The following is a 72,089-nucleotide window of genomic DNA, read 5'->3' as shown; positions in this document are numbered from 1 at the left end:
CTCTTGTTTGCATGGCGTCAGAATACAAAATTTGGGAAGGAAGAAGGCAAAACCAACTCAGACCCCGAAAACATTTAGGAAATTCCCGCTCAAGAAACCACAAATCGGCTGAGGCACTCAAAACAATGACAGCAAGCCAGAATTGCTGCAGGCCAACAGCTGTGCCCTGTTTGAAAAAGACCATTCCTCAGTTGCCCTGAACTCCATATTGCAGCCTCAAAACCAAAGCTCACATCAGAAAATTCATTACAAAGCATGCTGTATCAGAAAAAGGAGAAAAAAGCCAAAGAAATGCAAGAATCAAGAATGATATTGGGCTTGATTTAGTCGCAAGGAAACCGGCTGTTCCCGGATTCATCCACACCTCCAGCTGACTGCCTGTGGATCTGACTGAATGCACCTGAAAATCGCAGTGAAACTCAGTTTGGAGGCAATTAATATCTGTCACCTCAGCCAAAGTGTTCCATTTTATTTTCCAAAACACAAAAACTCACCTTGCTCGTGTTACCTATGGATTTATAAGCTTCAAAACCTATTTGTTGTGATTTTATTGCATAATGGCTACTCTGCCGAAACTCTTGTTTGTATGGCGTCAGAATACAACATTTGGGAAGGAAGAAAGCAAAACCAACTCAGACCCAGAAAACCTTTAGGAAATTGTCGCTCAAAAGACCAATAATCGGCTGAGGCACCCAAAACAATGACAGCAAGGCAGAATAGGAGCAAGTCAACAGCTGTGCCCTTTTTGAAAAATAACCTTCCTCCGGTGCCCTGAACTCCATATTGCAGCCTCAAAACCAAAGCTCACATCAGAAAATTCATTACAAACCATGATAAATAAGAAAAATGAGACAAAAGCCAAAGAAATGCAAGAATCCATAATGATACTGGGCTTGATTCAGTTGCAAGGAAACCGGCTGTTCCCGGATTCATCAACCCCTCCAGCTGATGCCTGTGGAATTATGACTGAATTAACCGGAAAATCGCAGTGAACCTCAGTTTGGAGGCAATTAATATCTGTCACCTCAGCCAAAGTGTTCCATTTGATTTTTCAAAACACAAAAACTCACCTTGGTCGTGAACCTGTAGATTTCTAAGCTTCAAACGCCTATTTGTTGTGTTTTTTATTTCATAATCGCTACTCTGTCTGAACTCATGTTTGTATTGCGTCACAATACAAAATTTAGGAAGGAAGAAGGTAAAAACCTCTCAGACCCAGAAAACATTTAGGAAATTGCCGCTCAAGAAACCAAAAGTCAGCTGAGGCACCCAAAACAATGACAGCAAGGCAGACTTGGAGTAAGTCAACAGCTGTGCCCTTTTTGAAAAATAACCTTCCTCTTGTGCCCTGAACTCCATATTGCAGCCTCAAAACCAAAGCTCACATCAGAAAATTCATTACAAACCATGATAAATAAGAAATATGAGACAAAAGCCAAAGAAATGCTAGAATCCATAATGATATTGGGCTTGATTTAGTCGCAAGGAAATTGGCTGTTCCCAGATTCATCCACCCCTCCAGCTCACTGCCTGTGGAATTATGACTGAATTAACCTGAAAATCGCAGTGAACCTCAGTTTGGAGGCAATTAATATCTGTCACCTCAGCCAAAGTGTTCCATTTTATTTTCCAAAATCAAAAACTCACCTTGGTCTCGTTACGAGTAGACTTATAAGCTTCAAACGCCTATTTGTTGTGTTTTTTATTTCATCATGACTACTCTGTCCAAACTCTTGTTTGTATTCCATCAGAATACAATATTTGGGAAGGAAGAAGGGAAAACCAACTCAGACCCAGAAAACATTTAGGACATTGCCGCTCAAGATACCAAAAGTCAGCTGAGGCTCCCAAAACAATGACAGCAAGCCAGAATTGGAGCAAGCCAACAGCTGTACCCTGTTTGAAAAAGACCATTCCTCAGGTGCCCTGAACTCAATATTGCAACCTCAAAACCAAAGCTCACATCAGAAAATTCATTACAAACCATGATAAATAAGAAAAAGGAGAAAAATGCCAAAGAAATGCAAGAATCAAGAATGATATTGGGCTTGATTTAGTCGCAAGGAAACTGGCTGTTCCCGGATTCATCCACACCTCCAGCTGACTGCCTGTGGAATTCTGACTGAATTCACCTGAAAATCCCAGTGAAACTCAGTTTGGAGGCTATTAATATCTGTGACCTCAACAAAGTGTTCCATTTTATTTTCCAAAACACAAAAACTCACCTTGGTCGTGTTACCTGTATTTTTCTAAGCTTCAAACGCCTTTTTGTTGTGTTTTTTATTTCATAATGGCTACTCCGCCCAAACTCTTGTTTGTATTGCGTCAGAATACAACATTTGGGAAGGAAGAAGGCAAAACCAACTCAGACCCAGAAAACCTTTAGGAAATTGCCGCTCAAGAAACCACAAATCGGCTGAGGCACTCAAAACAATGACAGCAAGCCAGAATTGGAGCAGCACAACAGCTGTGCCCTGTTTGAAAAAGACCATACCTCTGGTGCCCTGAACGCCATATTACAGCCTCAAAACCAAAGCTGACATCAGAAAATTCATTACAAACCATGATAAATAAGAAAAATGAGAAAAAAGCCAAAGAAACGCAAGAATCCATAATGAAATTGGGCTTGATTCAGTCGCAAGGAAATGGGCTGTTCCCGGATTCATCCACCCCTCCAGCTGACTGCCTGTGGAATTCTGACTGAATTAACCTGAAAATCGCAGTGAAACTCAGTTTGGAGGCAATTAATATCTGTAACCTCAGCCAAAGTATTCCATTTCATTTTCCAAAACACAAAAACTCACCTTGGTCATGTTACCTGTAGATTTCTAAGCTTCTAACACCTATTTGTTGTGTTTTTTATTTCATAATGGCTGCTCTGTCCAAACTCTTGTTTGTAATGCGACAGAATACAAAATTTTGGAAGGAAGAAGTCAAAACCAACTCAGACCCAGAAAACATTTAGGAAATTGCCACTCAACAAACCAAAATTGAGCTGAGGCATGCAAAACAATGACAGCAAGCCAGAATTGGAGCAAGCCAAGAGCTGTGCCCTGTTTAAAAAAAAAACCTTCCTCTTGTGCCCTAAACTCCATATTGCAGCCTCAAAACCAAATCTCACATCAGAAAATTCATTACAAAGCAGGATAAATCAAAAAATGAGAAAAATGCCAAAGAAATACAGGAGACCTTTCTGATATTGGGCTGGATTTAGTCGCAAGGAAACCGGCTGCTCCCAGATTCATCCACCCCTCCTGCTGACTGCCTGTGGTATTCTGACTGAATTACCTGAAAATCGCAGTGAAATTCAGTTTGGAGGCCATTAATATCTGTGACCTCAACAAAGTGTTCCATTTTATTTTCCAAAACACAAATACTCACCTTGGTCGTGTTTCGAGTAGACTTATAAGCTTCAAACGCCTATTTGTTGTGTTTTTTATTTCATAATGACTGCTCTGTCCAAACTCTTGTTTGTATTCCATCAGAATACAAAATTTGGGAAGGAAGAAGGCAAAACCAACTCAGACCCTGAAAACATTTAGGACATTGTGGCTCAAGAAACCACAAATCGGCTGAGGCACCCAAAACAATGACAGCAAGCCAGAATTGGAGCAAACCAACATCTGTGCCCTGTTTGAAAAAGACCATTCCTCCGGTGCCCTGAACGCCACATTGCCGCCTCAAAACCAAAGCTCACATCAGAAAATTTATTACAAACCATGATAAATAAGAAAAAGGAGAAAAAAGCCAAAGAAATGCAAGAATCCATAATGATATTGGGCTTGATTTAGTCGCAAGGAAACCGGCTGTTCCCGGATTCATCCACCCCTCCAGCTAACTGCCTGTGGACTTCTGACTGAATTCACCTGAAAATCGCAGTGAAACTCAGTTTGGAGGCTATTAATATCTGTGACCTCAACAAAGTGTTCCATTTTATTTTCCAAAACACAAAAACTCACCTTGGTCGTGTTACCTGTATTTTTCTAAGCTTCAAACGCCTTTTTGTTGTGTTTTTTATTTCATAATGGCTACTCCGCCCAAACTCTTGTTTGTATTGCGTCAGAATACAACATTTGGGAAGGAAGAAGGCAAAACCAACTCAGACCCAGAAAACCTTTAGGAAATTGCCGCTCAAGAAACCACAAATCGGCTGAGGCACTCAAAACAATGACAGCAAGCCAGAATTGGAGCAGCACAACAGCTGTGCCCTGTTTGAAAAAGACCATACCTCTGGTGCCCTGAACGCCATATTACAGCCTCAAAACCAAAGCTGACATCAGAAAATTCATTACAAACCATGATAAATAAGAAAAATGAGAAAAAAGCCAAAGAAACGCAAGAATCCATAATGACATTGGGCTTGATTCAGTCGCAAGGAAATGGGCTGTTCCCGGATTCATCCACCCCTCCAGCTGACTGCCTGTGGAATTCTGACTGAATTAACCTGAAAATCGCAGTGAAACTCAGTTTGGAGGCAATTAATATCTGTAACCTCAGCCAAAGTGTTCCATTTCATTTTCCAAAACACAAAAACTCACCTTGGTCGTGTTACCTGTAGATTTCTAAGCTTCTAACACCTATTTGTTGTGTTTTTTATTTCAAAATGGCTACTCTGTCCAAACTCTTGTTTGTAATGCGACAGAATACAAAATTTTGGAAGGAAGAAGGCAAAACCAACTCAGACCCAGAAATCATTTAGGAAATTGCCACTCAACAAACCAAAATTGAGCTGAGGCATGCAAAACAATGACAGCAAGCCAGAATTGGAGCAAGCCAAGAGCTGTGCCCTGTTTAAAAAAAAAAACCTTCCTCTTGTGCCCTAAACTCCATATTGCAGCCTCAAAACCAAATCTCACATCAGAAAATTCATTACAAAGCAGGATAAATCAAAAAATGAGAAAAATGCCAAAGAAATACAGGAGACCTTTCTGATATTGGGCTGGATTTAGTCACAAGGAAACCAGCTGATCCCAGATTCATCCACCCCTCCTGCTGACTGCCTGTGGAATTCTGACTGAATTAACCTGAAAATCGCAGTGAAACTCAGTTTGGAGGCCATTAATATCTGTGACCTCAACAAAGTGTTCCATTTTATTTTCCAAAACACAAATACTCACCTTGGTCGTGTTTCGAGTAGACTTATAAGCTTCAAACGCCTATTTGTTGTGTTTTTTATTTCATAATGGCTACTCTGTCCAAACTCTTGTTTGTATTGAGTCAGAATAAAAAATTTGGGAATAAGAAGAAAAAACCGTGTCAGACCCAGAAAACATTTAGGAAATTGCCACTCAAGAAACCTCAAATTTGCTGAGGCACCCAAAACAATGACAGCAAGCCACAATTAGAGCAAGCCAACAGCTGTGCCCTGATTGAAAAAGAACATTTCTCTTGTGCCCGGAAGTTCTTATTGCAGCCTCAAATCCAAAGCTCACATCAAAAATTCATTACCAACCATGATAAATAAGAAAAAAGAGAAAAAAGCCAAAGAAATGCAAGAATCCATAATGATATTGGGCTTGATTTAGTCGTAAGAAATCCGGCTAGTCCTGGATTCATCCACCCCTCCAGGTGACTGCCTGTGCAATTCTCACTGAATTAACCTGAAAATCACAGTGAAACTCAGTTTGGAGGCAATTAATATCTGTCACCTCAGCCAAAGTGTTCCATTTGATTTTCCAAAACAGAAAAACTCACCGTGGTTGTGTTACCTATAGATTTCTAAGTTTCAAACGCCTATGTGTTGTGTTTTTTATTTCATAATGGCTACTCTGTCCAAACTCTAGTTTATATTGCGTCAGAATACAAAATTTGGGAAGGAAGAAGGCAAAACCAACTCCGACCAAGAAAACATTTAGGAAATTGCCACTCAAGAAACCAAATGTCCGCTGAGGCACCCAAAACAACGACAGCAAGCCAGAATTGGAGCAAGCCAACAGCTGTGCCCTGATTGAAAAAGAACCTTCCTCTTGTGCCCTGAACTCAATATGCCAGCCTCAAAAGCAAAGCTCACATCAGAAAATTCATTACAAACCATGATAAATAAGAAAAATGAGAAAAAAGCCAAAGAAATGCAGGAGTTCTTAGTGATATTGGGCTTCATTTATTCCCATGTAAACTGCTGTTTCCAGATTCTTCCACACCTCCCAGCTGAGTGAATGTGTATTCTGACTGAATTAACCTGGAAATCGCAGTGAAACTCACTTTGGAGGGAATTAGAAATTGTCCCCTCAGTAGAAGTGTTCCATGACACTTTCTAAAACACAAAAACTCACCTTGGTCGTGTTACCTATCGATTTCTAAGCTTCAAATGCGTAATGTTGTGTTTTTAATTTCATAATGGCTACTCTGTCCAAACTCTTGTTTGTATTGCGTCAGAAAATTTGGGAAGGAAGAAGGCAAAACCAACTCAGACCCAGAAAACATTCAGAAAATGTGGATCAAAAAACAACAACGCTGAGGCACCCAAAACCTTTAAAGCAAGACAGAATTGTAGCAAACCAATGGCTGTGCCCTGATTGAAAAAGAACCTTCCTCTTGTGCCCTGAACCCAATATGCCAGCATCAAAACCAAAGCTCACATCAGAAAATTCATTACAAACCATGATAAAAAGAAAAATCAGAAAATAGCCAAGGAAATGCAAGAATCCATAATGATATTGGGCTTGATTCAGTCACAACGAAACCGGCTGTTCCCAGATCCATCCACCCTTCCAGCTGACTGCCTGTGGACTTCTGAATGAATTAACCTGAAAATCGCAGTGAAACTCAGTTTGGAGACTATTAATATCTGTCACCTCAGCCAAAGTGTTCCATTTTATTTTCCAAAACACAAAAACTCACCTTAGTCGTGTTACCTGTAGATTTCTAAGCTTCAAACGCCTATTTGTTGTGCTTTTAATTTCATAATGTCTGCTCTGTCTAAACTCTTGTTTATATTTATTCAGAATACAAAATTTGGGAAGGAAGAAGGCAAAACCAACTCAGAACCAGTAAACATTTAGGAAATTGCCACTGAGGAAACGAAAAATTGGCTGAGGCACCCAAACCAATGACAGCAAGCCAGAATTGGAGCAAGGCAACAGCTGTGCCCTGATTAAAAAAGACCATTCCTCAGGTTCCCTGAACTCCATATTGCAGCCTCAAAACCAAAGAACACATCAGCAAATTCATTACAAACCATGATAAATAAGAAAAATGAGAAAATAGACAAAGACATGCAAGAATCCAAAATGATATTGGGCTAGATTTAGTCGCAAGGAAACCGGCTGTTCCCAGATTCATCCACCCCTCCAGCTGACTGCCTGTGGAATTCTCACTGAATTCACCTGAAAATCACAGTGAAACTCAGTTTGGAGGCAATTAATATCTGTTACCTCAGCCAAAGTCTTCCATTTCATTTTCCAAAACACAAAACCTCACCTTGGTTGAGTTACCTGTAGATTTCTAAGCTTCCAATGCCTATTTGTTGTGTTTTTTATTTCATAATGGCTACTCTGCCCAAACTCTTGTTTGTATGGCGTCAGAATACAAAATTTGGCAAGGAAGAAGGCAAAACCAACTCAGACCCAGAAAACATTTAGGAAATTGCCGCTCAAGTAACCAAAAGTCAGCTGAGGCACCCAAAACAGGGACAGCAAGCCAGAATTGGAGCAAGCCAACAGCTGTGCCCTGATTGAAAAAGAACCTTCCTCTTGTGCCCTGAACTCAATATGCCAGCCTCAAAACTAAAGCTCACATCAGAAATTTCATTACAAACCATGATAAATAAGGGAAATGTGAAAAAGCCAAAGAAATGCAAGAGTCCTTTGTGATATTTGGCTGGATTTAGACAGAAGGAAACTGGCTGTTTAAAGATTCATCCCCCCCTTCCACAGACTGAGTTTGGAATTCTGACTCAATTCACCTCAAAATCGCACTCACACTCAATTTGGAGGGAATTACTATCTGTCCCCTCAGCAGAAGTGTTCCATGTCATTTTCCAAAACACAGAAACTCATCTTGCTCATGTTGCCTGTAGATTTCTAATCCTGAAAGGGTAATTTGGTGTGTTTTTTTTTTCTTTCATAATGGCTACTCTGTCCAAAATCTTGCTTGTATTGCATCAGAATACAAAATTTGGGAATAAGAAGGCAAAACCAACTCAGACCCAGAAAACATTTAGGAAATTACCACTCAAGAATCCACAAATTGGCTGAGGGACACAAAAAAATGACAGCAAGCCAGAAGTGGAGGAAGCCAACAGCTGAGCCCTGTTTGAAAAAGACCATTCCTCTGGTGCCCTGAACTCAATATGCCAGCCTCAAAACCAAAGATCACACAAGAAAATTCATTACAAACCATGATGAATATGAAAAATGAGAAAAAAGCCAAAGAAATGCAGGAGTTCTTAGTAATATTGGGCTTGATTTATTGCCATGTAAACGGCTGTTTCCAGATTCATCCACACCTCCCAGCTGAGTATCTGTGGTTTCTGACTAAATTAACCTGAAATTCGCAGTGAAACTCAGTTTGGAGGCAATATATAACTGTCACCTCAGCCAAAGTGTTCCATTTTATTTTCCAAAACACAAAAACTCACCTTGTTCGTGTTACCTGTAGATTTATAAGCTTCAAATGCCTATGTGTTGTGTTTTTTAATTCATAATGGCTACTCTGTCCAAACTCTTATTTGTATTGCGTCAGAATACAAAATTTGGGGAGGAAGAAGGCAAAACCAACTCAGACCCAGAAAACATTTAGGAAATTGCTGCTCAAGAAACCTCAAATCGGCTGGGGCATCTAAACCAATGACAGCAAGCCAGCATTGGAGCAAGCCAACAGCTGTGCCCTGATTGAAAAAGAACCATTCTCTTGTGCACTGAACTCCATATTGCAGCCTCAAAACCAAAGCTCACATCAGAAAATTCGTTATTCTGGCCAAACTCTTGTTTGTATTGTGTCAGAATACAAAATTTGGGAAGCAAGAAGGCAAAACCAACTCAGACCCAGAAAACATTTAGAAAATTGCCTCTCAAGAAACCAAACACCGCTGAGGCACCCAAAAACTTAAAACCATACAGAATTGGAACAAGCCAACAGCTGTGCCCTGATTGAAAAAGAACCTTCCTCTTGTGCCCTGAACTCAATATGCCAGACTCAAAACCAAAGCTCACATCAGAAAATTCATTACAAACCATGATAAATAAGAAAAAAGAGAAAAAAGGCAAAGAAATGCAGGAGTTCTTAGTAATATTGGGCTTGATTTATTGCCATGTAAACGGCTGTTTCCAGATTCATCCACATCTCCCAGCTGAATGTCTGTGGTTTCTGACTGAATTAACCTGAAAATCGCAGTGAAACTCGGTTTGGAGGCAATTAATATCTGTCACCTCAGCCAAAGTGTTCCATTTTATCTTCCAAAACTCAAAAACTCACCTTAGTCTTCTTACCTGTAGATTTCAAAACTTCAAATGCCTATATGTTTTGTTTTTTATTTCATAATGGCTACTCTGCCCAAGCTCTTGTTTGTATTGCGTCAGAATACAAAATTTGGCAAGGAAGAAGGCAAAACCGACTCAGACCCAGAAAACATTTAGGAAATTGCCACTCAAGAATCCAAAAGTCAGCGGAGGAACCTACAACAATGACAGCAAGCCAGAATTGGAGCAAGCCAACAGCTGTGCCCTGATTGAAAAAGAACCTTCCTCTTGTGCCCTGAGCTCAATATACCAGCATCAAAACCAAAGCTCACATCAGAAAATTCATTACAAACCATTATAAATCAGAAAAATGAGAAAAAAGCCAAAGAAATGCAGGAGTTCTTAGTAATATTGGGCTTGATTTATTGCCATGTAAACGGTTGTTTCCAGATTCATCCACACCTCCCAGCTGAGTGTCTGTGGTTTCTGACTGAATTAACCTGAAAATCGCAGTGAAACTCGGTTTTGGAGGCAATTAATATCTGTCACCTCAGCCAGAGTGTTCAATTTTATTTTCATAAACACAAAAACTTACCTTGCTCGTGTTACCTGTACATATATAAGCTTCAAACGCCTATTTGTTGTGTTTTTTATTTCATAATGGCTACTCTGTCCAAACTCTTGTTTGTATTACGTCAGAATAGAAAATTTGGAAAGGAAGAAGGCAAAACCAACTCAGACCCAGAAAACACGTAGGAAATTGCCGCTAAAGAAACCAAAAACAGCTGAGGCACGCAAAACAATGACAGCAAGCCAGAATTGCAACAAGCCAACAGCTGTGTCCTGTTTGAAAAAGACCATTGATCCGGTCCCCTAACTCAATATGCCATCCTCAAAACCAAAGCTCACATCAGAAAATTCATTACAAACCATGATAAATCAGAAAAATGAGACAAAAGCCAAAGAAATGCACGAGTTCTTAGTGATATTTGGCTGGATTTAGACACAAGGAAACTGGCTGTTTAAAGATTCATCCCCCCCTTCCACTGACTGACTTTGGAATTCTGATTGATTTCACCTCAAAATTGCACTCACACTCCATTTGGAGGGAATTAGAATCTGTCCCCTCAGCAGAAGGGTTCCATGTCATTTTCCAAAACACAGAAACTAATCTTGATCACGTTGCCAGTAGATTTCTAATCCTGAAAGGGCAATTTCTGTGTTTTTTTTTTTTTTCTTTCATTATGGCTACTCTGTCCAAATCTTGCTTGTATTGCATCAGAATACAAAATATGGGAATAAGAAGGCAAAACCGACTCAGACCCAGAAAACATTAAGGAAATTGCCGCTCAAGAAACCATAAATCGGCTGAGGTTCCCAAAACAATGACAGCAAGCCAGAATTGGAGCAAGCCAACAGCTGTGCCCTGATTGAAAAGGAACCTTCCTCTTGTGCCCTGAACTCAATATGCCAGCCTCAAAACCAAAGCTCACATCAGAAAATTCATTACAAATCATCATAAATAAGAAAAAAGAGAAAAAAGCCAAAGAAATGCAAGAATCCATAATCATAGTGGCTTGAATTAGTTGCAAGGAAACCGGCTGTTCCCGGATTCATCCACCCCTCCAGCTGACTGCCTGTGGAATTCTGACTGAATTAACCTGAAAATCGCAGTAAGACTCAGTTTGGAGGCAATAATATCAGTCACCTCAGCCAAAGTGTTCCATTTGATTTTCCAAATCACAAAAACTCACCTTGGTCGTGTTACCCTTAGATTCATAAGCTTCAAACGCTAATTTGTTTTTTTTTTTTTTATTTCATGATGGCTACTCTGTCCAAACTCTTGTTTGTATTGCGTCAGAATACAAAATGTGGGAAGGAAGAAGGGAAAACCAACTCAGACCCAGAAAACATTTAGGAAATTGCCGCTCAAGAAACCACAAATCGGCTGAGGCACCCAAAACCTTGAAAGCAAGACAGAATTGGAGCAAGCCAACAGCTGTGCCCTGATTGAACAAGACCATTAATCCAGTGCCCTGAACTCCATATTCCATCCTCAAAACCAAAGCTCACATCAGAAAATTCATTAGAAACCATGATAAAAAAGGGAAATCTGAGAAAGCCAAAGAAATTCAAGAGTCCTTTTTGGTATTTGGCTGGATTTAGACACAAAGAAACTGGCTGTTTCCAGATTCATCCCCCCCTTCCACAGACAGACCTTGGAATTCTGATTGAATTCACCTCAAAATCGCACTCACACTCAATTTGGAGGGAATTAGAATCTGTCCGCTCATCAGAAGGGTTCCATGTCATTTTCCAAAACACAGAAACTCATCTTGGTCGTGTTGCCTATAGATTTCTAATCCTGAAAGGGCAATTTGCTGAGTTTTTTTTTTCTTTCATAATGGCTACTCTGTCCAAATCTTGCTTATGTTGCATCAGAATACAAAATTTGGGAATAAGAAGGCAAATCCGACTCAGACCTAGAAAACATTTAGGAAACTGGAACACAAGAATCCACAAATCAGCTGAGGCACCCAAAACAATGACAGCAAGCAGAATTGCAGCAAGACAACAGCTGTGCCCTGATTGAAAAAGAACCTTCCTCTTGTGCCCTGAACTCAATATGCCAGCCTCAAAACCAAAGCTCACATCAGAAAATTCATTACAAACCATGATAAATAAGGGAAATCTGAGAAAGCCAAAGAAATTCAAGAGTTCTTTGTGGTATTTGGCTGGATTTAGACACAAAGAAACTGGTTGTTTAAAGATTCATCCCCCCCTTCCACAGACAGACTTTGGAATTCTGATTGAATTCACCTCAAAATCGCATTCACACTCAATTTGGAGGGAATTAGAATCTGTCCCCTCAGCAGAAGTGTTCCATGTCATTTTCCAAAACACAGAAACTCATCTTGGTCGAGTTGCCTGTAGATTTCTAATCCTGAAAGGGCAATTTGCTGTGTTTTTTTTTTTTTTCTTTCATAATGGCTACTCTGCCAAAATCTTGCTTGTATTGCATCAGAATACAAAATTTGGGAAGGAAGAAGGCAAAACCGACTCAGACCCAGAAAACATTTAGGAAATTGCCGCTCAAGAAACCACAAATCGGCTGAGGCACCCAAAACAATGACAGCAAGCCAGAATTGGAGCAAGCCAACAGCTGTGCCCTGATTGAAAAAGAACCTTCCTCTTGTGCCCTGAGCTCAATATTGCAGCCTCAACACCAAAGCTCACATCAGAAAATTCATTACAAACCATGATAAAGAAGAAAAATGAGAAAAAAGCCAAAGAAATGCAGGAGTTCTTAGTAATATTGGGCTTGATTTATTGCCATGTAAACGGCTGTTTCCAGATTCATCCACACCTCCCAGCTGAGTATCTGTGGTTTCTGACTGAATTAACCTGAATATCGTAGTGAAACTCGGTTTGGAGGCAATTAATATCTGTCACCTCAGCCAAAGTGTTCCATTTTATCTTCCAAAACTCAAAAACTCACCTTAGTCTTCTTACCTGTAGATTTCAAAACTTCAAATGCCTATTTGTTTTGTTTTTTATTTCATAATGGCTACTCTGCCCAAGCTCTTGTTTGTATTGCGTCAGAATACAAAATTTGGCAAGGAAGAAGGCAAAACCAACTCAGACCCAGAAAACATTTAGGAAATTGCCACTCAAGAATCCAAAAGTCAGCTGAGGAACCTACAACAATGACAGCAAGCCAGAATTGGAGCAAGCCAACAGCTGTGCCCTGATTGAAAAAGAACCTTCCTCTTGTGCCCTGAGCTCAATATACCAGCCTCAAAACCAAAGCTCACATCAGAAAATTCATTACAAACCATGATAAATAAGAAAAATGAGAAAAAAGCCAAAGAAATGCAGGAGTTCTTAGTAATATTGGGCTTGATTTGTTGCCATGTAAACGGCTGTTTCCAGATTCATCCACACCTCCCAGCTGAGTGTCTGTGGTTTCTGACTGAATTAACCTGAAAATCACAGTGAAACTCGGTTTGGAGGCAATTAATATCTGTCACCTCAGCCAAAGTGTTCCATTTTATTTTCCAAAACTCAAAAACTCACCTTAGTCTTCTTACCTGTAGATTTCAAAACTTCAAATGCCTATTTGTTTTGTTTTTTATTTCATCATTGCTAGTCTGTCCAAACTCTTGTTTGTATTGCGTCAGAATACAAAATTTGGGATTAAGAAGGAAAAACCGTGTCAGACCCAGAAAACATTTAGGAAATTGCCACTCAAGAAACCAAAAGTCAGCTGAGGAACCCACAACAATGACAGCAAGCCAGAATTGGAGAAAGCCAACAGCTGTGCCCTGATTGAAAAAGAACCTTCCTCTTGTGCCCTGAACTCAATATGCCAGCCTCAAAAGCAAAGCTCACATCGGAAAATTCATTACAAACCATGATAAATAAGAAAAATGAGAAAAAAGCCAAAGAAATGCAGGAGTTCTTAGGGATATTGGGCTTGAATTATGGCCATGTAAACGGCTATTTCCAGATACATCCACACCTCCCAACTGAGTGTCTTTGGTTTCTGAATGAATTAACAAAAAAATCACAGTGAAACTCGGTTTTGGAGGCAATTAATATCTGTCAACTCAGCCAGAGTGTTCAATTTTACTTTCGAAAACACAAAAACTTACCTTGCTCGTGTTACATGTACATATATAAGCTTCAAACGCATATTTGTTGTGTTTTTTATTTCATAATGGCTACTCTGTCCAAACTCTTGTTTGTATTACGTCAGAATAGAAAATTTGGGAAGGAAGAAGGCAAAACCAACTCAGACCCAGAAAACATGTAGGAAATTGCCACTAAAGAAACCAAAAACAGCTGAGGCACGCAAAACAATGACAGCAAGCCAGAATTGCAACAAGCCAACAGCTGTGTCCTGTTTGAAAAAGACCATTGATCCGGTGCCCTGAACTCCATATTGCAGCCTCAAAACCAAAGCTCACATCAGAAAATTCATTAGAAACCATGATAAATCAGAAAAATGAGACAAAAGCCAAAGAAATGCATGAGTTCTTAGTGATATTTGGCTGGATTTAGACACAAGGAAACTGGCTGTTTAAAGATTCATCCCCCCCTTCCACTGACTGACTTTGGAATTCTGATTGATTTCACCTCAAAATTGCACTCACACTCCATTTGGAGGGAATTAGAATCTGTCCCCTCAGCAGAAGGGTTCCATGTCATTTTCCAAAACACAGAAACTCATCTTGGTCGAGTTGCCTGTAGATTTCTAATCCTGAAAGGGCAATTTCCTGTGTATTTTTTTTTCTTTCATAATGGCTACTCTGCCAAAATCTTGCTTGTATTGATTCAGAATACAAAATTTGGGAATAAGAAGGCCAAACCGACTCAGACCCAGAAAACATTTAGGAAATTGCCGCTCAAGAAACCACAAATCGGCTGAGGCACCCAAAACAATGACAGCAATCCAGAATTGGAGCAAGCCAACAGCTGTGCCCTGATTGAAAAAGAACCTTCCTCTTGTGCCCTGAGCTCAATATACCAGCCTCAAAACCAAAGCTCACATCAGAAAATTCATTACAAACCATGATAAATAAGAAAAATGAGAAAAAAGCCAAAGAAATGCAGGAGTTCTTAGTAATATTGGGCTTGATTTTTTGCCATGTAAACGGCTGTTTCCAGATTCATCCACACCTCCCAACTGAGTGTCTTTGGTTTCTGAATGAATTAACAAAAAAATCGCAGTGAAACTCGGTTTGGAGGCAATTAATATCTGTCACCTCAGCCAAAATGTTCCATTTTATCTTCCAAAACCCAAAAACTCACCTTAGTCTTCTTACCTGTAGATTTCAAAACTTCAAATGCCTATTTGTTTTGTTTTTTATTTCATAATTGCTACTCTGTCCAAACTCTTGTTTGTATTGCGTCAGAATACAAAATTTGGGAAGGAAGAAGGCAAAACCAACTCAGACCCAGAAAACCTTTAGGAAATTGCCACTCAAGAAACCAAAAGTCAGCTGAGGAACCCACAACATTGACAGCAAGCCAGAATTGGAGAAAGACAACAGCTGTGCCCTGATTGAAAAAGAACCTTCCTCTTGTGCCCTGAACTCCATATTGCAGCCTCAAAACCAAAGCTCACATCAGAAAATTCATTACAAACCATGATAAATAGGGAAATGAGAAAAAGCCAAAGAAATGCAAGCCTGTGAAATCCTAACTGAATTAACTGAATTAATCTGAAAATCGCAGTGAAACTCGGTTTTGGAGGCAATTAATATCTGTCACCTCAGCCAGAGTGTTCAATTTTAATTTCGAAAACAAAAAATCATACCTTGGTCTTGTGACCAGTACATATATAAGCTTCAAACGCATATTTGTTGTGTTTTTTATTTCATAATGGCTACTCTGTCCAAACTCTTGTTTGTATTACGCCAGAATACAAAATTTGGGAAGGAAGAAGGCAAAACCTACTCAGAGCCAGAAAACATGTAGGAAATTGCCGCTCAAGAAACCACAAATGGGCTGAGGCACCCAAAACCTTGAAAGCAAGCCAGAATTGGAGCAAGCCAACAGCTGTGCCCTGATTGAACTAGACCATTAATCCAGTGCCCTGAACTCCATATTCCAGCCTCAAAACCAAAGCTCACAAAAAAAAAATCATTACAAACAATGATAAATAAGGGAAATCTGAGAAAGCCAAAGTAATTCAAGAGTCCTTTGTGGTATTTGGCTGGATTTAGACAGAAGCAAACAGACTGTTTCCGGATTCATCCCCCCCTTCCACAGACTGACTTTGGAATTCTGACTCAATTCACCTCAAAATCGCGCTCACACTCAATTTGGAGGGAATTAGTATCTGTCCCCTCAGCAGAAGTGTTCCATGTCATTTTCCAAAACACAAAAACTCATCTTAGTCGTGTTGCCTGTAGACTTCTAATCCTGAAAGGGCAATTTACTGTGTTTTTTTTTTCTTTCATAATGGCTACTCTGTCCAAAATCTTGCTTGTATTGCGTCAGAATACAAAATTTGGGAATAAGAAGGCAAATCCGACTCAGACCCAGAAAACATTTAGGAAACTGCAGAAAAAGAATCCACAAATCAGCTAAGGAATCCAAAACAATGACAGCAAGCAGAACTGGAGCACGCCAACAGCTGTGCCCTGATTGAAAAAGAACCTTCCTCTTGTGCCCTAAACTCAATATGCCAGCCACAAAACCAAAGCTCACATCAGAAAATTCATTTCAAACCATGATAAATAGGAAAAATCAGAGAAAAGCCAAAGAAATGCAAGTTTTCTTAGTGATATTAGGCTTGATTTATTCCTAAGTAAACAGCTGTTTCCAGATTCATCCACAACTCCCAGCTGAGTGAATAGGGATTCTGACTGAATTCACCTCAAAATGGCAGTGAAATTTGGTTTGGAGACAATTAATATCTGTCACCTCAGCCAAAGTGTTCCATTTTATTTTCCAAAACAAAAAAACTCACTTTGGTCATGTTTCCTATAGATTTCAAAGCATCAAACGCCTATTTGTTGTGTTTTTTATTTCATAATGGCTACTCTGTCCAAAATCTTGCTTGTATTGCATCAACATACAAAATTTCGGAAGGTAGAAGGCAAAGCCAACTCAGACCCAGAAAACATTTAGGAAATTGCCACTCAAGAAACCAAAAGTCAGCTGAGGCTCCCAAAACCATGACAGCAAGCCAGAATTGGAGCAGGCAATCAGCTGAGTCCTGATTGAAAAAGGCCATTCTTCCGGTACCCTGAACTCCATATTCCAGCCTCAAAACCAAAGCTGACATCAGGAAATTCATTACAAACCACGATACATAAGAAAAATGAGAAAAAAGCCAAGAAATGCAAGAAACCATAATGATATTGAGCTGGATTTAGTTGCAAGGAAACCGGCTGTTCCCGGATTCATCCAACACTCCAGCTGACTGCGTGTGGAATTCTGACTGAATTAACCTGAAAATTGCAGTGAAACTCAGTTTGGAGGCAATTAATATCTGTCACCTCAGCCAAAGTGTTCCATTTTATTTTCCAAAACACAAAAACTCACCTTGGTCTTGTTACCTGTAGATTTCCAAGCTTCAAATGCCTATTTGTTGTTTTGTTTATTTCATAATGGCTACTCTGTCCAAACTCTTCTTTGCATTGCATCAGAATACAAAATTTGGGAATAAGAAGGCAAATCCAACTCAGACACAGAAAACATTTATGAAATTGCCACTCAAGAAACCACGAATCTTCTGAGGCATCCAAAACAATGACAGCAAGCCGGAATTGGAGCAAATCAACAACTGTGCCCTGATTGAAACAGAACCATCCTCTTGTGCCCTGAAGTCAATATGCCAGCCTCAAAACCAAAGCTCACATCAGAAAATGCATTACAAACCATGATAAATAAGAAAAATGAGAAAAAAACCAAAGAAATGCAAGAATCCATAATGATATTGGGCTTGATTTAGTCTAAAGGAAACCGGCTGTTCCTGGATTCATCGACCCCTCCAGCGGACTGCCTGTGGAATTCTGACAGAATTAACCTGAAAATCGCAGTGAAACTCAGTTTGGAGGCAATTAATATCTGTCACCTCAGACCATTTTATTATCTAAAACACAAACACTCACCTTGCTCGTGTTACCTGTAGATTTCTAAGGTTCAAACTCCTATTTGTTGTATTTTTTATTTCATAATGGCTACTCTGTCCAGAAAACATTTAAAATTTCCGCTCAAGAAACCACAAATCGGCTGAGGTACTTAAAACAATGACAGCAAGCCAGAATTGGAGCAGGCCAACAGCTGTGCCCTTTTTGAAAAAGACCATTCCTTCGGTGCCCTGAACTCAATATGCCAGCCTCAAAACCAAAGCTCACATCAGAAAATTCATTACAAACCATGATAAATAAGAAAAAGGAGAAAAAAGCCAAAAAATGCAAGAATCCATAATGATATTGGGCTTGAGTTAGTCGCAAGGAAACCGGCTGTTCCCGGATTCATCCACCCCTTCAGCGGACTGCCTGTGGAATTCTGACTGAATTAACCTGAATATCGCAGTGAAACTCAGTTTGGAGGCAATTAATATCTGTCACCTAGCCAAAGTGTTCCATTGTATTTTCCAAAACACAAAAACTCCCCTTGGTCGTGTTACCTGTAGATTTCTAAGCTTAAAACGCCTATTTGTAGTGTTTTTTATTTCATAATGGCTACTTTAAACAAACTCTTGTTTGTATTGCGTCAGAATACAAAATTTGGGAAGGAAGAAGGCAAAACCAACTCAGACCCAGAAAACATTTAAGAAATTGCCGCTCAAAAAACCACAAATCGGCTGAGGCACTCAAAACAATGACAGCAAGGCAGAATTGGAGCAGGCCAACAGCTGTGCCCTGTTTGAAAAAGACCATTTCTCCGGTGCCCTGAACTCCATATTGCAGCCGCAAAACCAAAGCTCACATCAGAAAATTCATTACAAACCATGATAAATAAGAAAAATGCGAAAAATCCAAAGAAATGCTAGAATCCATAATGATATTGGGCTTGATTTAGTCGCAAGGAAATTGGCTGTACCCAGATTCATCCACACCTCCAGCTGACTGCCTGTGGAATTCTGACTGAATTAACCTGAAAATCGCAGTGAAACTCGGTTTGGAGGCCATTAACATCTGTCACCTCAGCCAAAGTGTTCCATTTTATTTGCCAAAACACAAAACCTCATCTTGTCCTGTTACCTGTAGATTTCTGAGCTTCGAATGCCTATTTGTAGTGTTTTTTATTTCATAAGGGCTACTCTGCCCAAACTCTTGTTTGTATTGCGTCAGAATGCAAAATTTGGGAAGGAAGAAGGCAAAACCAACTCAGACCCAGAAAACATTTAGGAAATCGCCGCTCAAGAAACCACAAATCGGCTGAGGCACTCAAAACAATGACAGCAAGCCAGAATTGGAGCAGTCCAACAGCTGTGCCCTGTTTGAAAAAGACTATTCCTCCGGTGCCCTGAACTCCATATTGCAGCCTCAAAACCAAAGCTGACATCAGAAAATGCATTACAAACCATGATAAATAAGAAAAATGAGAAAAAAGGGAAACAAATGCAAGAATCCATAATGATATTGGCTTTGAGTTAGTCGCAAGGAAACCGGCTGTTCCTGGATTCATCCACCCCTCCAGCTGACTGCCTGTGGAATTCTGACTGAATTAACCTGAATATCGCAGTGAAACTCAGTTTGGGGGCAATTAATATCTGTCACCTCAGACCATTTTATTATCCAAAACACAAAAACTCACCTTGCTCGTGTTACCTGTAGATTTCTAAGATTCAAACACCTATTAGTTGTATTTTTTATTTCATAATGGCTACTCTGTCCAGAAAACATTTAAAATTTCCGCTCAAGAAGCTACAAATCGGCTGAGGTACTTAAAACAATGACAGCAAGCCAGAATTGGAGCAGGCCAACAGCTGTGCCCTGTTTGAAAAAGACCATTCCTCTGGTGCCCTGAACTCAATATGCCAGCCTCAAAACCAAAGCTCACATCAGAAAATTCATTACAAACCATGATAAAAAGAAAACAGAGAAAAAAGCCAAAAAATGCAAGAATCCATAATGATATTGGGCTTGAGTTAGTCGCAAGGAAACCGGCTGTTCCCGGATTCATCCACCCCTTCAGCGGACTGCCTGTGGAATTCTGACTGAATTAACCTGAATATCGCAGTGAAACTCAGTTTGGAGGCAATTAATATCTGTCACCTAGCCAAAGTGTTCCATTGTATTTTCCAAAACACAAAAACTCCCCTTGGTCGTGTTACCTGTAGATTTCTAAGCTTAAAACGCCTATTTGTAGTGTTTTTTATTTCATAATGGCTACTTTAAACAAACTCTTGTTTGTATTGTGTCAGAATACAAAATTTGGGAAGGAAGAAGGCAAAACCAACTCAGACCCAGAAAACATTTATGAAATTGCCGCTCAAAAAACCACAAATCGGCTGAGGCACTCAAAACAATGACAGCAAGGCAGAATTGGAGCAGGCCAACAGCTGTGCCGTGTTTGAAAAAGACCATTCCTCCGGTGCCCTGAACTCCATATTGCAGCCTCAAAACCAAAGCTCACATCAGAAAATTCATTACAAACCATGAAAAATAAGGAAAATGAGAAAAAAGCCAAAGAATTCCAAGAATGCATAATGATATTGGGCTTGATTTAGTCTCAAGGAAACCGGCTGTTCCTGGATTCATCGACCACTGCAGCTGACTGCCTGTGGAATTCTGACTGAATTCACCTGAAAATCGCAGTGAAACTCAGTTTGGAGGCAATTAATATCTGTCACCTCAGACCATTTTATTATCCAAAACACATAACCTCACCTTGGTCGTGTTACCTGTAGATTTCTAAGCTTCAAACGCCTATATGCTATGTTTTTCATTACAAAATGGCTACTCTGCAAAAACTCTTGTTTGTATTGCGTCAGAATACAAACTTTGGGAAGGAAGAAGGCAAAATCAACTCAGACCCAGAAAACATGTAGGAAATTGCCGCTCAAGAAACCACAAATCGGCTGAGGCACTCAAAGCAATGACAGCAAGCCAGAATTAGAGCAGACTAACAGCTGTGCCCTGATTGAAAAAGACCATTCCCCCAGTGCACTGAACTCCATATTGCAGCCTCATAACCAAAGCTGACATCACAAAATTCATTACAAACCATGATAAATAAGAAAAATGCGAAAAATCCAAAGAAATGCAAGAATCCATAATGATATTGGGCTTGATTTAGTCGCAAGGAAACCGGTTGTTCCCGGATTCATCCACCCCTCCAGCTGACAGCCTGTGGAATTCTGACTGAATTAACCTGAAAATCGCATTGAAACTCTTTTTGGAGGCAATTAATATCTGTCACCTCAGCCAAAGTGTTCCATTTGATTTTCCAAAACACAAAAACTCACCTTGGTCGTGTTACCTGTAGATTTCTAAGCTTCAAACGCCTATGTGTTGTGTTTTTTATTTCATAATGGCTGCTCTACCCAAACTCTTCTTTCTATGGCGTCAGAATACAAAATTTGACAAGGAAGAAGGCAAAAGCAACTCAGACCCAGAAAACATTCAGAAAATTGCCGCTCAAGAAACCACAAATAAGCTGAGGCACCCAAAATAAAATGACAGCAAGCCAGAATTGGAGCAGGCCAACAGCTGTGCCCTGTTTGAAAAGGACCATTCCTCCGGTGCCCTGAACTCAAAATGCCAGCCTCAAAACCAAAGCTCACATCAGAAAATTCATTACAAACCATGATAAATAAGAAAGATGAGAAAAAAGCCAAAGAAATGCAAGAATCCACAATGATATTGGGCTTGATTTAGTCGCAAGGAAACCATCTTTCCCGGATTCATCCACCCCTCCAGCTGACTGCCTGTGGAATTCTGACAGAATTAACCTGAAAATCGCAGTGAAACTCAGTTTGGAGGCAATTAATATGTGTCACCTCAGCCAAAGTGTTCCATTTGATTTTCCAAAACACAAAATCTCACCTTGGTCGTGTTACCTGTAGATTTCTAAGCTTCAAACTCCTATTTCTTGTGTTTTTTTTTATTTCATAATGGCTACTCTGTCCAACCTCTTGTTTGTATGGCGTCAGAATACAAAATTTGGGAAGGAAGAAGGCAAAACCAACTCTGACCCAGAAAACATTTAGGAAATTCCCACTCAACACACCACAAATCGGCTGAGGCACCCAAAACAATGACAGCAAGCCAGAAGTGGAGCAAGCAAATGGCTGTGCCCTGTTTGAAAAAGAACCTTCCTCTTGTGCCCTGAACTCCATATTGCAGACTCAAAACCAAAGCTCACATCAGAAAATTCACTACAAACCATGATACATAAGAAAAATGAGAAAAAAGCCAAAGAAATGCAAGAATCCATAATGATATTGGGCTTGATTTAGTCTCAAGGAAATCAGCTCTTCCCAGATTCATCCCCCCCTCCAGCTCACTACCTGTGGAATTTTGACTGCATTAACCTGAAAATCACAGTGAAACTCAGTTTGGAGGCAATTAATATCTGTCACCTCAGCCAAAGTGTTCCATTTGATTTTCCAAAACACAAAAACTCAGCATGGTTGAGTTACCTGTAGATTTCTAAGCTTCAAAAGCATATTTGTTGTGGTTTTTATTTCATAATGGCTACTTTAACCAAACTCTTTTTTGTATTGCGTCAGAATAAAAAATTTGGGAAGGAAGGAGGCAAAACCAACTCAGACCCAGAAAACATTTAGGAAATTGCCGCTCAAGAAACCAAAAGTCAGCAGAGGTACCCAAACCAATTACATTAAACCAGAATTGGAGCAAGCAAAGAGCTGTGCCTGATTGAAAAAGATTCATCCTCTTCTGCCCTGAACTCCATCTTCCAGACTCAAAACCAAAGCTCACATCAGAAAATTCATTACACACCATGATAAATAAGAAAAATGAGAATAAATCCAAAGAAATGCAAGATTCCATAATGATATTAGGTTTGATTTAGTCGCAAGGAAACCGGTTGTTCCCAGATTCATCCACCCCTCCAGCTGACTGCCTGTGGAATTCTGACTGAATTAACCTGAAAATCACAGTGAAACTCAGTTTGGAGGCAATTAATATCTGTCACCACAGCCAAAGTGTTCCATTTTATATTCCAAAACACAAAAACTCACCTTGGTCATGTTACCAGTAGATGTCTAAGCTTCAAACGCCTATTTGTTGTGTTTTTTATTTCAATATGGCTACTCTGTCTAAACTCTTGTTTGTATTGCGTCAGAAGCAACATTTGAAGGAAGAAGGCAAAACCAACTCAGACCCAGAAAACATTTAGGAACTTGCCGCTCAAGAAAGCAAACTCAGCTGAGGCCCCCAAACCAATGACAGTAAGCCAGAATTGGAGCAAGCAAAGGTCTGTGCCCTGATTGAATATGGCCATTCCTCCGGTGCCCTGAACTCCATCTTGCAGACTCAAAACCAAAGCTCACATCAGAAAATTCATTATAAACCATCATAAATAAGAAAAATGAGAAAAAAGCCAAAGAAATGCAAGAATCCATAATGATATTGGGCTTGATTCAGTCGCAAGGAAACCGGCTGTTCCCAGATTCATCCACCCCTCCATCTGGCTACCTGTGGAATTCGACTGAATTAACCTGAACATCGCAGTGAAACTCAGTTTGGAGGCAATTAATATCTGTCACCTCAGTCAAAGTGTTCCATTTGATTTTCCAAAACACAAAAACTCACCTTGGTCGTGTTTTCTGTACATGTATAACCTTGAAATGCTTGTTTGTTGTGTTTTTTATTTCATAATGGCTACTCTGCCGAAACTCTTGTTTGTATTGCATCAGAATACAAAATTTGGGAAGGAAGAAGGCAAAATCAACTCAGACCCAGAAAACATTTAGGAAAATGCCGCTCAAGAAACCACAAATCGGCTGAGGCACCCAAAACAATGACAGCAAGCCAGAATTGGAGCAAGCCAACAGCTATGCCCTGATTGATAATTACCATTCCTCTTGTGCCCTGAACTCCATATGCCAGCCTAAAAACCAAAGCGCACATCAAAAAATTCATTACAAACCATGATATATAAGAAAAATAAGAGCCAAAGAAATGCAAGAATCCATAATGATATTGGGCTTGATTTAGTCGCAAGGAAACCGGCTGTTCCCGGATTCATCTACCCCTCCAGGTGACTGCCTGTGGAATTCTGACTGAATTAACCTGAATATCGCAGTGAAACTCAGTTTGGAGGCAATTAATATCTGTCACCTAGCCAAAGTGTTCCATTTGACTTTCCAAAACACAAAAACTCACCTTGGTTGTGTTACCTGTAGATTTCTAAGCTTCAAACGCCTATTGGTTGTGTTTTTCATTCCATAATGGCTACTCTGTCCAAACTCTTGTTTGTATGCCGTCAGAATACAAAATTTGGGAAGGAAGAAGGCAAAACCAACTCAGACCCAGAAAACATTTAGGAAATTTCCACTCAAGAAACCAAAAGTCAGCTGAGGCTCCCAAAATAATGACAGCAAGCCAGAATTGGAGCAAGCCAACAGCTGTGCCCTGATGGAAAAAGGCCATTCCTCCGGTGCCCTGAACTCCATATTGCAGCTTCAAAACCAAAGCTGACATCAGAAAATTCATTACAAACCATGATAAATAAGACAAATGAGAAAAAAGACAAAGAAATGCAAGAATCCATAATGATATTGGGCTGGATTTATTCGCAAGGATACCAGCTGTTCCCAGTTCATCCACCCCTCCAGCTGACTGCCTGTGGAATTGTGACTGAATTCACCTGAAAATCGCAGTGAAACTCAGTTTGGAGGCAATTTATATCTGTCACCTCAGCCAACGTGTTCCATTTGATTTTCCAAAACACAAAACCTCACCTTGGTCATGTTACCTGTAGATTTCTAAGCTTCAAATGCCTATTTGCTGTGTTTTTCATTACAAAATGGCTGCTCTGCCCAAACTCTTGTTTGCATGGCGTCAGAATACAAAATTTGGGAAGGAAGAAGGCAAAACCAACTCAGACCCTGAAAACATGCAGGAAATTGCTGCTCAAGAAACCAAAAGTCAGCTGAGGCACTCAAAACAATGACAGCAAGCCAGAATTGGAGCAGGCCAACAGCTGTGCCCTGTTTGAAAAAGGCCATTCCTCCGGTTCCCTGAACTGCATATTGCAGCCTCAAAACCAAATCTCACATCAGAAAATTCATTACAAACCTTGATAAATAAAAAATGAGAAAAAAGCCAAAGAAATGCAAGAATCCATAATGATATTAGGCTTGTTTTATTCGCATGGAAACCGGCTGTTCCCAGATTCATCCACCCCTCCAGCTGACTGCCTGTGGAATTCTGACTGAATTAACCTGAATATCGCAGTGAAACTCAGTTTGGTAGCAATTAATATCTGTCACCTCAGCCAAAGCGTTCCATTTTATGTTCCAAAACACAAAAACTCACCATGGTCGTGCTACCTGTAGATTTCTAAGCTTCAAAATCCTATTTCTTGTGGTTTTTATTTCATAATGGCTACTCTGCCCAAACTCTTGTTTGTATGGCATCAGAAAAGATAATTTGGGAAGGCAGACAGCAAAACCAACTCAGACCCAGAAAACCCATAATGATATTGGGCTGGATTTATTCGCAAGGATACCGGCTGTGCCCAGATTCATCCACCCCTACAGCTGACTGCCTGTGGAATTGTGACTGAATTCACCTGAAGTCAGCCGCGGCACCCAAAACAATGACGGGAAGCAAGAATTGGAGCAGGCCAACAGCTGTGCCCTGTTTGAAAAAGACCATTCCTCTTGTGCCCTGAACTCCATATGCCAGCCTCAAAACCAAAGCTCACATCAGAAAATTCATCACGAACCATGATAAATAAGAAAAAGGAGAAAAAAGCCAAAGAAATGCAAGAATGCATAATGATATTCAGCTTGATTTCGTCACAAGGAAACCGGCTGTTCCTGGATTCATCCACCCCTCCAGCGGACTGCCTGTGGAATTCTGACGGAATTCACCTGAAAATCGCAGTGAAACTCAGTTTGGAGGCAATTACTATCTGTAACCTCAGCCAAAGTGTTCCATTTGATTTTCTAAAACACAAAAACTCACTTGGTCGTATTACCTGTAGATTTCTAAGCTTTAAACACATATTTGTAGTGTTTTTTATTTCATAATGGCTACTCTGCCGAAACTCTTGTTTGCATGCCATCAGAAAAGAAAATTTGGGAAGGAAGAAGGCAAAACCAACTCAGACCCAGCAAACATTTAGGAAATTGCCGCTCAAGAAACCAAAAGTCAGCTGAGGCACCCAAAGAAATGACAGCAAGCCAGATTTGGAGCAGGCCAACAGCTATGCCCTGTTTGAAAAAGAGTATTCCTCCGGTACCCTGAACTCCATATGCCAGCCTCAAAACCAAAGCTCACATCAGAAAATTCATTACAAACCATGATAAATAAGTAAAATGAGAAAAAAGCCAAAGAAATGCAAGAATCCATAATGATATTGGGCTTGATTGAGTCGCAAGGAAACCGGCTGTTCCCAGATTCATCCACCACTCCTGCTGACTGCCTGTGGAATTCTGACTGAATTAACCAGAAAATCGCAGTGAAACTCACTTTGGAGGCAATATATATCTGTGACCTCAGCCAAAGTATTCCATTTGATTTTCCAAAACATAAAAACTCACCTTGGTTATGTTACCTGTAGATTTCTAAGCTTCAAAGGCCTATTTGTAGTGTTTTTTAATTCATAATGGCAACTCTGTCCAAACTATTGGTTGTATCGTGTCAGAATAAATATTTGGGAAGGAAGAAGGCAAAACCAACTAAGATCCAGAAAACATATAGTAAATTGCCACTCAAGAAACCAAAAGTCAGCTGAGGCACCCAAAACAATGACAGCAAGCCAGAATTAGAGCATGCCAACAGCTGTGCCCTGATTGAAAAAGAACCTTCCTCTGGTGACCTGAACTCAATATGCCAGCCTCAAAACCAAAGCTCACATCAAAAAATTCATTACAAACCATGATAAATAAGAAAAATGAGAAAAAAGCGAAAGAAATGCAAGAATCCATAATGATATTGAGCTGGATTTAGTCGCCAGGAAACCGGCTATTCCCGGATTCATCCACCGCTCCTGCTGACTGCCTGTGGAATTCTGACTGAATTCACCTGAAAATCGCAGTGAAACTCAGTTTGGAGGCAATTAATATCTGTCTCCTCAGGCAAAATGTTCCATTTGATTTTCCAAAACACAAAAACTCACCTTGGTCGTGTTACCTGTAGATTTCTAAGCTTCAAACGCCTATTTGCTGTGTTTTTCATTACAAAATGGCTACTCTGCCCAAACTCTTGTTTGTATTGTGGCAGAATACAAAATTTGGGAAGGAAGAAGGCAAAACCAACTCAGACGCAGAAAACATTTAGGATATTGCCGCTCAAGAAACCACAAATCGTCTGAGGCTCCCAAAACAATGACAGCAAGCCAGAATTGGAGCAGGCCAAGAGCTGTGCCCTGTTTGAAAAAGAGCATTCCCAGCCGGCTCCGCGGCTCATTAAGCTAATCCTCCACCTAGCGGCCCCAGCACACCAGGTTCTAGTCCCGGTCTGGGTGCAGATTCTGTCCCGGTTGCCCCTCTTCCAGGCCAGCCCTCTGCTGTGGCCAGGGAGTGCAGTGGAGGATGGCCCATGTGCTGGGGCACTGCACCCCATGGGAGACCAGGAAAAGCACCTGGCTCCTGGTTCCTGCAATCGGATCAGCGCGGTGCGCCCGCCGCAGCACACTGGCCGCGACGGCCATTGGAGGGTGAACCAACGGCAAAGGAAGAAATTTCTCCCTGTCTCTCTCTCTCACTGTCCACTCTGCCTGTCAAGAAAAAAAAAAAAAAAGGAAAAAGACCATTCCCCCGCATCCTGAACTCCATATTGCAGCTTCAAAACCAAAGCACACCTCAGAAAATTCATTACAAACCATGATAAATAAGAAAAATAAGAAAAAGGCCAAAGAAATGCAAGAATCCATTATGATATTGGGCTTGATTCACTCGAAGGAAACACGCTGTTCCAGGATTCATCCACCCCTGCAGCTGACTGCCTGTGGTATTCTGACTGAATTAACCTGAAAATCACAGTGAAACTCAGTTTGGAGGCAATTAATATCTGTCACCTCAGCCAAAGTGTTCCATTTGATTTTCCAAAACACAAAAACTCACCTTGGTCGTGTTACCTGTAGATTTCTAAGCTTCAAACGGCTATTTGTTGTGTTTTTTATTTCATAATACCTACTCTGTCCAAACTCTTGTTTGTATTGCATCAGAATAGAAAATTTGGGAAGGAAGAAGGCAAAACCAACACAGACCCAAAAAACATCTGGTAAATTGACACACTAGAATCCACAAATTTGCTGAAGCACTCAAAACATTGACAGCAAGCCAGAATTGGAGGAGGCCAACAGCTGTGCCCTGATTGAAAAGAACCATCCTCTTGTTCCCTGAACCCAATATGCCAGCCTTAAAACCAGAGCTCACATCAGAAAATTTATTACAAACCATGATACATAAGAGAAATGAGAAAAAGCCAAAGAAATGCAAGAATCCATAATGATATTGGGCTTGATTTAGTCGCAAGGAAACCGGCTGTTCCTGGATTCATCCACCCCTGCAGCTGAATGCCTGTGGAATTCTGATGGAATTAACCTGAAAATGCAGGGAAACTCAGTTTGGAGGCAATTAATATCTGTCACCTCAGCCAAAGTGTTCCATTTTCTTTTCCAAAACACAAAAACTCACCTTGGTCGTGTTACCTGTAGATTTCTGAGCTTCAAACGCCTATTTGTTGTACGTTTTATTTCATAATAGCTACTCTGTCCAAACTCTTGTTTGTATTGCATCAGAATACAAAATTTGGGAAGGAAGAAGGCAAAACCAACTCAGACCCAGAAAATATTTAGGAAATTACTGCTCAAGAAACCAAAAGTAAGCTGAGGCATGCAGAACAATGACAGCAAGGCAGAATTGGAGCAAGCCAACAGCTGTGCCCTGATTGAAAAAGAACCTTCCTCTTGTGCACTGAACTCAATATGCCAGCCTCAAAACCAAAGCTCACATCAGAAAATTCATTACAAACCACGATAAATAAGGGAAATCTGAGAAAGCCAAAGAAATTCAAGAGTCCTTTGTGGTATTTGGCTGGATTTAGACACAAGGAAACTGGCTGTTTCAGGATTCATCCCACCCTTAAACAGACTGACTTTGGAATTCTGATTGAATTCACCTCAAAATTGCACTCACACTCAATTTGGAGGAAATTAGTATCTGTCCCCTCAGCAGAAGGGGTCCATGTCACTTTCCAAAACAAAGAAACTCATCTTGATTGTGTTGCCTGTAAAGTTCTAATCCTGAAAGGCCAATTTGCTTTGTATTTTTTTTTTTCTTTCATAATGGCTACTCTGTAAAAATATTGCTTGTATTGCATCAGAATACAAAATTTGGGAATAAGAAGGCAAAAGTAACTCAGACCCAGAAAACATTTAGGATATTGCCACTCAAGAATCCACAAATCAGCTGAGGCACCCAAAACAATGACAGCAAGCCAGAATTGGAGCAACCCAACAGCTGTGCCCTGATTGAAAAACAACCCTCCTCTTGTGCCCTGAACTCAATATGCCAGCTTAAAACCAAAGCTCACATCAGAAAATTCATTACAAACCATGATAAATAAGAAAAATGAGAAAAAGCCAAAGAAATGCAAGAATCCACAATGATATTGGGCTTGATTTAGTCACAAGGAAATCGGCTCGTCCAAGATTCATCCCCCCCTCCAGCTGACTGCCTGTGGAATTCTGACTGAATTACTCTAAAATCGCAGTGACAATCAGTTTGGAGGCAATTACTATCTGTCACCTCAGCCAAAGTGTTCCACTTTATTTTCCAAAACACAAAAACTCACTTGGTCTTGTTACCTGTAGATGTATAAGCTTCAAACGCCTATTTGTTGTGTTTTTTATTTCATAATGGCTACTCTGTCAAAACTCTTGTTTGTATTGCCTCAGAATACAAAATTTGGGAAGGAAGAAGGCAAAACCAACTCAGACCCATAAAACATTTAGGAAATTGCCGCTCAAGAAACCAAAATCAGCTGAGGCACCCAAAACAATGACAGCAAGCCAGAATTGGAGCAAGCCAACAGCTGTGCCCTGTTTGAAATAGAACCATCCTCTTGTGTCCTGAACTCCATATGCCAGCCTCAAAACCAAAGCTCACATCAGAAAATTCATTACAAACCATGATAAATAAGTAAAATGAGAAAAAAGCCAAAGAAATGCAAGAATCCATAATGATATTGGGCTTGATTTAGTCACAAGGAAACCAGATGTTCCCGGACGCATCCACCCCTCCAGCTGACTGCCTGTGGAATTCCGACAGAATTAACCTGAAAATTGCAGTGAAACTCAGTTTGGAGGCAATTACTATCTGTCACCTCAGCCAAAGTGTTCCATTTGATTTTCCAAAACACAAAATCTCACCTTCGTCGTGTTACCTGTAGCTTCAAATGCCTATTTGTTGTGTTTTTTATTTCATAATGGCTACTCTGTCCAAACTCTTGTTTGTATTGCCTCAGAATACAAAATTTGGGAAGGAAGAAGGCAAAATCAACTGAGACCCAGAAAACATTTAGGAAATTGCCGCTCAAGAAACCACAAATCGGCTGAGGCACTCAAAACAATGACAGCAAGCCAGAATTGCAGCAACCCAACAGCTGTGCCCTGATTGAAAAAGTTCCTTCCTTTTGTGACCTCAACTCCATATTGCAGCCTCAAAACCAAAGCTCACATCAGAAAATTCATTACAAACCATGATAAATAAGAAAAATGAGAAAAAAGCCAAAGAAATGCAAGAATCCATAATGATATTGGACTTCATTTAGTCACAAGGAAACCGGCTATTACCGGATTCATCCACCCATCCAGCTGACTGACTGTGGAATTCTGACTGAATTAAGCTGAATGGAGGCAGTTAATATCTGTAACCTCAGCCAAAGTGTTCCATTTTATTTTCCAAAACTCAAAATCTCACCTTGGTCATGTTGCCTGTAGATTTCTAAGCTTCAAACGCCTATTTGTTGTGTTTTTTATTTCATAATGGCTACTCTGTCCAAACTCTTGTTTATATTGTGTCAGAATACAAAATTTGGGAAGAAAGCAGGCAAAACCAACTGAGACTCAGAAAACATTTAGGAAATTGCCGCTCAAGACACCAAAAGTCAGCTGAGGCACCGAAAACAATGAAAGCAAGCCAGAACTTGAGCAAGCCAACAGCTGTGCCCTGATTGAAAAAGACCATTAATGCAGTGCCCTGAACTCCATATTGCAGTCTCAAAACCAAAGCTCACATCAGAAAATTCATTACAAACCATGATAAATAAGAAAAATGAGAAAAAAGCCAAAGAATTGCAAGAATCCATAATGATATTGGGCTTGATTTAGTCGTAAGGAAACCGGCTGTTCCCGGATTCATCCACCCCTCCAGCTGACTGCCTGTGGATTTCTGACTGAATTAACCTGAAAATCACAGTGAAACTCAGTTTGGAGGCAATTAATACCTGTCACCTCAGCCAAAGTGTTCCATTGTATTTTCCAAAACACAAAAACTCACCTTGGTCGTGTTACCTGTAGATGTATAAGCTTCAAACGCCTATTTGTTTTGTTGCTTATTTCATAATGCTACTGTAAACAAACCCTTGTTTGTATGGCGTCAGAATACAAAATTTGGGAAGAAAGAAGGCAAAATCAACTCAGACCCAGTAATCATTTAGGAAAATGCCGTTCAAGAAACCAAAAGTCAGCTGAGACACCCAAAACAATGACAGCAAGCCAGAAGTGGAGCAAGCCAACAGCTGTGCCCTGTTTGAAAAGGACCATTCCTCCGGTGCCCTGAACTCCATATTGCCGCCTCAAAAGCAAAGCTCACATCAGAAAATTCATTACAAACCAGGATAAATAAGGGAAATTTGAAAAAAACAAAGAAATGCAAGAGTCCTTTGTGATATTTGGCTGGATTTAGACACAAGGAAACCGGATGTTCCCGGATTCATCCACCACTCCAGCTGACTGCCTGTGGAATTCTGACTGAATTAACCTGAAAATCGCAGTGAAACTCAGTTTGGAGGCAATTAATATCTGTCACCTCAGCCAAAGTGTTTCATTTGATTTTCCAAAACACAAAAACTAACCTTGGTCGTGTTACCTGTAGATTTCTAAGCTTCAAACACATATTTGTTGTGTTTTTTACTTCATAATGGCTACTGTGCCCAAACTCTTGTTTCTATTGCGTAAGAATACAAAATTTGGGAAGGAAGAAGGCAAAACCAACTGAGAATCAGAAAACATTTAGGAAATTGCTACACAAGAAACGACAAATCGGCTGAGGCACCCAAAACAATGACAGCAAGCCAGAAGTGGAGCAAGCCAACAGCTGTGCCCTGATTGAAAAAGAACCTTCCTCTTGTGCCCTGAACTCAATATGCCAGCCTCAAAACCAAAGCTCAAACCAGAAAATTCATTACAAACCATGATAAATCAGGGAAATGTGAAAAAGCCAAAGAAATGCAAGAGTCCTTTGTGATAATTATCTGGAATTACACAATAGAAAACTGGCTATTTCCAGATTCATCCCCCCCATCCACAGACTGACTTTGGAATTCTGATTGAATTCACCTCAAAATCGCACTCACACTCAATTTGGAGGGAATTAGAATCTGTCCCCTCAGCAGAAGGGTTCCATGTCATTTTCCAAAACACAGAAACTCATCTTGCTCATGTTGCCTGTAGATTTCTAATCCTGAAAGGGTAATTTGCTGTGTTTTTTTTTCTTTCATAATGGCTACTCTGTCCAAAATCTGCTTGTATTGCATCAGAATACAAAATTAGGGAATAAGAAGGCAAAACCAACTGAGACCCAGAAAACATTTAGGAAATTACCACCCAAGAATCCACAAATCGCCTGAGGGACACAAAAAAATGACAGCAAAGCAGAATTGAAGTAAGCCAACAGCTGTGCCCTCATTGAAAAATACCATTCCTCTGGTGCCTTGACCTCAACATGCCAGCCTCAAAACCAAAGGTCACATCAGAAAATTCATTACAAACTATGATAAATAAGAAAAATCAGAAAAAAGCCAAAGAAATGCAAGAATCCATAATGATATTGGACTTCATTTAGTCGCAAGGAAACCGGCTGTTCCCGGATTCATCCACCCCTCCATGGGAATGCCTGTGGACTTCTGACTGAATTATCCAGAAAATCGCAGTGAAACTCAGTTTGGAGACTATTAATATCTATCACCTCAGCCAAAGTGTTCCATTTGATTTTCCAAAACACTAAAACTCAACTTGGTCATGTTACCTGTAGCTTCAAATGCCTATTTGTTTTCTTTTTTATTTCATTATGGCTACTCTTTCAAACTATTGTTTGCATTGTGTCAGAATAAAAAATTTGGGAATAAGAAGGCAAAACCAACTCTGAACCAGTAAACATTTAGGAAATTGCCACTGAAGAAACCAGAAATCGGCTGAGGCACCCAAAACAATGACAGCAAGCCAGAATTGGAGCAAGGCAACAGCTGTTCCCTGATTAAAAAAGAACTGTCCTCTTGCACCCTGAACTCAATATGCCAGCCTGAAAACCAAAGCTCACATCTGAAAATTCATTACAAACCATAATTAATAAGAAAAATGAGAAAAAAAGCCAAAGAAATGCACGAGTTCTTAGTGATATTGTGCTGGATTTAGTCGCAAGGCAACCGGCTGTTCTCGGATTCATCCACCCCTCCAGCTGACTGCCTGTGGAGTTCTCACTGAATTATCCTGAAAATCGCAGTGAAACTCAGTTTGGAGGCAATTAATATCTGTCACCTCAGTCAAAGTTTCCATTGTATTTTCCAAAACAGAAAAACTCACCTTGGTCGTGTTATCTGTAGATTTATATGCTTCGAACACCTTTTGTTGTGTTTTTTATTTCATAATGGCTACTCTGTCGAAACTCTTGTTTGCATTGTGTCACAATGCAAAATTTGGGAAGGAAGAAGGCAAAACCAATTCAGACCCAGAAAACATTTAGGAAATTGCCACTCAGGAAACCTGAAGTCAGCTGAGGCACCCAAAACAATGACAGCAAGCCAGAATTGGAGCAAGCCAACAGCTGTATACTGTTTGAAAAAGACCATTCCTCCGGTGCCCTGAACTCCATATGCCAGCCTTAAAACCAAAGCTCACATCAGGAATTTCATTTCAAACCTTGATAAATAAGGGAAATGTGAAAGAGCCAAGGAAATGCAAGAGTCCTTTGTGATATTTGGCTGGATTTAGAGAAAAGGAAACTGCCTGTTTCAACATTCATCCCCCCTTCCATAGACTGACTTTGGAATTCTGATTGAATTCACCTCAAAATCTCACTCACACTGTATTTGGAGGGAATTAGAATCTGTCCCCTCAGCAGAACGGTTCCATGTCATTTTCCAAAACACAGAAACTCATATTGGTCGTGTTGCCTGTAGAATTCTAATCCTGAAAGGGCAATATGCTGTTTTTTTTTTTTTTTTCATAATGGCTACTCTGTCCAAACTCTGCTTGTATTGCATCAGAATACAAAATTTTTGAAGGTAGAAGGCAAAACCAACTCAGACCCAGAAAACATTTAGGAAATTGCTGCTGAAGAAACCAAAAGTCAGCTGAGGCACCCAAACCAATGACAGCAAGCCAATTGGAGCTAGCCAACAGCTGTGCCCTGATTGAAAAAGTTCCTTCCTTTTGTGACCTCAACTCCATATTGCAGCCTCAAAACCAAAGCTCACATCAGAAAATACATTACAAACCATGATAAATAAGAAAAATGAGACAAAAGCCAAAGAAATGCAAGAATCCATAATGATATTGGGCTTTTTTAGTCTCAAGGAAACCGACTGTTCCCGGATCCTCCATCCCTCCAGCTGACTGCCTGTGGAATTCTGACTGAATTAACCTGTAAATCGCAGTGAAACTCAGTTTGGAGGCAATTAATATTTGTCACCTCAGCCAAAGTGTTCCATTTTATTTGCCAAAACAAAAAAACTCACCTCGGTCTTGTTACCTGTAGATTTATAAGCTTCAAAGCCCTATTTGCTGTGGTTTTTATTTCATAATGGCTACTCTGTCCAAACTCTTGTTCGTATTGCGTCAGAATACAAAATTTGGCAAGGAAGACGGCAAAAGCAACTCAGACCCAGAAAACATTTAGGAAATTGCCACTCAAGAAACCACAAATTGGCTGAGGCACCCAAAACAATGATAGCAAGAAAGAATTGGAGCAAGCCAACAGCTGTGCCCTGTTTGAAAAAGAACCTTCCTCTTGTGTCCTGAACTCAATATGCCAGCCTCAAAATCGATGCTCACATCAGAAAATTCATTACAAACCAGGATAAATAAGAAAAATGAGAAATGAGCAAAGAAATGCGCCAGTTCTTAGTGATATTGGGTAGGATTTAGTTACAAGGAAACCGGCTGTTCCCGGATTGATCGAACCCTCCAGGTGACTGCCTGTGGAATTCTGACTGAATTAACCTGATATTCGCAGTGAAACTCAGTTTAGAGTCTATTGAAATCTGTCACCTCAGCCAAAGTGTTCCATTTGATTTTCCCAAACACAAAAACTCACCTTGTTCGTGTTACCTGTAGATTTCTAAGCTTCAAACGCCTATTTGTTTTCTTTTTTATTTCATGATGGCTACTCTGTCCAAACTCTTGTTTGTATTGCCTCAGAATACAAAATTTGACAAGGAAGAAGGCAAAACCAACTCAGACCCAGAAAACATTTAGGAAATTTCCGCTCAATAAACCACACATCTGCTGAGGCACCCAAAAGCATGAAAGAAAGATAGAACTGGAGCTAGCCAACAGCTGTGCCATGTTTGAAAAAGACCATTAATCCAGTGCCCTGAACTCAACATGCCAGCCTCAAAACCAAAGCTCACATCAGAAAACTCATTACAAACCATGATAAATAAGAAAAATGCAAAAAAAGCCAAGAAATGCAAGAATCCATAATGATATTGGGCTTGATTTAGTCGCAAGGAAACCGTCTGTTTTTGTTGTGTTTTTTATTTCATACTGGCTACTGTGCCCAAACTCTTGTTTGCATTGTGTCAGAATACAAAATGTGGAAAGGAAGAAGACAAAACCAACTCAGACCCAGAAAACATTTATGAAATTGCCGCGTAAGAAACCAAAAGTCAGCTGAGGCACCCAAAGCAATGACAGCAAGCCAAAATTGGAGCAAGCCAACAGCTGTGCCCTGATTGAAAAAGAACCTTCCTCTTGTGCCCTGAACTCCATATTGCAGCCTCAAAACTAAAGCTCACATCAGAAAATTCATTACAAACCATGATAAATAAGGGAAATGTGAAAAAGCCAAAGAAATGCAAGAGTTCTTTGTGATATTTGGCTGGATTAGACACAAGGAAACTGACTGTTTCCAGATTTGTCCCCCCCTTCCACAGACTGACTTTGGAATTCTGATTGAATTTACCTCAAAATCGCACTCACACTCAATTTGGAGGGAATTAGAATCTGTCGCCTCAGCAGAAGGGTTCCATGTCACTTTCCAAAACAAAGAAACTCATCTTGATCATGTTGCCTGTAGATTTATAATCCTGAAAGGGCAATTTGCTGTGTTTTTTTTTTTTTCTTTCATAATGGCTACTCTATCCAAAATCTTACAAACCTTGATAAATAAGAAAAATGAGAAAAAAGCCGAAGAAATACAAGAAGCTTTGTGGTATTTGGCTGGATTTAGTCGCAAGGAAACCGGCTGTTCCCAGATTCATCCACCCCTCCAGGTGATGGCCTGTGGAATTCTGACCTAACCTGAAAATCGCAGTGAAACTCAGTTTGGAGGCAATTAATATCTGTCACCTCAGCCAAAGTGTTCCATTTGATTTTCCAAAACACAAAACCTCACCTTGCTCTTGTTACCTGTAGATTTCTAAGCTTCACAAGCCTATTTGTTGTGTTTTTTATTTCATAATGGCTGCTCTCCCCAAAATCTTGTTTGTATTGCGTCAGAATACAAAATTTGGGAAGGAAGAAGGCAAAACCAACTCAGACCCAGAAAACTTTTAGGAAATTGAGGCTCAAAAAGCAAAAGTCAGCTGAGGCATCCAAAACAATGACAGCAAGCCAGAATTGGAGCAAGCCAACAGCTGTGCCCTGATTGAAAAAGAACCTTCTTCTTGTGCCCTGAACTCCATATTTCAGCCTCAAAACCAAAGCTCACATCAGAAAATTCATTACAAACCATGAAAAATAAGGAAAATGAGAAAAAAGCCAAAGAAATGCAAGAATCCATAATGATATTGGGCTTCATTGAGTCGCAAGGAAACCGGCTGTTCCCGGATTCATCAACTCTCAGCTGACTGCCTGTGGAATTCTGACTGTATTATCCTGAAAATCGCAGTGAAACTCAGTTTGCAGGCAATTAATATTTGTCACCTCAGCCAAAGTGTTCCATTGTATTTTGCAAAACACAAAACCTCACCTTGGTCATGTTACCTGTAGATTTCTAAGCTTCACAAGCCTATTTGTTGTGTTTTTTATTTCATAATGGCTGCTCTCCCCAAAATCTTGTTTGTATGGCGTCAGAATACAAAATTTGGGAAGGAAGAAGGCAAAACCAACTGAGATTCAGAAAACATTTAGGAAATTGCCGCTCAAGAAACTGAAGGACACTGAGGCACCCAAAACCTTGAATGGAAGACAGAATTGGAGTAAGCCAACAGCTGTTACCTGATTGAAAAAGACCATTCCTCCGGTGCCCTGAACTCCATCTTGCAGGTTCAAAACCAAAGCTCACATCAGAAAATTCATTACAAACCATGAAAAATAAGAAAAATCCTAAAAAATCCAAAGAAATTCAGGAGTTCTTAGTGATATTGGGCTTGAATCATTCCCTTGTTAATGGCTGTTTCCAGATTCATCCATACTTCCCAGCTGAGTGTCTGTGGTTTCTGACTGAATTAACATGAAAATCGCAGTGAAGCTCGGTTTGGAGGCAATTACTATCTGTCACCTCAGCCAAAGTGTTCCATTTGATTTTCCAAAACACAAAAACTCACCTTGGTCGTGTTACCTGTAGATTTCTAAGCTTCAAATGCATATTTGTTGTGTTGTTTATTTCATAATGGCTACTCTGTCCAAACTCTTGTTTATATTGCGTCAGAATACAAAATTTGGGAAGGAAGAAGGCAAATCCAACTGAGACTCAGAAAACATTTAGGATTTGCCGCTCAAGAAACCTAAACTCAGCTGAGGCACCAAAAAAATGACAGCAATCCAGAACTTGAGCAAGCCAACAGCTGTGCCCTGATTGAAAAAGACCATTAATCCAGTGCCTGAACTCCATATTGCAGCCTCAAAACCAAAACTCACATCAGAAAATTCATTACAAACCATGATAAATAAGAAAAATGAGAAAAAAGCCAAAGAAATGCAAGAGTCCTTTGTGATATTGGGCTTGATTTAGTTGCAAGGAAACCAGCTGTTCCCGGATTCATCCACCCCTCCAGCTGACTGCCTGTGGAATTCTGACTGAATTCACCTGAAAATCACAGTGAAACTCAGTTTGGAGGCAATTAATATCTGTCACCTCAGCCAAAGTTTCCATTTTATTTTCCAAAACACAAAACCTCACCTTGGTCCTGTTACCTGTAGATTTCTAAGCTTCAAACACCTATTTGTTGTGTTGTTTATTTCATAATGGCTACCGTGCCCAAACTCTTGTTTGTATTGTGGCAGAATACAAAATTTGGGAAGGAAGAAGCCAAAACCAACTCAGACCCATAAAACATTTAGGAAATTGCCGCTCAAGAAACCAAAAGTCAGCTGAGGCACCCAAAACAATGACAGCAAGGCAAAATGGGAGCAAGGCGACAACTGTACCCTGTTTGAAAAAGACCATTCCTCCTGTGCCCTGAACTCCATATTCCAGCCTCAAAACCAAAGCTCACAGCAGAAAATTCATTACAAACCATGATTAATAAGGGAAATGTGAAAAAGCCAAAGAAATGCAGGAGTCCTTTGTGATATTTGGCTGGATTCAGACACAAGGAAACTGGCTGTTCCCAGATTCATACCCCCTTCCACAGACAGACTTTGGAATTCTGATTGAATTCACCTCAAAATCGCTCTCACACTCAATTTGGAGGGAATTAGGATCTGTCCCCTCAGCAGAAGCGTTGTATGTCATTTTCCAAAACACAGAAACTCATCTTGGTCGAGTTGCCTGTAGATTTCTAATCCTGAAAGGGCAATTTGCTGTGTTATTTTTTCTTTCATAATGGCTACTCTGTCAAAATCTTGCTTGTATTGCATCAGAATACAAAATTTGGGAAGGAAGAAGTTAAAACCGACTCAGACCCAGAAAATATTTAGCAAATTACCGCTCAAGAAACCACAAATCGGCTGAGGCACCCAAAACAATGACAGCAAGCCAGAATTGGAGCAAGCCAACAGCTGTGCCCTGATTGAACAAAACCATTAATCCAGTGCCCTGAACTCCATCTTCCAGCCTCAAAACCAAAGCTCACAAAAAATAATCATTACAAACAATGATAAATAAGGGAAATCTGAGAAAGCCAAAGTAATTCAAGAGTCCTTTGTGGTATTTGGCTGGATTTAGACAGAAGGAAACAGGCTGTTTCTGGATTCATCCCCCCCTTCCACAGACTGACTTTGGAATTCTGACTCAATTCACCTCAAAATCGCACTCACACTCCATTTGGAGGGAATTAGTATCTGTCCCCTCAGCAGAAGTGTTCCATGTGAATTTCCAAGACACAGAAACTCATCTTGGTTGTGTTGCCTGTAGATTTCTAATCCTGAAAGGGCAATTTACTGTGTTTTTTTTTTTTTCTTTCATAATGGCTACTCTGTCCAAAATCTTGCTTGTATTGCATCAGAATACAAAATTTGGGAATAAGAAGGCAAATCCGATCAGAACCAGAAAACATTTAGGAAACTGCAGAAAAAGAATCCACATATCAGCTGAGGCACCCAAAACAATGACAGCAAGCAGAATTGGAGCACGCCAACAGCTGTGCCCTGATTGAAAAAGAACCTTCCTCTTGTGCCCTAAACTCAATATGCCAGCCACAAAACCAAAGCTCACATCAAAAAATTCTTTTCAAACCATGATAAATAGGAAAAATCAGAAAAAAGCCAAAGAAATGCAAGTTTTCTTAGTGATATTGGGCTTGATTTATTCCTAAGTAAACAGCTGTTTCCAGATTCATCCACAACTCCCAGCTGAGTGAATAGGGATTCTGACTGAATTCACCTCAAAATGGCAGTGAAATTCGGTTTGGAGACAATTAATATCTGTCACCTCAGCCAAAGTGTTCCATTTTATTTTCCAAAACAAAAAAACTCACTTTGGTCATGTTACCTATAGATTTCCAAGCTTCAAACGCCTATTTGTTGTGTTTTTTCTTTCATAATGGCTACTCTGTCCAAAATCTTCCTTGTATTGCATCACATACAAAATTTGGGAAGGAAGAAGGCAAAGCCAACTCAGACACAGAAAACATTTAGGAAATTGCCACTCAAGAAACCAAAAGTCAGCTGAGGCACCCAAAACCATGACAGCAAGCCAGAATTGGAGGAGGCAATCAGCTGAGTCCTGATTGAAAAAGGCCATTCTTCCGGGACCCTGAACTCCATATTCCAGCCTCAAAACCAAAGCTGACATCAGGAAATTCATTACAAACCACGATACATAAGAAAAATGAGAAAAAAGCCAAGAAATGCAAGAATCCATAATGATATTGAGCTGGATTTAGTCGCAAGGAAACGGGCTGTGCCCGGATTCATCCACCCCTCCAGCTGACTGCCTGTGGAGTTCTGACTGAATTCACCTGAAAATCGCAGTGAAACTCAGTTTGGAGGCAATTAATATCTGTCACCTCAGCCAAAGTGTTCCATTTTATTTTCCATAACACAAAAACTCACCTTGGTCGTGTTATCTGTAGATTTCTAAGCTTCAAACACCTATGTGTAGTGTTTTTTATTTCATAATGGCTGCACTGGCCAAACTCTTGTTTGTATTGTGTCAGAATACAAAATTTGGGAAGGAAGAAGGCAAAACCAACTCAGACCCAGAAAACATTTAGGAAATTGCCGCTCAAGAAATCACAAATCAGCTGAGGCACCCAAAAAAATGTCAGGATGCCAGAATTAGAACACGCCAACAGCTGTGCCCTGATTGAAAAAGAACCTTCCTCTTGTGCCCTGAACTCAATATGCCAGCCTCAAAACCAAAGCTCACATCAGAAAATTCATTACAAACCATGATAAATAAGAAAAATCAGAAAAAAGCCAAAGAAATGCAGGAGTTCTTAGTGATGTTGGGCTTGATTTATTCTCTTATTGCTGGCTGGTTGCAGATTCATCAACAACTCCCAGCTGAGTGTCTGTGGTTTCTGACTGAATTCACCTGAAAATCACAGTGAAACTCGGTTTGGAGGCAATTAATATCTGTCACCTCAGCCAAAGTGTTCCACTTTACTTTCCAATACACAAAAACTCACCTTGGTCATGCTACCTGCAGATTTCTAAGCTTCAAACGCAATTTGTTGTGTTGTTTATTTCATAATGGCTACTGTGCCCAAACTTTGTTTGTATTGTGTCAGAATGCAAAATTTCAAAAGGGAGAAGGCAAAAGCAACTCTGACCCAGAAAACATTTAGGAAATTTTCACTCAAGAAACCAAAAGTCAGCTGAGGCACCCAAAACAATGACAGCAAGCCAGAAGTGGAGCATGCCAACAGCTGTGCCCTGATTGAAAACGAACCTTCCTCTTGTGCCCTGAACTCAATATGCCAGCCTCAAAACCAAAGCTCACATCAGAAAATTCATTACAAACCATGATACATAAGAAAAATGAGAAAAAAGCCAAAGAAATGCAAGAATCCCTAATTATATTGGGCTTGATTTAGTCGCAAGGAAACCGGCTGTTCTCGGATTCATTCGCCCCTCAAGCTGACGGCCTGTGGAATTCTGACTGAATTAACCTGAAAATCGCAGTGAAACTCAGTTTGGAGGCAATTAATATCTGTCACCTCAGCCAAAGTGTTCCATTTGATTTTCCAAAACAGAAAAACTCACCTTGGTTGTTTTACCTGTAGATGTCTAAGTTTCAACATCCTATTTCTTGTGTGTTTTATTTCATAATGGCTACTCTGTCCAAACTCTTGTTTGTATTGCATCAGAATACAAAATTTGGGAAGGAAGAAGGCAACACCAAATCAGACCCAGAAAACATTTAGGAAATTGCCGCTCAAGAAGCCAAAAGTCACTGAGGCACCCAAAACAATGACAGCAAGCCAGAAGTGGAGCAAGCCAACAGCTGTGCCCTGATTGAAAAAGAACCTTCCTCTTGTGCCCTGAACTCAATATGCCAGCCTCAAAACCAAAGCTCACATCAGAAAATTCATTACAAGCCATGATAAATAAGAAAAAAGAGAAAAAAGCCAAAGAATTGCAAGAATCCATAATGATATAGGGCTTGATTTAGTCGCTAGGAAACCGGCTGTTCCTGGATTCATCTACCCCTCCTGCTGACTGCCTGTGGAATTCTGACTGAATTAACCTGAAAATCACAGTGAAACTCAGTTTGGAGGCAATTAATATCTGTCACCTCAGCCAAAGTGTTCCATTTGATTTTCCAAAACACAAAAACTCACCTTGGTAGTGTTACTTGTAGATTTCTAAGCTTCAAACGCCTATTAGTTGTGTTTTTTCTTTCGTAATGGCTATTCTGTACAAACTCTTCTTTGCATTGCATCAGAATACAAAATTTGGGAAGGAAGAAGGCAAAGCCAACTCAGACCCTGAAAACATTTGGGAAATTGCCACACAAGAAACCACAAATCGGCTGAGGCACTCAAAACAATGACAGCAAGCCAGAAGTGGAGCAAGCCAACAGCTTTGCCCTGATTGAAAAAGAACCATCCTCTTGTGCCCTGAACTCCATATTGCAGCCTCAAAACCAAAGCTCACATCAGAAAATTCATTACAAACCATGATAAATAAGAAAAAAGAGAAAAAAGCCAAAGAAATGCAAGAATGCATAATGATATTGGGTTTGATTTAGTTGCAAGGAAACCGGCTGTTCCCAGATTCATCCACCACTAAAGCTGACTGCCTGTGGAATTCTGACTGAATTAACCTGACAATCTCAGTGAAACTCAAGAAACCAAATATCAGCTGAGGCACCCAAAACAAAGACAATAGCCAGAATTGGAGCAGGCCAACAGCTGTGCCCTGTTTGAAAAAGACCATTCCTCAGGTGCCCTGAACTCAAAATGCCAGCCTCAAAACCAAAGCTCACATCAGAAAATTCATTACAAACCATGATAAATAAGGGAAATGTGAAAAAGCCAAAGAAATGCAAGAGTCCTTTGTGATATTTGGCAGGATTTAGACACAAAGAAACTGGCTGTTTCCAGATTCATCCCCCCCTTCCACAGACTGACTTTGGAATTCTGATTGAATTCACCTCAAAATCGCTCTCACACTCCATTTGGAGGGAATTAGAATCTGTCACCTCAGCAGAAGCGTTCCATGTCATTTTCCAAAACACAGAATCTCATCTTGGTTGTGTTGCCTATGGATTTCTAATCCTGAAAGGTCAATTTGCTGTGTTTTTTTTTTTTTCTTTCATAATGGCTACTCTCCAAAATCTTGCTTGTATTGCATCAGAATACAAAATTTGGGAAGGAAGAAGGCAAAACCAACTCAGACCCAGAAAACATTTAGGAAATTGCCACACAAGAAACCACAAATCAGCTGAGGCACCCAAAACAATGACAGCAAGCCAGAAGTGGAGCAAGCCAACAGCTGTGCCCTGATTGAAAAAGAACCTTCCTCTTGTGCCCTGAACTCAATATGACAGCCTCAAATCTAAGCTCACATCAGAAAATTCATACAAACCATGATAAATAAGGGAAATGTGAAAAAGCTGAAGAAATGCAAGCCTGTGGAATCCTAACTGAATGAACTGAATTAACCTGAAAATCGCAGTGAAACTGAGTTTGGAGGCAATTAATATCTGTCACCTCAGCCAAAATGTTCCATTTCATTTTCCAAAACACAAAAACATCTTGGTCATGTTACCTGTAGATTTGTACGCTTCAAACACCTATTTGTTGTGTTTTTTATTTCATAATGGCTACTCTGTCCAAAATCTTGCTTGTATTGCATCAGAATACAAAATTTGGGAAGGAAGAAGGCAACACCAAATCAGACCCAGAGAACATTTAGGAAATTGCCACACAAGAAACCACAAATCAGCTGAGGCACCCAAAACAATGACAGCAAGCCAGAATTGGAGCAAGCCAACAGCTGTGCCCTGATTGAAAAAGAACCTTCCTCTTGTACCCTGAACTCAATATGCCAGCCTCAAAACCAAAGCTCACATCAGAAAATTCATTACAAACCATGATAAATAAGAAAAAAGAGAAAAAAGCCAAAAAAAAATGCAAGAATCCATGATGATATAGGGCTTGATTTAGTCGCTAGGAAACCACCTGTTCACGGATTCATCCACCCCTCCAGCTGACAGCCTGTGGAATTCTGACTGAATTAACCTGAAAATCGCAGTGAAACTCAGTTTGGAGGCAATTAATATCTGTCACCTCAGCCAAAGTGTTCCATTTTATTTTCCAAAACACAAAAACTCACCTTGGTCATGTTACCTGTTTATTTCTAAGCTTCAAACGCCTATTAGTTGTGTTTTTTATTTCATAATGGCTACTCTGTCGGAAATCTCGCTTGCATTGCATCAGAATACAAAATTTGGGAAGGAAGAAGGCAAAGCCAACTCAGACCCAGAGAACATTTAGGAAATTGCCACACAGGAAACCACAAATTGGCTGAGGAACCCAAAACAATGACAGCAAGCCAGAATTGCAGCAAGCCAACAACTGTACCCTCTTTGAAAAAGACAGGTCCTCCAGTACCCTGAACTCCATATTGCAGCCTCAAAACCAAGGTCACATCAGAAAATTCATTACAAACCATGATAAATCAGGAAAATGTGAAAAAGCCAAAGAAATGCAAGAGTCCTTTTTGATATTTGGCTGGATTCAGATACAAGGAAACTGGCTGTTTCCAGATTCATACCCCCCTTCCACAGACTGACTTTGGAATTCTGATTGAATTCACCTCAAAATCGCACTCACACTCAATTTGGAGGGAATTAGAATCTGTCACCTCAGCAGAAGGGTTCTATGTCATTTTCCAAAACACAGAAACTCATCTTGGTCGTGTAGCCTGTAGATTTATAATCCTGAAAGGGCAATTCGCTGTGTTTTTTTTTTTTTTCTTTCATAATGGCTACTCTCCAAAATCTTGCTTGTATTGCATCAAAATACAAAATTTGGAAATAATTTGGGAAGGCAAAACCGACTCAGACCCAGAAAACATTTAGGAAATTGGCACTCAAGAAACCACAAATCGGCTGAGGCACCCAAAACAATGACAGCAAGCCAGAATTGGAGCAAGCCAACAGCTGTGCCCTGATTGAAAAAGACCCTCCTCCGGTTCCCTGAACTGCATATTGCAGCCTCTAAACCAAAGCTCATATCAGAAAATTCATTACAAATCATGATAAATAAGAAAAAAGAGAAAAATCCAAAGAAATGCAAGAATCCATAATGATATTGGGTTTGATTTAGTTGCAAGGAAACCGGCTGTTCCCAGATTCATCCACCACTAAAGCTGACTGCCTGTGGAATTCTGACTGAATTAACCTGACAATCGCAGTGAAACTCAAGAAACCAAATTTCAGCTGAGGCACCCAAAACACTGACAGGAAGCCAGAATAAGAGCACACAAACAGCTGTGCCCTGTTTGAAAAAGACCATTCCTCCGGTGCCCTGAACTCTATATTGCAGCCTCAAAATCAAAGCTCACATCAGAAAATTCATTACAAACCATGATAAATAAGGGAAATGTGAAAAAGCCAAAGAAATGCAAGAGTTCTTTTTGATATTTGGCTGGATTCAGATAAAAGGAAACTGGCTGTTTCCAGATTCATCCCAACCTTCCACAGACTGACTTTGGAATTCTGATTGAATTCACCTCAAAATCGCACTCACACTCAATTTGGAGTGAATTAAAATCTGTCCCCTCAGCAGAAGGGTTCCATGACTTTTTCCAAAACACAGAAACTCATCTTGGGCGTGTTGCCTGTAGATTTCTAATCCTGAAAGGGCAATGCGCTGTGTTTTTTTTTTTTTTCTTTCATAATGGCTACTCTCCAAAATCTTGCTTGTATTGCATCAGAATACAAAATTTGGGAATAAGTAGGCAAAACCGACTCAGACCCAGAAAACATTTAGGAAATTGGCACTCAAGAAACCACAAATCAGCTGAGACACCCAAAACAATGACAGCAAGCCAGAATTGGAGCAAGCCAACAGCTGTGCCCTGATTGAAAAAGAACCTTCCTCTTGTGCCTGAACTCAATATGCCAGCCTCAAAACCAAAGCTCACATCAGAAAATTCATTACAAACCATGATAAATACGACAAAAGAGAAAAAAGCCAAAAAAATGCAAGAATCCATAATGATATAAGGCTTGATTTAGTCACAAGGAAACCGGCTGTTCCCGGATTCATCCACCCCTCCAGCTGACTGCCTGTGGAATTCTGACTGAATTAACCTGAAAATCACAGTGAAACTCAGTTTGGAGGCAATTAATATCTGTCACCTCAGCCAAAGTGTTCCATTTTATTTTCATAAACACAAAAACTCACCTTGGTTATGTTACATGTAGATTTCTAAGCTTCAAACGCCTATTTGTTGTGTTTTTTATTTCATAATGGCTACTCTGTACAAACTCTTCTTTGCATTGCATCAGAATACAAAATTTGGGAAGGAAGAAGGCAAAGCCAACTCAGACCCAGAAAACATTTGGGAAATTGCCACACAAGAAACCACAAATCTGCTGAAGTACTCAAAATAAGGACAGCAAGCCAGAACTGCAGCCAGCCAACAGCTGTGCCCTGATTGAAAAAGAACCATCCTCTTCTGCCCTGAACTCAATATGCCAGCCTCAAAACCAAAGCTCACATGAGAAAATTAATTACAAACCATGATAAATAAGAAAAAAGAGAAAAAAGCCAAAGAAATGCAAGAGCACTTTGTGATATTTGGCTGGATTTAGACACAAGGAAACTGGCTGTTTCCAGATTCATCCCCCCCTTCCACAGACTGACTTTGGAATTCTGATTGAATTCACCTCAAAATCGCACTCACACTCATTTGGGAGGGAATTAGAATCTGTCCCCTCAGCAGAAGCGTTCTATGTCATTTTCCAAAACACAGAAACTCATCTTGGTCGTGTTTCCTGTAGATTTCTAATCCTGAAAGGGCAATGCGCTGTGTTTTTTTTTTTTTTTCTTTCTTTCATAATGGCTACTCTCCAAAATCTTGCTTGTATTGCATCAGAATACAAAATTTGGGAATAAGAAGGCAAAACCGACTCAGACCCAGAAAACATTTAGGAAATTGGCACTCAAGAAACCACAAATCGGCTGAGGCACCCAAAACAATGACAGCAAGCCAGAAGTGGAGCAAGCCAACAGCTGTGCCCTGATTGAAAAAGAACCTTCCTCTTGTGCCCTGAACTCAATATGCCAGCCTCAAAACCAAAGCTCACATCAGAAAATTCATTACAAACCATGATAAATAAGGGAAATGTGAAAAAGCCAAAGAAATGCAAGAGTCCTTTGTGATATTTGGCAGGATTTAGACACAAAGAAACTGGCTGTTTCCAGATTCATCCCCCCCTTCCACAGACCGACTTTGGAATTCTGATTGAATTCACCTCAAAATCGCTCTCACACTCCATTTGGAGGGCATTAGAATCTGTCCCCTCAGCAGAAGCGTTCCATGTCATTTTCCAAAACACAGAATCTCATCTTGGTTGTGTTGCCTATGGATTTCTAATCCTGAAAGGTCAATTTGCTGTGTTTTTTTTTTTTTCTTTCATAATGGCTTCTCTGTCCAAAATCTTGCTTGTATTGCATCAGAATACAAAATTTGGGAAGGAAGAAGACAAAACCAACTCAGACCCCGAAAACATTTAGGAAATTGCCACACAAGAAACCACAAATCAGCTGAGGCACCCAAAACAATGACAGCAAGCCAGAAGTGGAGCAAGCCAACAGCTGTGCCCTGATTGAAAAAGAACCTTCCTCTTGTGCCCTGAACTCAATACGCCAGCCTCAAAACCAAAGCTCACATCAGAAAATTCATTACAAACCATGATAAATAAGGGAAATGTGAAAAAGCCAAAGAAATGCAAGAGTCCTTTGTGATATTTGGCAGGATTTAGACACAAAGAAACTGGCTGTTTCCAGATTCATCCCCCCCTTCCACAGACTGACTTTGGAATTCTGATTGAATTCACCTCAAGATCGCTCTCACACTCCATTTGGAGGGAATTAGAATCTGTCCCCTCAGCAGAAGCGTTCCATGTCATTTTCCAAAACACAGAATCTCATCTTGGTTGTGTTGCCTCTGGATTTCTAATCCTGAATGGTAAATTTGCTGTGTTTTTTTTTTTCTTTCATAATGGCTACTCTGTCCAAAATTTTGCTTGTATTGCATCAGAATACAAAATTTGGGATGGAAGAAGGCAAAACCAACTCAGACCCCGAAAACATTTAGGAAATTGCCACACAAGAAACCACATATCAGCTGAGGCACCCAAAACAATGACAGCAAGCCAGAAGTGGAGCAAGCCAACAGCTGTGCCCTGATTGAAAAAGAACCTTCCTCTTGTGCCCTGAACTCAATATGCCAGCCTCAAAACCAAAGCTCACATCAGAAAATTCATTACAAGCCATGATAAATAAGAAAAAAGAGAAAAAAGCCAAAGAATTGTAAGAATCCATAATGATATAGGGCTTGATTTAGTCGCTAGGAAACCGGCTGTTCCTGGATTCATCTACCCCTCCAGTTGACTGCCTGTGGAATTCTGACTGAATTAACCTGAAAATCACAGTGAAACTCAGTTTGGAGGCAATTAATATCTGTCACCTCAGCCAAAGTGTTCCATTTGATTTTCCAAAACACAAAAACTCACCTTGGTAGTGTTACTTGTAGATTTCTAAGCTTCAAACGCCTATTAGTTGTGTTTTTTCTTTCGTAATGGCTATTCTGTACAAACTCTTCTTTGCATTGCATCAGAATACAAAATTTGGGAAGGAAGAAGGCAAAGCCAACTCAGACCCTGAAAACATTTGGGAAATTGCCACACAAGAAACCACAAATCGGCTGAGGCACTCAAAACAATGACAGCAAGCCAGAAGTGGAGCAAGCCAACAGCTGTGCCCTGATTGAAAAAGAACCATCCTCTTGTGCCCTGAACTCCATATTGCAGCCTCAAAACCAAAGCTCACATCAGAAAATTCATTACAAACCATGATAAATAAGAAAAAAGAGAAAAAAGCCAAAGAAATGCAAGAATCCATAATGATATTGGGTTTGATTTAGTTGCAAGGAAACCGGCTGTTCCCAGATTCATCCACCACTAAAGCTGACTGCCTGTGGAATTCTGACTGAATTAACCTGACAATCGCAGTGAAACTCAAGAAACCAAATTTCAGCTGAGGCACCCAAAACAAAGACAATAGCCAGAATTGGAGCAGGCCAACAGCTGTGCCCTGTTTGAAAAAGACCATTCCTCAGGTGCCCTGAACTCAAAATGCCAGCCTCAAAACCAAAGCTCACATCAGAAAATTCATTACAAACCATGATAAATAAGGGAAATGTGAAAAAGCCAAAGAAATGCAAGAGTCCTTTGTGATATTTGGCAGGATTTAGACACAAAGAAACTGGCTGTTTCCAGATTCATCCCCCCCTTCCACAGACTGACTTTGGAATTCTGATTGAATTCACCTCAAAATTGCTCTCACACTCCATTTGGAGGGAATTAGAATCTGTCCCCTCAGCAGAAGCGTTCCATGTCATTTTCCAAAACACAGAATCTCATCTTGGTTGTGTTGCCTATGGATTTCTAATCCTGAAAGGTCAATTTGCTGTGTTTTTTTTTTTTCTTTCATAATGGCTACTCTCCAAAATCTTGCTTGTATTGCATCAGAATACAAAATTTGGGAAGGAAGAAGGCAAAACCAACTCAGACCCAGAAAACATTTAGGAAATTGCCACATAAGAAACCACAAATCAGCTGAGGCACCCAAAACAATGACAGCAAGCCAGAAGTGGAGCAAGCCAACAGCTGTGCCCTGATTGAAAAAGAACCTTCCTCTTGTGCCCTGAACTCAATATGACAGCCTCAAATCTAAGCTCACATCAGAAAATTCATACAAACCATGATAAATAAGGGAAATGTGAAAAAGCTGAAGAAATGCAAGCCTGTGGAATCCTAACTGAATTAACTGAATTAACCTGAAAATCGCAGTGAAACTGAGTTTGGAGGCAATTAATATCTGTCACCTCAGCCAAAATGTTCCATTTCATTTTCCAAAACACAAAAACAACTTGGTCATGTTACCTGTAGATTTGTACGCTTCAAACACCTATTTGTTGTGTTTTTTATTTCATAATGGCTACTCTGTCCAAAATCTTGCTTGTATTGCATCAGAATACAAAATTTGGGAAGGAAGAAGGCAACACCAAATCAGACCCAGAGAACATTTAGGAAATTGCCACACAAGAAACCACAAATCAGCTGAGGCACCCAAAACAATGACAGCAAGCCAGAATTGGAGCAAGCCAACAGCTGTGCCCTGATTGAAAAAGAACCTTCCTCTTGTACCCTGAACTCAATATGCCAGCCTCAAAACCAAAGCTCACATCAGAAAATTCATTACAAACCATGATAAATAAGAAAAAAGAGAAAAAAGCCAAAAAAATGCAAGAATCCATGATGATATAGGGCTTGATTTAGTCGCTAGGAAACCAGCTGTTCACGGATTCATCCACCCCTCCAGCTGACAGCCTGTGGAATTCTGACTGAATTAACCTGAAAATCGCAGTGAAACTCAGTTTGGAGGCAATTAATATCTGTCACCTCAGCCAAAGTGTTCCATTTTATTTTCCAAAACACAAAAACTCACCTTGGTCATGTTACCTGTTTATTTCTAAGCTTCAAACGCCTATTAGTTGTGTTTTTTATTTCATAATGGCTACTCTGTCGGAAATCTCGCTTGCATTGCATCAGAATACAAAATTTGGGAAGGAAGAAGGCAAAGCCAACTCAGACCCAGAGAACATTTAGGAAATTGCCACACAGGAAACCACAAATTGGCTGAGGAACCCAAAACAATGACAGCAAGCCAGAATTGCAGCAAGCCAACAACTGTACCCTCTTTGAAAAAGACAGGTCCTCCAGTACCCTGAACTCCATATTGCAGCCTCAAAACCAAGGTCACATCAGAAAATTCATTACAAACCATGATAAATCAGGAAAATGTGAAAAAGCCAAAGAAATGCAAGAGTCCTTTTTGATATTTGGCTGGATTCAGATACAAGGAAACTGGCTGTTTCCAGATTCATACCCCCCTTCCACAGACTGACTTTGGAATTCTGATTGAATTCACCTCAAAATCGCACTCACACTCAATTTGGAGGGAATTAGAATCTGTCACCTCAGCAGAAGGGTTCTATGTCATTTTCCAAAACACAGAAACTCATCTTGGTCGTGTAGCCTGTAGATTTATAATCCTGAAAGGGCAATTCGCTGTGTTTTTTTTTTTTTTCTTTCATAATGGCTACTCTCCAAAATCTTGCTTGTATTGCATCAAAATACAAAATTTGGAAATAATTTGGGAAGGCAAAACCGACTCAGACCCAGAAAACATTTAGGAAATTGGCACTCAAGAAACCACAAATCGGCTGAGGCACCCAAAACAATGACAGCAAGCCAGAATTGGAGCAAGCCAACAGCTGTGCCCTGATTGAAAAAGACCCTCCTCCGGTTCCCTGAACTGCATATTGCAGCCTCTAAACCAAAGCTCATATCAGAAAATTCATTACAAATCATGATAAATAAGAAAAAAGAGAAAAATCCAAAGAAATGCAAGAATCCATAATGATATTGGGTTTGATTTAGTTGCAAGGAAACCGGCTGTTCCCAGATTCATCCACCACTAAAGCTGACTGCCTGTGGAATTCTGACTGAATTAACCTGACAATCGCAGTGAAACTCAAGAAACCAAATTTCAGCTGAGGCACCCAAAACACTGACAGGAAGCCAGAATTAGAGCACACAAACAGCTGTGCCCTGTTTGAAAAAGACCATTCCTCAGGTTCCCTGAACTCTATATTGCAGCCTCAAAACCAAAGCTCACATCAGAAAATTCATTACAAACCATGATAAATAAGGGAAATGTGAAAAAGCCAAAGAAATGCAAGAGTTCTTTTTGATATTTGGCTGGATTCAGATAAAAGGAAACTGGCTGTTTCCAGATTCATCCCAACCTTCCACAGACTGACTTTGGAATTCTGATTGAATTCACCTCAAAATCGCACTCACACTCAATTTGGAGTGAATTAAAATCTGTCCCCTCAGCAGAAGAGTTCCATGACTTTTTCCAAAACACAGAAACTCATCTTGGGCGTGTTGCCTGTAGATTTCTAATCCTGAAAGGGCAATGCGCTGTGTTTTTTTTTTTTTTCTTTCATAATGGCTACTCTGTCCAAAATCTTGCTTGTATTGCATCAGAATACAAAATTTGGGAATAAGTAGGCAAAACCGACTCAGACCCAGAAAACATTTAGGAAATTGGCACTCAATAAACCACAAATCAGCTGAGACACCCAAAACAATGACAGCAAGCCAGAATTGGAGCAAGCCAACAGCTGTGCCCTGATTGAAAAAGAACCTTCCTCTTGTGCCTGAACTCAATATGCCAGCCTCAAAACCAAAGCTCACATCAAAAAATTCATTACAAACCATGATAAATACGACAAAAGAGAAAAAAGCCAAAAAAATGCAAGAATCCATAATGATATAAGGCTTGATTTAGTCACAAGGAAACCGGCTGTTCCCGGATTCATCCACCCCTCCAGCTGACTGCCTGTGGAATTCTGACTGAATTAACCTGAAAATCACAGTGAAACTCAGTTTGGAGGCAATTAATATCTGTCACCTCAGCCAAAGTGTTCCATTTTATTTTCATAAACACAAAAACTCACCTTGGTCATGTTACCTGTAGATTTCTAAGCTTCAAACGCCTATTTGTTGTGTTTTTTATTTCATAATGGCTACTCTGTACAAACTCTTCTTTGCATTGCATCAGAATACAAAATTTGGGAAGGAAGAAGGCAAAGCCAACTCAGACCCAGAAAACATTTGGGAAATTGCCACACAAGAAACCACAAATCTGCTGAAGTACTCAAAATAAGGACAGCAAGCCAGAACTGCAGCCAGCCAACAGCTGTGCCCTGATTGAAAAAGAACCATCCTCTTCTGCCCTGAACTCAATATGCCAGCCTCAAAACCAAAGCTCACATGAGAAAATTAATTACAAACCATGATAAATAAGAAAAAAGAGAAAAAAGCCAAAGAAATGCAAGAGCACTTTGTGATATTTGGCTGGATTTAGACACAAGGAAAATGGCTGTTTCCAGATTCATCCCCCCCTTCCACAGACTGACTTTGGAATTCTGATTGAATTCACCTCAAAATCGCACTCACACTCATTTGGGAGGGAATTAGAATCTGTCCCCTCAGCAGAAGCGTTCTATGTCATTTTCCAAAACACAGAAACTCATCTTGGTCGTGTTTCCTGTAGATTTCTAATCCTGAAAGGGCAATGCGCTGTGTTTTTTTTTTTTTCTTTCTTTCATAATGGCTACTCTCCAAAATCTTGCTTGTATTGCATCAGAATACAAAATTTGGGAATAAGAAGGCAAAACCGACTCAGACCCAGAAAACATTTAGGAAATTGGCACTCAAGAAACCACAAATCGGCTGAGGCACCCAAAACAATGACAGCAAGCCAGAAGTGGAGCAAGCCAACAGCTGTGCCCTGATTGAAAAAGAACCTTCCTCTTGTGCCCTGAACTCAATATGCCAGCCTCAAAACCAAAGCTCACATCAGAAAATTCATTACAAACCATGATAAATAAGGGAAATGTGAAAAAGCCAAAGAAATGCAAGAGTCCTTTGTGATATTTGGCAGGATTTAGACACAAAGAAACTGGCTGTTTCCAGATTCATCCCCCCCTTCCACAGACCGACTTTGGAATTCTGATTGAATTCACCTCAAAATTGCTCTCACACTCCATTTGGAGGGCATTAGAATCTGTCACCTCAGCAGAAGCGTTCCATGTCATTTTCCAAAACACAGAATCTCATCTTGGTTGTGTTGCCTATGGATTTCTAATCCTGAAAGGTCAATTTGCTGTGTTTTTTTTTTTCTTTCATAATGGCTACTCTGTCCAAAATCTTGCTTGTATTGCATCAGAATACAAAATTTGGGAAGGAAGAAGACAAAACCAACTCAGACCCCGAAAACATTTAGGAAATTGCCACACAAGAAACCACAAATCAGCTGAGGCACCCAAAACAATGACAGCAAGCCAGAAGTGGAGCAAGCCAAAAGCTGTGACCTGATTGAAAAAGAACCTTCCTCTTGTGCCCTGAACTCAATATGCCAGCCTCAAAACCAAAGCTCACATCAGAAAATTCATTACAAACCATGATAAATAAGGGAAATGTGAAAAAGCCAAAGAAATGCAAGAGTCCTTTGTGATATTTGGCAGGATTTAGACACAAAGAAAGTGTCTGTTTCCAGATTCATCCCCCCCTTCCACAGACTGACTTTGGAATTCTGATTGAATTCACCTCAAGATCGCTCTCACACTCCATTTGGAGGGAATTAGAATCTGTCCTCTCAGCAGAAGCGTTCCATGTCATTTTCCAAAACACAGAATCTCACCTTGGTTGTGTTGCCTATGGATTTCTAATCCTGAATGGTAAATTTGCTGTGTTTTTTTTTTCTTTCATAATGGCTACTCTGTCCAAAATTTTGCTTGTATTGCATCAGAATACAAAATTTGGGAAGGAAGAAGGCAAAACCAACTCAGACCCCGAAAACATTTAGGAAATTGCCACACAAGAAACCACAAATCAGCTGAGGTACCCAAAACAATGACAGCAAGCCAGAAGTGGAGCAAGCCAACAGCTGTGCCCTGATTGAAAAAGAACCTTCCTCTTGTGCCCTGAACTCAATACGCCAGCCTCAAAACCAAAGCTCACATCAGAAAATTCATTACAAACCATGATAAATAAGAAAAAAAGAAAAAAGCCAAAGAAATGCAAGAGTCCTTTGTGATATTTGGCAGGATTTAGACACAAAGAAACTGGCTGTTTCCAGATTCATCCCCCCCTTCCACAGACTGACTTTGGAATTCTGATTGAATTCTCCTCAAGATCGCTCTCACACTCCATTTGGAGGGCATTGGAATCTGTCACCTCAGCAGAAGCGTTCCATGTCATTTTCCAAAACACAGAATCTCACCTTGGTTGTGTTGCCTATGGATTTCTAATCCTGAAAGGTCAATTTGCTGTGTTTTTTTTTTCTTTCATAATGGCTACTCTGTCCAAAATCTTGCTTGTATTGCATCAGAATACAAAATTTGGGAAGGAAGAAGGCAAAACCAACTCAGACCCCGAAAACATTTAGGAAATTGCCACACAAGAAACCACAAATCAGCTGAGGTACCCAAAACAATGACAGCAAGCCAGAAGTGGAGCAAGCCAACAGCTGTGCCCTGATTGAAAAAGAACCTTCCTCTTGTGCCCTGAACTCAATACGCCAGCCTCAAAACCAAAGCTCACATCAGAAAATTCATTACAAACCATGATAAATAAGAAAAAAGAGAAAAAAGCCAAAAAAATGCAAGAATCCATAATGATATAGGGCTTGATTTAGTCGCTAGGAAACCGGCTGTTCCCGGATTCATCCACCCCTCCAGCTGACAGCCTGTGGAATTCTGACTGAATTAACCTGAAAATCACAGTGAAACTCAGTTTGGAGGCAATTAATATCTGTCACCTCAGCCAAAGTGTTCCATTTGATTTTCCAAAACACAAAAACTCACCTTGGTCATGTTACCAGTAGATTTCTAAGCTTCAAACGCCTATTTGTTGTGTTTTTTCTTTCATAATGGCTATTCTGTACAAACTCTTCTTTGCATTGCATCAGAATACAAAATTTGGGAAGGAAGAAGGCAAAGCCAACTCAGACCCTGAAAACATTTGGGAAATTGCCACACAAGAAACCACAAATCGGCTGAGGCACTCAAAACAATGACAGCAAGCCAGAAGTGGAGCAAGCCAACAGCTGTGCCCTGATTGAAAAAGAACCTTCCTCTTGTGCCCTGAACTCAATATGCCAGCCTCAAAACCAAAGCTCACATCAGAAAATTCATTACAAACCATGATAAATAAGAAAAAAGAGAAAAAAGCCAAAGAAATGCAAGAATCCATAATGATATTGGGTTTGATTTAGTTGCAAGGAAACCGGCTGTTCCCAGATTCATCCACCACTAAAGCTGACTGCCTGTGGAATTCTGACTGAATTAACCTGACAATCGCAGTGAAACTCAAGAAACCAAATATCAGCTGAGGCACCCAAAACAAAGACAATAGCCAGAATTGGAGCAGGCCAACAGCTGTGCCCTGATTGAAAAAGACCATTCCTCAGGTGCCCTGAACTCTATATTGCAGTCTGAAAACCAAAGCTCACATCAGAAAATTCATTACAAACCATGATAAATAAGGGAAATGTGAAAAAGCCAAAGAAATGCAAGAGCACTTTGTGATATTTGGCTGGATTTAGACACAAAGAAACTGGCTGTTTCCAGATTCATCCCCCCCTTCCACAGACTGACTTTGGAATTCTGATTGAATTCACCTCAAAATCGCTCTCACACTCCATTTGGAGGGAATTACAATCTGTCCCCTCAGCAGAAGCGTTCTATGTCATTTTCCAAAACACAGAATCTCACCTTGGTTGTGTTGCCTGTAGATTTCTAATCCTGAAAGGGCAATGCGCTTTTTTTTTTTTTCTTTCATAATGGCTACTCTCCAAAATCTTGCTTGTATTGCATCAGAATACAAAATTTGGGAATAAGAAGGCAAAACCGATTCAGACCCAGAAAACATAGGAAATTGGCACTCAAGAAACCACAAATCGGCTGAGGCACCCAAAACAATGACAGCAAGCCAGAAGTGGAGCAAGCCAACAGCTGTGCCCTGATTGAAAAAGAACCTTCCTCTTCTGCCCTAAACTCAATATGCCAGACTCAAAACCAAAGCTCACATCAGAAAATTCATTACAAACCATGATAAATAAGGGAAATGTGAAAAAGCCAAAGAAATGCAAGAGTCCTTTGTGATATTTGGCAGGATTTAGACACAAAGAAACTGGCTGTTTCCAGATTCATCCCCCCCTTCCACAGACCGACTTTGTAATTCTGATTGAATTCACCTCAAAATCGCTCTCACACTCCATTTGGAGGGAATTAGAATCTGTCCCCTCAGCAGAAGTGTTCCACGTCATTTTCCAAAACACAGAATCTCACCTTGGTTGTGTTGCCTATGGATTTCTAATCCTGAAAGGTCAATTTGCTGTGTTTTTTTTTTCTTTCATAATGGCTACTCTGTCCAAAATCTTGCTTGTATTGCATCAGAATACTAAAATTGGGAAGGAAGAAGGCAAAACCAACTCAAACCCCGAAAACATTTAGGAAATTGCCACACAAGAAACCACAAATCAGCTGAGGCACCCAAAACAATGACAGCAAGCCAGAAGTGGAGCAAGCCAACAGCTGTGCCCTGATTGAAAAAGAACCTTCCTCTTGTGCACTGAACTCAATATGCCAGCCTCAAAACCAAAGCTCACATCAGAAAATTCATTACAAACCATGATAAATAAGAAAAAAGAGAAAAAAGCCAAAAAAATGCAAGAAACCATAATGATATAGGGCTTGATTTAGTCTCTAGGAAACCGGCTGTTCCCAGATACATCCACCCCTCCAGCTGACAGCCTGTGGAATTCTGACTGAATTAACCTGAAAATCACAGTGAAACTCAGTTTGGAGGCAATTAATATCTGTCACCTCAGCCAAAGTGTTCCATTTTATTTTCATAAACACAAAAACTCACCTTGGTCATGTTACCTGTAGATTTCTAAGCTTCAAACGCCTATTTGTTGTGTTTTTTCTTTCATAATGGCTATTCTGTACAAACTCTTCTTTGCATTGCATCAGAATACAAAATTTGGGAAGGAAGAAGGCAAAGCCAACTCATACCCTGAAAACATTTGGGAAATTGCCACACTAGAAACCACAAATCGGCTGAGGCACTCAAAACAATGACAGCAAGCCAGAAGTGGAGCAAGCCAACAGCTGTGCCCTGATTGAAAAACAACCTTCCTCTTGTGCCCTGAACTCAATATGCCAGCCTCAAAACCAAAGCTCACATCAGAAAATTCATTACAAACCATGATAAATAAGAAAAAAGAGAAAAAAGCCAAAGAAATGCAAGAATCCATAATGATATTGGGTTTGATTTAGTTGCAAGGAAACCGGCTGTTCCCAGATTCATCCACCACTAAAGCTGACTGCCTGTGGAATTCTGACTGAATTAACCTGACAATCACAGTGAAACTCAAGAAACCAAATTTCAGCTGAGGCACCCAAAACAAAGACAATAGCCAGAATTGGAGCACACCAACAGCTGTGCCCTGTTTGAAAAAGACCATTCCTCAGGTGCCCTGAACTCAAAATGCCAGCCTCAAAACCAAAGCTCACATCAGAAAATTCATTACAAACCATGATAAATTAGGGAAATGTGAAAAAGCCAAAGAAATGCAAGAGTCCTTTGTGATATTTGGCTGGATTTAGACACAAAGAAACTGGCTGTTTCCAGATTCATCCCCCCCTTCCACAGACTGACTTTGGAATTCTGATTGAATTCACCTCAAAATCGCACTCACACTCATTTGGGAGGGAATTAGAATCTGTCCCCTCAGCAGAAGCGTTCTATGTCATTTTCCAAAACACAGAAACTCATCTTGGTTGTGTTGCCTGTAGATTTCTAATCCTGAAAGGGCAATGTGCTGTATTTTTTTTTTTCTTTCTTTCATAATGGCTACTCTCCAAAATCTTGCTTGTATTGCATCAGAATACAAAATTTGGGAATAAGAAGGCAAAACCGACTCAGACCCAGAAAACATTTAGGAAATTGGCACTCAAGAAACCACAAATCAGCTGAGGCACCCAAAACAATGACAGCAAGCCAGAAGTGGAGCAAGCCAACAGCTGTGCCCTGATTGAAAAAGAACCTTCCTCTTGTGCCCTGAACTCAATATGCCAGCCTCAAAACCAAAGCTCACATCAGAAAATTCATTACAAACCATGATAAATAAGGGAAATGTGAAAAAGCCAAAGAAATGCAAGAGTCCTTTGTGATATTTGGCAGGATTTAGACACAAAGAAACTGGCTGTTTCCAGATTCATCCCCCCCTTCCACAGACCGACTTTGGAATTCTGATTGAATTCACCTCAAAATCGCTCTCACACTCCATTTGGAGGGCATTAGAATCTGTCACCTCAGCAGAAGCGTTCCATGTCATTTTCCAAAACACAGAATCTCATCTTGGTTGTGTTGCCTATGGATTTCTAATCCTGAAAGGTCAATTTGCTGTGTTTTTTTTTTTTTTCTTTCATAATGGCTACTCTGTCCAAAATCTTGCTTGTATTGCATCAGAATACAAAATTTGGGAAGGAAGAAGACAAAACCAACTCAGACCCCGAAAACATTTAGGAAATTGCCACACAAGAAACCACAAATCGGCTGAGGCACCCAAAACAATGACAGCAAGCCAGAAGTGGAGCAAGCCAACAGCTGTGCCCTGATTGAAAAAGAACCTTCCTCTTGTGCCCTGAACTCAATATGCCAGCCTCAAAACCAAAGCTCACATCAGAAAATTCATTACAAACCATGATAAATAAGGGAAATGTGAAAAAGCCAAAGAAATGCAAGAGTCCTTTGTGATATTTGGCAGGATTTAGACACAAAGAAACTGGCTGTTTCCAGATTCATCCCCCCCTTCCACAGACCGACTTTGGAATTCTGATTGAATTCACCTCAAAATTGCTCTCACACTCCATTTGGAGGGCATTAGAATCTGTCACCTCAGCAGAAGCGTTCCATGTCATTTTCCAAAACACAGAATCTCATCTTGGTTGTGTTGCCTATGGATTTCTAATCCTGAAAGGTCAATTTGCTGTGTTTTTTTTTTTTCTTTCATAATGGCTACTCTGTCCAAAATCTTGCTTGTATTGCATCAGAATACAAAATTTGGGAAGGAAGAAGACAAAACCAACTCAGACCCCGAAAACATTTAGGAAATTGCCACACAAGAAACCACAAATCAGCTGAGGCACCCAAAACAATGACAGCAAGCCAGAAGTGGAGCAAGCCAACAGCTGTGCCCTGATTGAAAAAGAACCTTCCTCTTGTGCCCTGAACTCAATATGCCAGCCTCAAAACCAAAGCTCACATCAGAAAATTCATTAAAAACCATGATAAATAAGGGAAATGTGAAAAAGCCAAAGAAATGCAAGAGTCCTTTGTGATATTTGGCAGGATTTAGACACAAAGAAAGTGTCTGTTTCCAGATTCATCCCCCCCTTCCACAGACTGACTTTGGAATTCTGATTGAATTCACCTCAAGATCGCTCTCACACTCCATTTGGAGGGAATTAGAATCTGTCCCCTCAGCAGAAGCGTTCCATGTCATTTTCCAAAACACAGAATCTCACCTTGGTTGTGTTGCCTATGGATTTCTAATCCTGAATGGTAAATTTGCTGTGTTTTTTTTTTCTTTCATAATGGCTACTCTGTCCAAAATTTTGCTTGTATTGCATCAGAATACAAAATTTGGGAAGGAAGAAGGCAAAACCAACTCAGACCCCGAAAACATTTAGGAAATTGCCACACAAGAAACCACAAATCAGCTGAGGTACCCAAAACAATGACAGCAAGCCAGAAGTGGAGCAAGCCAACAGCTGTGCCCTGATTGAAAAAGAACCTTCCTCTTGTGCCCTGAACTCAATACGCCAGCCTCAAAACCAAAGCTCACATCAGAAAATTCATTACAAACCATGATAAATAAGAAAAAAAGAAAAAAGCCAAAGAAATGCAAGAGTCCTTTGTGATATTTGGCAGGATTTAGACACAAAGAAACTGGCTGTTTCCAGATTCATCCCCCCCTTCCACAGACTGACTTTGGAATTCTGATTGAATTCTCCTCAAGATCGCTCTCACACTCCATTTGGAGGGCATTGGAATCTGTCCCCTCAGCAGAAGCGTTCCATGTCATTTTCCAAAACACAGAATCTCACCTTGGTTGTGTTGCCTATGGATTTCTAATCCTGAAAGGTCAATTTGCTGTGTTTTTTTTTTCTTTCATAATGGCTACTCTGTCCAAAATCTTGCTTGTATTGCATCAGAATACAAAAAATGGGAAGGAAGAAGGCAAAACCAACTCAGACCCCGAAAACATTTAGGAAATTGCCACACAAGAAACCACAAATCAGCTGAGGCACCCAAAACAATGACAGCAAGCCAGAAGTGGAGCAAGCCAACAGCTGTGCCCTGATTGAAAAAGAACCTTCCTCTTGTGCCCTGAACTCAATATGCCAGCCTCAAAACCAAAGCTCACATCAGAAAATTCATTACAAACCATGATAAATAAGAAAAAAGAGAAAAAAGCCAAAAAAATGCAAGAATCCATAATGATATAGGGCTTGATTTAGTCGCTAGGAAACCGGCTGTTCCCGGATTCATCCACCCCTCCAGCTGACAGCCTGTGGAATTCTGACTGAATTAACCTGAAAATCACAGTGAAACTCAGTTTGGAGGCAATTAATATCTGTCACCTCAGCCAAAGTGTTCCATTTGATTTTCCAAAACACAAAAACTCACCTTGGTCATGTTACCAGTAGATTTCTAAGCTTCAAACGCCTATTTGTTGTGTTTTTTCTTTCATAATGGCTATTCTGTACAAACTCTTCTTTGCATTGCATCAGAATACAAAATTTGGGAAGGAAGAAGGCAAAGCCAACTCAGACCCTGAAAACATTTGGGAAATTGCCACACAAGAAACCACAAATTGGCTGAGGCACTCAAAACAATGACAGCAAGCCAGAAGTGGAGCAAGCCAACAGCTGTGCCCTGATTGAAAAAGAACCTTCCTCTTGTGCCCTGAACTCAATATGCCAGCCTCAAAACCAAAGCTCACATCAGAAAATTCATTACAAACCATGATAAATAAGAAAAAAGAGAAAAAAGCCAAAGAAATGCAAGAATCCATAATGATATTGGGTTTGATTTAGTTGCAAGGAAACCGGCTGTTCCCAGATTCATCCACCACTAAAGCTGACTGCCTGTGGAATTCTGACTGAATTAACCTGACAATCGCAGTGAAACTCAAGAAACCAAATATCAGCTGAGGCACCCAAAACAAAGACAATAGCCAGAATTGGAGCAGGCCAACAGCTGTGCCCTGATTGAAAAAGACCATTCCTCAGGTGCCCTGAACTCTATATTGCAGTCTGAAAACCAAAGCTCACATCAGAAAATTCATTACAAACCATGATAAATAAGGGAAATGTGAAAAAGCCAAAGAAATGCAAGAGCACTTTGTGATATTTGGCTGGATTTAGACACAAAGAAACTGGCTGTTTCCAGATTCATCCCCCCCTTCCACAGACTGACTTTGGAATTCTGATTGAATTCACCTCAAAATCGCTCTCACACTCCATTTGGAGGGAATTACAATCTGTCCCCTCAGCAGAAGCGTTCTATGTCATTTTCCAAAACACAGAAACTAATCTTGGTCGTGTTGCCTGTAGATTTCTAATCCTGAAAGGGCAATGCGCTTTTTTTTTTTTCTTTCATAATGGCTACTCTCCAAAATCTTGCTTGTATTGCATCAGAATACAAAATTTGGGAATAAGAAGGCAAAACCGATTCAGACCCAGAAAACATTTAGGAAATTGGCACTCAAGAAACCACAAATCGGCTGAGGCACCCAAAACAATGACAGCAAGCCAGAAGTGGAGCAAGCCAACAGCTGTGCCCTGATTGAAAAAGAACCTTCCTCTTCTGCCCTAAACTCAATATGCCAGACTCAAAACCAAAGCTCACATCAGAAAATTCATTACAAACCATGATAAATAAGGGAAATGTGAAAAAGCCAAAGAAATGCAAGAGTCCTTTGTGATATTTGGCAGGATTTAGACACAAAGAAACTGGCTGTTTCCAGATTCATCCCCCCCTTCCACAGACCGACTTTGTAATTCTGATTGAATTCACCTCAAAATCGCTCTCACACTCCATTTGGAGGGAATTAGAATCTGTCCCCTCAGCAGAAGTGTTCCACGTCATTTTCCAAAACACAGAATCTCACCTTGGTTGTGTTGCCTATGGATTTCTAATCCTGAAAGGTCAATTTGCTGTGTTTTTTTTTTCTTTCATAATGGCTACTCTGTCCAAAATCTTGCTTGTATTGCATCAGAATACTAAAATTGGGAAGGAAGAAGGCAAAACCAACTCAAACCCCGAAAACATTTAGGAAATTGCCACACAAGAAACCACAAATCAGCTGAGGCACCCAAAACAATGACAGCAAGCCAGAAGTGGAGCAAGCCAACAGCTGTGCCCTGATTGAAAAAGAACCTTCCTCTTGTGCACTGAACTCAATATGCCAGCCTCAAAACCAAAGCTCACATCAGAAAATTCATTACAAACCATGATAAATAAGAAAAAAGAGAAAAAAGCCAAAAAAATGCAAGAATCCATAATGATATAGGGCTTGATTTAGTCTCTAGGAAACCGGCTGTTCCCAGATACATCCACCCCTCCAGCTGACAGCCTGTGGAATTCTGACTGAATTAACCTGAAAATCACAGTGAAACTCAGTTTGGAGGCAATTAATATCTGTCACCTCAGCCAAAGTGTTCCATTTTATTTTCATAAACACAAAAACTCACCTTGGTCATGTTACCTGTAGATTTCTAAGCTTCAAACGCCTATTTGTTGTGTTTTTTCTTTCATAATGGCTATTCTGTACAAACTCTTCTTTGCATTGCATCAGAATACAAAATTTGGGAAGGAAGAAGGCAAAGCCAACTCATACCCTGAAAACATTTGGGAAATTGCCACACTAGAAACCACAAATCGGCTGAGGCACTCAAAACAATGACAGCAAGCCAGAAGTGGAGCAAGCCAACAGCTGTGCCCTGATTGAAAAACAACCTTCCTCTTGTGCCCTGAACTCAATATGCCAGCCTCAAAACCAAAGCTCACATCAGAAAATTCATTACAAACCATGATAAATAAGAAAAAAGAGAAAAAAGCCAAAGAAATGCAAGAATCCATAATGATATTGGGTTTGATTTAGTTGCAAGGAAACCGGCTGTTCCCAGATTCATCCACCACTAAAGCTGACTGCCTGTGGAATTCTGACTGAATTAACCTGACAATCACAGTGAAACTCAAGAAACCAAATTTCAGCTGAGGCACCCAAAACAAAGACAATAGCCAGAATTGGAGCACACCAACAGCTGTGCCCTGTTTGAAAAAGACCATTCCTCAGGTGCCCTGAACTCAAAATGCCAGCCTCAAAACCAAAGCTCACATCAGAAAATTCATTACAAACCATGATAAATTAGGGAAATGTGAAAAAGCCAAAGAAATGCAAGAGTCCTTTGTGATATTTGGCAGGATTTAGACACAAAGAAACTGGCTGTTTCCAGATTCATCCCCCCCTTCCACAGACTGACTTTGGAATTCTGATTGAATTCACCTCAAAATCGCACTCACACTCATTTGGGAGGGAATTAGAATCTGTCCCCTCAGCAGAAGCGTTCTATGTCATTTTCCAAAACACAGAAACTCATCTTGGTTGTGTTGCCTGTAGATTTCTAATCCTGAAAGGGCAATGTGCTTTATTTTTTTTTTCTTTCTTTCATAATGGCTACTCTCCAAAATCTTGCTTGTATTGCATCAGAATACAAAATTTGGGAATAAGAAGGCAAAACCGACTCAGACCCAGAAAACATTTAGGAAATTGGCACTCAAGAAACCACAAATCAGCTGAGGCACCCAAAACAATGACAGCAAGCCAGAAGTGGAGCAAGCCAACAGCTGTGCCCTGATTGAAAAAGAACCTTCCTCTTGTGCCCTGAACTCAATATGCCAGCCTCAAAACCAAAGCTCACATCAGAAAATTCATTACAAACCATGATAAATAAGGGAAATGTGAAAAAGCCAAAGAAATGCAAGAGTCCTTTGTGATATTTGGCAGGATTTAGACACAAAGAAACTGGCTGTTTCCAGATTCATCCCCCCCTTCCACAGACCGACTTTGGAATTCTGATTGAATTCACCTCAAAATCGCTCTCACACTCCATTTGGAGGGCATTAGAATCTGTCACCTCAGCAGAAGCGTTCCATGTCATTTTCCAAAACACAGAATCTCATCTTGGTTGTGTTGCCTATGGATTTCTAATCCTGAAAGGTCAATTTGCTGTGTTTTTTTTTTTTTTCTTTCATAATGGCTACTCTGTCCAAAATCTTGCTTGTATTGCATCAGAATACAAAATTTGGGAAGGAAGAAGACAAAACAAACTCAGACCCCGAAAACATTTAGGAAATTGCCACACAAGAAACCACAAATCAGCTGAGGCACCCAAAACAATGACAGCAAGCCAGAAGTGGAGCAAGCCAACAGCTGTGCCCTGATTGAAAAAGAACCTTCCTCTTGTGCCCTGAACTCAATATGCCAGCCTCAAAACCAAAGCTCACATCAGAAAATTCATTACAAACCATGATAAATAAGGGAAATGTGAAAAAGCCAAAGAAATGCAAGAGTCCTTTGTGATATTTGGCAGGATTTAGACACAAAGAAACTGGCTGTTTCCAGATTCATCCCCCCCTTCCACAGACTGACTTTGGAATTCTGATTGAATTCACCTCAAGATCGCTCTCACACTCCATTTGGAGGGAATTAGAATCTGTCACCTCAGCAGAAGCGTTCCATGTCATTTTCCAAAACACAGAATCTCATCTTGGTTGTGTTGCCTATGGATTTCTAATCCTGAATGGTAAATTTGCTGTGTTTTTTTTTTCTTTCATAATGGCTACTCTGTCCAAAATCTTGCTTGTATTGCATCAGAATACAAAATTTGGGAAGGAAGAAGGCAAAACCAACTCAGACCCCGAAAACATTTAGGAAATTGCCACACAAGAAACCACAAATCAGCTGAGGCACCCAAAACAATGACAGCAAGCCAGAAGTGGAGCAAGCCAACAGCTGTGCTCTGATTGAAAAAGAACCTTCCTCTTGTGCCCTGAACTCAATATGCCAGCCTCAAAACCAAAGCTCACATCAGAAAATTCATTACAAACCATGATAAATAAGGGAAATGTGAAAAAGCCAAAGAAATGCAAGAGTCCTTTGTGATATTTGGCAGGAATTAGACACAAAGAAACTGGCTGTTTCCAGATTCATCCCCCCCTTCCACAGACTGACTTTGGAATTCTGATTGAATTCACCTCAAAATCGCTCTCACACTCCATTTGGAGGGAATTAGAATCTGTCACCTCAGCAGAAGCGTTCCATGTCATTTTCGAAAACACAGAATCTCATCTTGGTTGTGTTGCCTATGGATTTCTAATCCTGAATGGTAAATTTGCTGTGTTTTTTTTTTTCTTTCATAATGGCTACTCTGTCCAAAATCTTGCTTGTATTGCATCAGAATACAAAATTTGGGAAGGAAGAAGGCAAAACCAACTCAGACCCCGAAAACATTTAGGAAATTGCCACACAAGAAACCACAAATCAGCTGAGGCACCCAAAACAATGACAGCAAGCCAGAAGTGGAGCAAGCCAACAGCTGTGCCCTGATTGAAAAAGAACCTTCCTCTTGTGCCCTGAACTCAATATGCCAGCCTCAAAACCAAAGCTCACATCAGAAAATTCATTACAAACCATGATAAATAAGGGAAATGTGAAAAAGCCAAAGAAATGCAAGAGTCCTTTGTGATATTTGGCAGGATTTAGACACAAAGAAACTGGCTGTTTCCAGATTCATCCCCCCCTTCCACAGACTGACTTTGGAATTTTGATTGAATTCACCTCAAAATCGCTCTCACACTCCATTTGGAGGGAATTAGAATCTGTCACCTCAGCAGAAGCGTTCCATGTCATTTTCCAAAACACAGAATCTCACCTTGGTTGTGTTGCCTATGGATTTCTAATCCTGAAAGGTCAATTTGCTGTGTTTTTTTTTTCTTTCATAATGGCTACTCTGTCCAAAATTTTGCTTGTATTGCATCAGAATACAAAATTTGGGAAGGAAGAAGACAAAACCAACTCAGACCCCGAAAACATTTAGGAAATTGCCACACAAGAAACCACAAATCAGCTGAGGCACCCAAAACATTGACAGCAAGCCAGAAGTGGAGCAAGCCAACAGCTGTGCCCTGATTGAAAAAGAACCTTCCTCTTGTGCCCTGAACTCAATATGCCAGCCTCAAAACCAAAGCTCACATCAGAAAATTCATTACAAACCATGATAAATACGACAAAAGAGAAAAAAGCCAAAAAAATGCAAGAATCCATAAGGATATAGGGCTTGATTTAGTTGCTAGGAAACCGGCTGTTCCCGGATTCATCCACCCCTCCTGCTGACTGCCTGTGGAATTCTGACTGAATTAACCTGAAAATCACTGTGAAACTCAGTTTGGAGGCCATTAATATCTGTCACCTCAGCCAAAGTGTTCCATTTTATTTTCATAAACACAAAAACTCACCTTGGTCATGTTACCTGTAGATTTCTAAGCTTCAAACGCCTATTTGTTGTGTTTTTTCTTTCATAATGGCTATTCTGTACAAACTCTTCTTTACATTGCATCAGAATACAAAATTTGAGAAGGAAGAAGGCAAAGCCAACTCAGACCCTGAAAACATTTGGGAAATTGCCACACAAGAAACCACAAATCGGCTGAGACACTCAAAACAATGACAGCAAGCCAGAAGTGGAGCAAGCCAACAGCTGTGCCCTGATTGAAAAAGAACCTTCCTCTTGTGCCCTGAACTCAATATGCCAGCCTCAAAACCAAAGCTCACATCAGAAAATTCATTACAAACCATGATAAATAAGAAAAAAGAGAAAAAAGCCAAAGAAATGCAAGAATCCATAATGATATTGGGTTTGAGTTAGTTGCAAGGAAACCGGCTGTTCCCAGATTCATCCACCACTAAAGCTGACTGCCTGTGGAATTCTGACTGAATTAACCTGACAATTGCAGTGAAACTCAAGATAACAAATTTCAGCTGAGGCACCCAAAACAAAGACAATAGCCAGAATTGGAGCACACCAACAAATGTGCCCTGTTTGAAAAAGACCATTCCTCAGGTGCCCTGAACTCTATATTGCAGCCTCAAAACCAAAGCGCACATCAGAAAATTCATTACAAACCATGATAAATAAGGGAAATGTGAAAAAGCCAAAGAAATGCAAGAGTCCTTTGTGATATTTGGCTGGATTTACACACAAAGAAACTGGCTGTTTCCAGATACATCCCCCCCTTCCACAGATTGACTTTGGAATTCTGATTGAATTCACCTCAAAATCGCACTCACACTCATTTGGGAGGGAATTAGAATCTGTCCCCTCAGCAGAAGCGTTCTATGACATTTTCCAAAACACAGAAACTCATCTTGGTTGTGTTGCCTGTAGATTTCTAATCCTGAAAGGGCAATGCGCTGTGTTTTTTTTTTTTTTTTTCTTTCATAATGGCTACTCTCCAAAATCTTGCTTGTATTGCATCAGAATACAAAATTTGGGAATAAGAAGGCAAAACCGACTCAGACCCAGAAAGCATTTAGGAAATTGCCACTCAAGAAACCACAAATCGGCTGAGGCACCCAAAACAATGACAGCAAGCCAGAAGTGGAGCAAGCCAACAGCTGTGCCCTGATTGAAAAAGAACCTTCCTCTTGTGCCCTGAACTCAATATGCCAGCCTCAAAACCAAAGCTCACATCAGAAAATTCATTACAAACCATGATAAATAAGGGAAATGTGAAAAAGCCAAAGAAATGCAAGAGTCCTTTGTGATATTTGGCAGGATTTAGACACAAAGAAACTGGCTGTTTCCAGATTCATCCCCCCCTTCCACAGACTGACTTTGGAATTCTGATTGAATTCACCTCAAAATCGCTCTCACACTCCATTTGGAGGGCATTAGAATCTGTCCCCTCAGCAGAAGCGTTCCATGTCATTTTCCAAAACACAGAATCTCATCTTGGTTGTGTTGCCTATGGATTTCTAATCCTGAAAGTCAATTTGCTGTGTTTTTTTTTTTTTCTTTCATAATGGCTACTCTGTCCAAAATCTTGCTTGTATTGCATCAGAATACAAAATTTGGGAAGGCAGAAGGCAAAACCAACTCAGACCCCGAAAACATTTAGGAAATTGCCACACAAGAAACCACAAATCAGCTGAGGCACCCAAAACAATGACAGCAAGCCAGAAGTGGAGTAAGCCAACAGCTGTGCCCTGATTGAAAAAGAACCTTCCTCTTGTGCCCTGAACTCAATATGCCAGCCTCAAAACCAAAGCTCACATCAGAAAATTCATTACAAACCATGATAAATAAGAAAAAAGAGAAAAAAGCCAAAAAAATGCAAGAATCCATAATGATATAGGGCTTGATTTAGTCGCTAGGAAACCGGCTGTTCCCGGATTCATCCACCCCTCCAGCTGACTGCCTGGGGAATTCTGACTGAATTAACCTGAAAATCACAGTGAAACTCAGTTTGGAGGCAATTAATATCTGTCACCTCAGCCAAAGTGTTCCATTTGATTTTCATAAACACAAAAACTCACCTTGGTCATGTTACCTGTAGATTTCTAAGTTTCAAACGCCTATTTGTTGTGTTTTTTTTATTTCATAATGGCTATTCTGTACAAACTCTTCTTTGCATTGCATCAGAATACAAAATTTGGGAAGGAAGAAGGCAAAGCCAACACAGACCTGAAAACATTTGGGAAATTGCCACACAAGAAACCAGAAATCGGCTGAGGCACTCAAAACAATGACAGCAAGCCGGAATTGGAGCAAGCCAACAGCTGTGCCCTGATTGAAAAAGAACCATCCTCTTGTGCCCTGAACTCAATATGCCAGCCTCAAAACCAAAGCTCACATCAGAAAATTCATTACAAACCATGATAAATAAGAAAAAAGAGAAAAAAGCCAAAGAAATGCAAGAATCCATAATGATATTGGGTTTGATTTAGTTGCAAGGAAACCGGCTGTTCCCAGATTCATCCACCACTAAAGCTGACTGCCTGTGGAATTCTGATTGAATTAACCTGACAATCACAGTGAAACTCAAGAAACCAAATTTCAGCTGAGGCACCCAAAACAAAGACAATAGCCAGAATTGGAGCACACCAACAGCTGTGCCCTGTTTGAAAAAGACCATTCCTCAGGTGCCCTGAACTCTATATTGCAGTCTCAAAACCAAAGCTCACATCAGAAAATTCATTACAAACCATGATAAATAAGGGAAATGTGAAAAAGCCAAAGAAATGCAAGAGTCCTTTGTGATATTCGGCTGGATTTAGACACAAAGAAACTGGCTGTTTCCAGATTCATCCCCCCCTTCCACAGACTGACTTTGGAATTCTGATTGAATTCACCTCAAAATCGCTCTCACACTCATTTGGGAGGGAATTAGAATCTGTCCCCTCAGCAGAAGCGTTCTATGTCATTTTCCAAAACACAGAAACTCATCTTGGTTGTGTTGCCTGTAGATTTGTAATCCTGAAAGGGCAATGCATTTTTTTTTTTCTTTCATAATGGCTACTCTCCAAAATCTTGCTTGTATTGCATCAGAATACAAAATTTGGGAATAAGAAGGCAAAACCGACTCAGACCCAGAAAATATTTAGGAAATTGCCACTCAAGAAACCACAAATCAGCTGAGGCACCCAAAACAATGACAGCAAGCCAGAATTGGAGCAAGCCAACAGCTGTGCCCTGATTGAAAAAGAACCTTCCTCTTGTGCCCTGAACTCTATATTGCAGTCTCAAAACCAAAGCTCACATCAGAAAATTCATTACAAACCATGATAAATAAGAAAAAAGAGAAAAAAGCCAAAAAAATGCAAGAATCCATAATGATATAGGGCTTGATTTAGTCGCTAGGAAACCGGCTGTTCCCGGATTCATCCACCCCTCCAGCTGACTGCCCTTGAAATTCTGACTGAATTAACCTGAAAATCACAGTGAAACTCAGTTTGGAGGCAATTAATATCTGTCACCTCAGCCAAAGTATTCCATTTTATTTTCATAAACACAAAAACTCACCTTGGTCATGTTACCTGTAGATTTCTAAGCTTCAAACACCTATTTTTTTTGTTTTTTATTTCATAATGGCTATTCTTTACAAACTCTTCTTTGCATTGCATCAGAATCCAAAATTTGGGAATAAGAAGGCAAAACCGACTCAGACCCAGAAAACATTTAGGAAATTTCCACTCAAGAAACCAGAAATCGGCTGAGGCATCCAAAACAATGACAGCAAGCCAGAATTGGAGCAAGCCATCAGCTGTGCCCTGATTGAAAAAGAACCTTCCTCTTGTGCCCTGAACTCAATATGCCAGCCTCAAAACCAAAGCTCACATCAGAAAATTCATTACAAACCATGATAAATAAGGGAAATGTGAAAAAGCCAAAGAAATGCAAGAGTCCTTTGTGATATTTGGCAGGATTTAGACACAAAGAAACTGGCTGTTTCCAGATTCATCCCCCCCTTCCACAGACTGACTCTGGAATTCTGATTGAATTCACCTCAAAATCGCTCTCACACTCCATTTGGAGGGAATTAGAATCTGTCCCCTCAGCAGAAGCGTTCCATGGCATTTTCCAAAACACAGAATCTCACCTTGGTTGTGTTGCCTATGGATTTCTAATCCTGAAAGGTCAATTTGCTGTGTTTTTTTTTTTCTTTCA

Source organism: Oryctolagus cuniculus, unplaced genomic scaffold (genome assembly GCF_964237555.1).
Source record: "Oryctolagus cuniculus unplaced genomic scaffold, mOryCun1.1 SCAFFOLD_51, whole genome shotgun sequence".
Taxonomy (NCBI): Eukaryota; Metazoa; Chordata; class Mammalia; order Lagomorpha; family Leporidae; genus Oryctolagus; species Oryctolagus cuniculus.
This window is presented reverse-complemented; position numbering follows the sequence as displayed.